General features: G+C 39.4%; 2 protein-coding genes, 1 long non-coding RNA gene and 1 pseudogene across 3 annotated transcripts; all 4 read right to left on the bottom strand.

Moving 5' to 3' along the window:
* Positions 1-12716: 12716 nt before the first annotated feature.
* On the bottom strand, positions 12717-12958 carry LOC149244033 (mitochondrial import inner membrane translocase subunit TIM10 pseudogene; annotated as a pseudogene).
* An 18903-nt stretch (positions 12959-31861) lies between these two features.
* Positions 31862-34735, bottom strand: LOC149244032 (uncharacterized). Its single transcript, XM_089367909.1, has 4 exons — positions 34392-34735; positions 32893-34056; positions 32595-32657; positions 31862-32496 (listed from the first exon to the last, which is right to left on the bottom strand). The coding sequence occupies exons 1-4, from the start codon at positions 34410-34412 to the stop codon at positions 32020-32022; spliced, it is 1725 nt and encodes a 574-aa protein (XP_089224035.1). The 5' UTR covers positions 34413-34735; the 3' UTR covers positions 31862-32019.
* A 79-nt stretch (positions 34736-34814) lies between these two features.
* LOC149244031 (TMV resistance protein N-like) lies at positions 34815-36819 on the bottom strand. The gene is made up of 2 exons (XM_089367910.1): positions 36264-36819; positions 34815-36141 (listed from the first exon to the last, which is right to left on the bottom strand). Exons 1-2 carry the CDS (start codon positions 36758-36760, stop codon positions 35106-35108), a joined length of 1533 nt encoding a protein of 510 aa, XP_089224036.1. The 5' UTR covers positions 36761-36819; the 3' UTR covers positions 34815-35105.
* Positions 36820-66501: 29682 nt separating this feature from the next.
* On the bottom strand, positions 66502-67524 carry LOC149244030 (uncharacterized). Its single transcript, XR_016245817.1, has 3 exons — positions 67106-67524; positions 66906-66983; positions 66502-66827 (listed from the first exon to the last, which is right to left on the bottom strand). It is a non-coding gene; the product is annotated as an uncharacterized LOC149244030 (long non-coding RNA).
* Positions 67525-72089: the final 4565 nt, after the last annotated feature.

Raw genomic sequence — 72089 nt, 5'->3', positions numbered from 1 at the left:
CTGATTCCCTTCCTTTGTTCCCTCACCCATCCCCCATTCCCATTTCATCAATCTATATCCCTCCCTGTTTTCGTTTATCCATCCTTCGTTCAGCTTCTTTCTTTAGCTCCTGCGTCTTTCCCCTGTCTGTGTTCTCGCAGCCCCCTTTCCCTTGATTATGAGGGGGTGCCTGCAGCCTCGGCCTTGACTTCATCTTATTTTATCCTTCCCTCCTAGCTGGCTCCTTCCTGCTTGCCTTCTCGCTGCTCCGTTCCTTCCCCCCTGTCCTTCCTGGTTTTTGCATGCTTTCTCTTCTCTTTCTATATTCTCTGGCTTGCCTGGGGGCGGGCGTGTGGTCTGGCTCTATTTTATCTATTCCCGATGGTGGTCATACTCTATTCGGTTCTATCTTCTCTCTATTATTCCCCGTGTCCTATTGCTTTTCCAGGTAGGGGTGGAGGAAGTGGATGGGACCATAAACCACTAAGTACAGCAGACCACAGTTAACCGAAAACCCCATGTTCCCAACAGCTGTTTACTGCTCTTACTTACTAACCTTTGTTCTAGCCCCCCACTCCCACCTGGTGCCATGGGGAATCTTATAATGAAGTCTCTATATGCATTAAATAAGTTGATTGGCTTAATGAAAATGCAAGTCCCAAACTCTCTTTTTTATTTAGCCAAATAGACCATGCAAAATAAGGGGGTCTGCATTTCAGGTTATTCCATCCATGCAAGATAAGGGGTCTGGCTGAAGGCTTGGTTCTGAGGGTGAGCCTGCCGAACTCTCGACAACAGGCCACCATCGCTTGGTTCAATCATCATGGCTTAGGGCTTAAGGCTGGGGTCTGGCTGAAGGCTTGGTTCTGAGGGCAAAGTGGATTCTACAGTGGATTCCGTTAACTATGCAGTCGGTGAAGATCCAATTACTGGGCCAGCAACATCCCTTCCATATCAAGATCGAGTAGCTTATTCAGTTTAAGCACCAGAGCACACGTTGAAGAAGTACCGGGTTCACTACTAGCACTCCTGGTAGTTTCATTTCCGGATCGAGACCTACCACCAGTGGGCTAGGGCTATCGAAGTGACGAAGATGCTGGTCCAGATCAAAGCCCTGTAAGCAACAGATATTCTGTATATAATGTGCGAAGTCTTACAACCTTGCTATCTACCTAACCAACCGCTTGCTTCGCTCACTGATCCTGTGCTTTTGGGTTGGGTATCGATCCCGATCAACAGTATCCTTCCTCTGCCTACACGCTAGCTACCTTTACTACAGCTCGATCTCTATCTGCCTTTACTTAGCAACGGAAGGAAGCAAAGAGCTGGACTGGCACCGAATACTATCTAGTGGATGGATCAATACGGGGATAGGAGTAAGAATAGTAAGATCCTTCAGTTGCAGATTCAGTTTACCCAGTTGCTGGAACATCCGAAGTAGGAACAACAGGTACAAGCGCACTAGCACATGCTAACACCTGATTCTTACATTGATAATAGCTGAATGGAAGATGACTACGGGTAGGCTCTTACAGGCATAGACTGGACTTTGTTCAATCACTCGGCACTACAAAAGTGTATTAAAGATTGGAATAACTGGCCTAAAATAAGGATTGATTAGGAGAGGGCATTAGAACTGGGGGTTAACGCATGGGAAATAGAATATTGTGACCCTACGGGTGCACTATCGACCGTTTTTCTCGAATCAAAAGGCTAGTAGAGAGCAAGTCTTATTGCATACATGTTATTTCAATCGAAAAGCCTATATCTCCCCCCGTAATGCATGCTCGTTTACTTTGTTTATGATGATAACCCCCGACCAAATCGAGACCCAGCATCAGTGACAGTCGAAGATCTGGATCCACCCATTGAAGAATCATAGGCATCAGTGTTATATACAAATCCAGTTCCAAGCCATGTGAAAGCATCCGAGTAAGCACCCCTTCCGGGTCGATAGCCAGTATTAGGAGCGGTAGTTTACCCCGTTAATCCACCGGAATCACTGATTTCAGCAGCATCAGTTATGAATAGGTGGCATAGGCCACGGAGGCTACGGTAGCATAGAGAGCAGAAGCAATTGACCGAGTGAAAGCAGCACAGGTGGTTGGAGTTTAGCAAAGGTATAACCCCTTAAGATCTAGATCGAGAGCTTGTTCTCACATTTACTATAATTCAAATAACCTACTTAAGACTAATACTAATAAAGCAATGAACCCAATGGTATAGAGTCCATCGTCTCTATAGAAAGATGCACAAGAAAGGAAAGCACCGCTTTACCCACTTTATACCTGCCGGGGGAAAAGAACAAGCTTAGAAAAGAAACACTTAATACGGGGGCGTTAGATGTGTGGAATAGACTGGGTGAAAAGTATGCACAAAGGCAAAGCCAGTAGATCCACCGACGGATTGAGTTTCCGATCCTTCAGTTGACCCCACCCCCACAATACCACTAAGACTCAACCCAATACCTTCCGGTAGTAGACACTAAACCTAGAGGCAGATCTGTTTTATATAGTAGAAGAATATGTTCCGGATCCATAATCCACTGATATAGGTGAATAACCATCAGTTGATCTAGCCATCGGAGGGACACTAGGCCTGGGAAATACAGTAGAAGGAGGAGCATAGGTGAAAGTAGAGGTAAAGACAGGAGAGGAAACAAAGGCAGGATTTTGACCATAAATAGATTCAATATACGAGGGAAGACCGGTGCAGGGAGAAGGATAGGTAGGGACCTAGACGGAGGGTAAAAAAGCGGTGTGGGAAACCAAGGAAGAAGGACTCCGAACCATAGGAGGAGATGCGGAGGAGATGAGAGGAGGGGACCAATATACTAGGTAGCCCCAAGGGACTCCTGATCCCGTGCAATTAGGACCATGAAAGGAAGGGAACTGGGAGGGTCATTTCATTATCCCGTGCATGTGCATGAGGTTTAGTCAGCTGGGTTGGTTTTTCCCTGCACTCCCGATAAATGGGTTGGTTCAGTATAACCCACAAAGTAAACACACCACATTCTTTATCCCTCCATCACGCCATAACATCTTGCCACCCCGTAGTACGCCTCCATCTTACTACAACCCATAGAGCGCACACATGATACCTGTTGTCAGTCAATCGCACGAATAGAAAGCATAATCACCGCTATCCGTCACCCAGCCACTATGCTACATGTTACAGTAAAGCTCCGCCATAAAGTATACCGAGCCGCCCACGGGGCTTTGGATTGACGGTGAATGGGTGCGCTGTTGAGGCAATCCTTGCGATAGGTCACCGGTTCAAATCCCCGTGGGTACTTAGGTTAGTCTTAAACTAGAAAAAAAATAAAGTATACCGAGCCATCCGCCCATCTACAGCCCATATAGCCCCCAGTGCACTCCTAAGTCAGTCGAAAGACCAGACACTCCAATTTTCACGCCCAGATAATGATCCTGTAGCATAGTTTACCCATATCCCGTATCGAAAACAGATGCAGTTACATGTACGGACCCAAATGCAGATCCAGATTGAGTTCGAGCAGATCGAGATCGAGTTCCTGTCCTATAGCGAGCGAGTTGTTTACCTTGATTAAGTAACTAAGCTAGCAGCACCCGTAAGAGCAGTCTCAATAGCAGTGGTTGAAGGACAGATAGCAAGGCGAGGCAGCGGACAGGCACACAGTAAGGGGGGCTGCGCCATCCATACCCACGGATAGAGCCCATCCCAAGCGCATCGATAGTTTACTAGCCACTCCCCTTACCAATCAAACCTAACGCCCACTGGACACTAAAGTATGACATTACGTTCCGGGCTTACCTACTGTTATTTTCTCCTTTGCATGTGATAATCTGATTCCCTGCTTTGATCCTTCCTCATAGGGAGTAGCAATGGAGGCCACAGAGGCAGAGGTAGATTCACCAGAGTGGCATCCCGGCCAGTGCCATCTGGCGGTACGTGAGCTATATCGAGAGTCATGTCCCGCGGCCTCACGCCACACCAAATCTAGCTAAGCGTACAACAAATCCTAGGCTAAGCGACTCGCCCAAGTTACAAAGTAATAGCTGGTAAATTCATCTATCTTCAAGCTTAAAGGAGGATTCGGGCCTCAAATACGACTACGACTACAACTCAGAGACTTGGTAGGCGACTCATACGACTCAGAGACTTGGTAGGCATTCAGAGAAGAAAACATATTTTGGTAGGCGAATTGAACTTTCCTCTGGTAGGTGGCGAAAGACCAGCAGTTTGGTAGGAGAAGGAGCGAAAAGCCGCTAGTCATAGCCAGGAGTACTAGCCAGGAGTACTAGTCGATCATAGCCAGTCTTAGCCTTAAGGTATAGCCTTAGTACTAGCCATAAGATACTAACTAGAGTACTAGCCTTAGTAAGTTCCTTAAGGTAAGTACTAGCCATATGGACTTAAGAGTGAAAGCCATAAGGTAGGGTAGAGAAATTAGCTTTATTTCAACTTGCCTTTCTCTTTAGTGCTCTCTTAGAGTAGAAGTAGCTGTAGTTCTTTCTCTTTTTAGTAGTGCTATAGACCCTTTCTCTCTCTATAACGACTAAATTAGCTGTAGTTCCACTTGTTGCTCTTAGCTTTAGTTAAGTTTTCAATTATCTTTCTAATGACTCTCTCTCTATGGAACTGGGCTATTCCATGGAACTGGTTGTGTCGTTTAGCTAAGCTTTACTTATAGGTTAGTATCTATGATAAGCCACACTCTCTCTATCAACATGTCTAGCTCTTGCCTAGCCTGGTTCAGTTCATAAAGCAGCTGACTTACGGTTCATAAAGCTTAGTTGTACCAGCAGCTTCCTTATTTGTAATACCCTAGCAGCTTCCTTAGTCGTAGTTTCAATCTAGCTTGTCTCGCATCAGATGCTGAGCTAGATGCATTTAGGAAAGATCCAGCACCGCCGGTTGATTACTCAGTTTACCTAGAAGCATCCCTTCAGGATCTATAGCTATCATTCAGAGTATACCCTAGTCTAGCAGCAGGGGTAGCAGATCGAGTAGCAGCAACAAAGGCAGGGGGTAAAAGAGGGCGGTTCGATACTTGTTCTAAATCCAGAGCTTCGCAGTGTTGCCCGCCCGATCCGTAACACGGTCCCTATCACAGAGCAATCTCACCCGGTTCGTTCCCAGCATCCGACGACCGTATGGATCTGGCCCCTCGTCCCCGTCATTAATGTACCGAGACTAAGATTTGAAGTGGTGGATCGGCTGGTATGGGGGGGGGCAGCACGCTTAGGTCCCGACTCGCCAGCATATCCTGTCATATAGGGGATAGTTATACGTATGAGGTAAAGCTTGGAAAGGAAATGCAGCAATAACAATCGAGTTGGAGTTGCAAAAGCCGATCGAATTGGAGAAGAAAAGCTTCAAGTAGCTGGGAATTTCAATAGTTAGAAAAGGCGGGGCATATAGATGGAGGTAACTGGGATCTATGGTCGACAAGGTGGACTACCCAATGCCGGCTAACAGTAGAAAATGACATAGGGATGGGTGGTATCAAGCTTCGGATAAAGCTATAGAATTGGTCACTAGTGAGTAGCAGCCTTTGCCTTTGCGTAAGCCTCCTCCGGAACTAGGTAAAGAAGCGGTGAAAGTAAGTCAATGGATGGGAGGAAACTGGAAACCAATGAATGGAACTGGGTTACTGCAATTCCATTAGTACAATCCCTAGGAGTTTCACAGCAGGGGTAAATATGAATAAAGCGGGAGAGCGGATCGAAGCAATTGGATGACCAAGAGAGATATGGACGAAGCGACAGGACGAGTTCTGGTAGCACTTTTATGAACGAGATGCAGCAGGTCGGGAGGAATAACTATTTATATTCGAGTGGGGAGAAATCGATCTATTTGCAGGTGACAGAAAAAGGGCAATTGAAGCTGAAGGCGGAGGATGGATAGGAATAATCAATTCATAGCCTTTTCATTCATTTATTAATGAAAAATTCATAAGGGGCTGAAAATGATTTATAGCTAGCTGGAATGGGAATAGAGATCTAAGTTCCGCCTTGACTGTGATAAGGAAGTCTGTGAATAAAGCTAATTCATATTTTATGTATTGTATATGAGCAAGTTACTTCGATCCGGTTCGTAGAAGAGTGCCCTCCAGCCTGCCTAGCAAGCACTCTTCAAACACCTCTTCCCTTCCTTTACCCGACGAAGATGGACAACACAAAGCATCCATCTATTAACTTAGATAGAGGCCCCGCCCGCATCTCCAGTCGACTCCAAGCAGGGTGGCTGCTACTCAGTCAAAGAGGGAAGGGAAGAACTCAAACTTGACTTATTAGATCCTTTTATCAAGAAGCCTTGTTCCCAATTCATCCCAATCACCTTCTGATCATACTCGAAAAAGTGATATACATCTTCAATCAGTTTCTCATTCATTACTTACGAGCATGTACCACCTTTTACCGAAGAGGACATTCAGTCAAGTACAAGAAAATCACTATTTGAACCTGTAGGCACGTGTGGATACGTCGTACAATAAGGAATATCAAACCCTATTGGCAAGTGTAGCTACTAGTTTGGGAAGCTCCAAACTAGGGACTGAAACAACCAAGCTTCCCTAATACCAGAGGAAAGGACTCGCTACCGCTCGGAGTCATTACTTAGTTTCACTCACCCCTGCTCCGCTCAGTCTTGACTGACCTAAGAAAAAGAAGGGAGTCGTTAGAAAGCCTTACCTCATCGAGCAGGAAGTCACTTGAATACTTACCTCATGGAAACGAAAAATACAGGGTGAACAACACATCCTGGGTGCGATTTGATGGGAGTTCGTTGATATGGGCAGGAAAGAAAGACCCTATTATTGCGGGCAAGAAAGGTAGCTTGCGAGAATAGCTATTGGATGGTTCAATGGCTTGGCTTGGCAGGTGAGATAGTTCGATGGCTTGGCTTGGCAGGTGAGATAGTTCGATGGCTTGGCTTGGCAGGTGAGATAGTTCGATGGCTTGGCTTGATATTGGAGGTCCCGCAAGGGTACAAGTGCTTACCCAGTAGTGCGGACGCAACCCAACGTATCAAGCCATTGATCTAGTAGTACAGGTTTCTAGTTCATGAAAGATTATTTAGACTAATCAAGATATATAGACGTATTATTCTATACGTAATAAGTCTACTCATCAGTCAAGAATATGACCTAAATAAGAAGTATTACAATTCGTACAGTTATAGATAGACAAGCTCGGTAAGGTAAGGATACAAGGCCAGACCCTCCCTATATCAAAATATTTCTGGGTGTATCCACTACTAAGGTTTGACAAATTTCATTCTAAAGTACGGAAAAGATCTCTAAGCACGGGAAAGAGATAGAAGTACAGGAAAGATATCTCCTCGAGCGTTAGAGAGAAAAGCACGGGGAAGAGAGATAAGCCATTAAGCCCCTCAATAGCCTATAGAAGCCATTTCAACCCTGAATCAATAAGTCAACCCGAAGCATGGCATTAATGTCCCCGGCGGGGAATTGGGAATTGAACTAAATTTGCTTCATTATCAGGTTCAACTTCTGGTTTTATACATATTTGTTAAGGTATTTGCAAGGTCTTCGAAATGGGACCAACACTACTAAAAGATGAATTATACCAAATTTAGGGTCCATCCATGACTGGGCATATTTGATAGAGTTGGGACGAAGGCTAAGAAAGACTTGCAGGATGTGCCCAAACGAATATGGAGATGACACATGGCATCATATCAGGTTAACTGGTGGCACACCATATTAAAGGTACTTACGTCAGTAGAGACATGTGGACATCTTATCGACCAATCAGAACCTACCACTTGGTAAAATGATGTAAGCATCCCACGGGTAAGTGCATATGAAGCAGTTTGATCATGTGACACATCGTCGCAAGCAACATTCTTAATAAACAGGGTGCGTTAGCACACTCGACTGCCTTTAGTTACTTATTTGAGAGGGGGGCCGCCATCGATTTGGAAGCTCACCTTCCCTCAAAAGGTGAGGGATTTATCGCTCATCCATCCGAGGGGTGAGGGTGAGCCTGTCGAACTCTCGACCCTCGGGAGAGGGCCGCCATCAACAACTCTCTTTTGGGGCCCCTCAAATAAACACCCCAAAATCCGCCATCATGCGTAAGCATGACTTGACCACCGCCATCAACTTGAAGAACTAAAAGGCCGCCATTGCCTTCTCCTATCTCGCGTAGGGGGTCTTCTCTTTTGTGTATGGCGCCAACTTGGTGTCACAATCGATATGGCAAATATATATTATATACGTAATTACGCCAACTAACTCGATCTAGCCTTTGGGGGTAGTAGAGTCACTATCCTTCTAGCCTTATTCTTATTGGTTGTCTTAGTAAGTCTTATTAAACCTCTGACTCTTGTCTCTTCTTAACATATTAGCCTCAGTGAATATGACCACTTGGCTAATGCGACATGTTAGATGTAGTAGATGAAATAACATTCCTACTTTGTCTTCTTGCTACTGGCGCGAGATAGCGATCTAAGTTGTGGTGACCCAGCATCAGAATCGACCATCCCTATGACCTGATCACCTGCCTCTATTTAAAGAAATGGGCATCCTTCCCCACCCGCTTATCCATCTGGCGAAGAGAAGTTTGAAGATGTCAACCAACTAGCCGTATAATACATCCCACCTCTATGCATAGGGCCGTGTGAAAGCATGTCTTATTCTCCGTCAATGGAAGAGATAGCAGTAAAGGTAGGCGAGCCCTTCATTCTGAACCCAGCACGATTACCAGCTAATCAAGAAGCAGTTGAGGCCAGTGAAACTACACCATCCAACCCCTATCCTGTTGCAGTTGAGTAACCAAATGATCCACCCACTAATTAAGAAGCGAGAGATTTCACACACCCATAAAGATATGGTATTGATGCACTACTATTGGCATCCGAGCATCCAGGTAAGAGTGGTTAACCCTCTCACGCATCCAAGCCTCCTGCTATAGCCGCCTCAGAAAGAACTCTTTCTAAAGTTCATTTGTTAATAATACGTATAAACAATATATATATATATATATATATATATATATATATATATTGTTTTTGTCTATTCTTTTCTTTCTCATTTCATCCTCCCAATTCCGATTCAGTTGTTAATACGTATATAAGACATCCTATTCTGTCTATTCTTTTTGGCTCTATTGGCAAGGTTCAATGCCTTCAATAGAGAAACCCAGAACCCCCGGGAACCAGTACTTTGATCTGGGAAGCCTATATCTTAGGAGAACATAAACAATCTTGAGTCTACTTATCCCCTTAGATACTTAAATCCAATCAATATAAGAGCATCCATGGCAGATTAACCTAACTAATAAAGGTGGCATATCCCATGGTAGATGACCCTAACTCACCTAGACTTATCCCTACCAATCTCCTTAGCATGCTCCTAAGTGAGACCTATGATTATATTGCTGCTCCTGGATCAATTACTTATCCTACCTACTAGGTGGTGGATCTCTATCTGTTACTGACTCTCTTACTGGTGATGTTAATGGTGCTCAAGACATAGGGACCTCTGCCCTTCTTGCTGGTGTTGCTTCAATCAATTCAAATCATTTGATTAGTTCTATTAAACCGGAAGGAGTGCTTTTGAGAGCACAACAAGATGGATTTTAAGGTGCGAAGCCGCCAGAGAAGAAATAGGAGGGGCAAGGAATAATATGCGCACTTCGTTTTGCTATTTATGTTTTTACCGTACTGGGGAGGCTGTCCCATTTACTCCTAGCGTTATGGTCAACATTTAATAACCCCCAATACACTACAAACTGAATAGAATAAGGTAATGAAACATACGCCTATAACTACTTGGGATCTAAAGCCTATCACGACTTGGGACCTTATCTCTCCAACGGTAAGCTTAGACCAGGAAGTGTGGGATCGAAGCTTCCCTGCCCGATCGATTTAAGCTTCACGTCCCCTAATAGATTCATTACAATGTTTGATAAGTGCCTTACGAACCATCAGTGCCTTATGAATGGGTGTATAGAGGGAAGGATTTATATATGATAGGGTACGTTGGCAAGCCCCAAACATTTCATGCCAACGCCTTCAGTTCATGAAGTAAGCCCCAAACATTTCCTTCAAATCAATGGGTACCGAAGATAGCTTTCGATCGCTGGGTTACCGAAGAATCACTACTCAGCTCAGAAATAAGCTACGCAGCTTAAGTGAGCAGGCAGCTAGAGAGGGGGAAGGCGAGGCGAGGGAGAGGGGGAGTTTGGGAAGGCCTTTCTATAAGCTTTCAATTGGATCCCGATTCATTCCTTTGCTTGCTTACTTGCTAGTGGTGGGATGGGCTAGTTAGACTAGAGGGTGTCCTGCTACTTAACTACTTAATGTGCCTGACCTAGCCCCTCTGTCCCGCTACTTACTTAGTGCCCGCCTCCCCCCCGCTACAAGGATAGGGCCTATCGCAGCAGGAATTGTGGAAAGCCAAGAAAGATCTATTTCCACCCTTTACTTTTGAAAAAGGACTTGTCTGCTACTTTTTGGGCATATATCGCTATTTTGACAGAATGACACTTCTATTTTAGCTTAGATATATAGATACAAGGGGGACCGGCCTCCAAGTGATCGTTCAAGCAATGAACTTGGGATCATCATAGATAGGAGACTGGGAATCACAGGAGAACAAGGAGGGACCCTTAGCACTACTCTGATCCTACTAGAAATCAAAATCCAAGGTTCAAAACATCTACTTTACTTGCCTTTGTAGCGCAGTTCACTCTTGTAATAACACCACTTAGGCAGGAAGGAACCAATATCTTTTTCTTATAGCATATATACCTCTACGTCTGCCAGACCCTGTATCCAACTGGATTTGATGGTACTGCCTTTTCCGCCATTATATCTGGTTCTAGGTAAACACAACTGTTGAAACGACTGCTGCGGGAGCAATTACTCGGGTAAACCGCTTCTTTCACTGGATCAACTCGGACACATGCCACTATGGATGGTGCTAATGGAAAATCCGTTCGATCTCAAACTTAGACTGTACCTGGAACCGGATCTGCCTCTCCTAGCTTTGCTCTAGGTATCTTCACCTTTGCATATGAATCTGGGCATGAAACTAAATATTCGCGCTTGGTGACTAGATCCGCATCTCAATATCCTTGAGCTTTGACTGGTAAGGAAAGCCTTAGCTAAGAGTTTGTAAAGTAAGGCAAGACTTCGTATTCGTACAGATAAGGAACACCCAGTCTTACTCTCCAATAGGAGCCCAGTCTGAAGCGTTAGCGAGACCTCACCCTTTATCTACTCCTCTGTGGGCCGTGGGCGGAACAGAACGAAGTGGGGACAGAACGAAGTGCTTAGCGGGGGGGTTAGCCGTAAGGAAGCGTGTGGTTAGGTGCGGTAAGTAGCGGTAAGGAGTGGGTGGGCAGTAAGGCACTTCTTTCTCCTTCTTTCTTCTTCAAGTTATTCCCTTGCACTAGGAAGCGCAAGCCCCTCCGGGACCTTCAAATAAATAGCAGTCACATAGATTCGTGTGCTAAAAGGACATATAAAAGTACCTCTATATGTCTATATGTGCCTCTAAAAGTATGCACGAAGGAAGGCAATCTATGGGGTAAGGTCGGGGAACTTCTTTTGTTGCCTACACTATATAATATAGTAGGAAGAGTCGTGCTGCCAGACATTACATATGCCACCATTCGTTGAGAGACATTCTGTTCGTTGGTTGAGAGACGTTAGTGGTTATTAAAAATTTCTTTAAATGATTTACCAATGTAATGTTTAATGTTCAATTTTAATTTCAACTTTATTATTTTTACATATTTTAACAATGGGGATAGAATGGTTAAAAATAATAAAGTTGAAAATGTCTTATGATTGGAAAAATGCCCTATGATTTTTGAATGGATAGATTAAGGCATAACCAAAGTGAATGGACCTATTAGTCATGAGAAGGAGAGGTTTGTTTTCCAATTCTAGTGAATAATGAAATATTCTATTCTTGGAAGAAAAGAGTAACCATTCATTATTATTTTACTACATATGCAATTGAGATCAAATTTGTGGATGGTTAAGATTAATTGAATCTTGAGGCATCAATTATTGTCATCAATTCCATTATAAAAAAGTACAAGGATGCAAAAATTAATTCTCTTTCCCCTCAACAAATAGATTACTAAGTCCTAGTTTGAATTATTTTTCACCTCTTGTAGAGTCATGTATACTTTATTTTCATTATTATAGAATTTGCAAGTATAGGTTACAACTATTTTGTATGACTTCTCTAAAAAATTATGGTAATTATAAAATTGCTCAATCATTTTATGGTATGATTTCAAACCTAATTAGTAGTTTCCAAAGGTAAAAATAAAATAGGTTAAAAAGTGTGAACTCTAACCTCCAATCCAAGTTCCAGCAAGCATGGATTTCAATATGTTGTGAACCTTCAATTCTATTGGAACCCAAATTTAAAACCACCCAACACCCAAATGGATTTTCTCATTCTTGAATTGAATTATTTCCATTATTTGTGTCACAAGTTCCTGTCCCAAAATAGAGAAAATATGCTAATGAGGAGAAGTTACTTCAAGTAACTTTTTAGAAAGCAACTAAAAAACGCATATGCATTCCATTATGGTTCAAAACAGTACAAGGCAAAGATTTATTAGTACATCATAAAGAAAGAATCAAACTACACACATAATATCTCTCGTAATAAAAATTGGACGTTCCCTTCTCCTAAATTATCAATTGGCCAAGACATTTGACTGGTAGTTGAATTTATAGACTGATAGTTGAATTTATATATGTCACCTACCTGAACTAAGAATTTTCCCTATAATATCAGTAACCTATGAGTATTTGGAAACACAACGATCAACACAATTGCATTCTCCTATGTTCAATTCACCTTCTTTATATCTCCTTGAAATGCATTTGGCATAGCAAGTCTGAGTAAGCTTATTGAAAAGCTCAACTTTGTGCTCCATTTCCAGATCTACCGTACCTTATCTTTGTCAAATCCAGAAGGGGCTTTGACGCCCGTAGCCATTTTTATATATCTTGAATCATTGATAAACAACCTACCCCTCAATGAAAAGCAATAGCACTTCAACATCAGTTCGTTATGCTTAGGTTTCATTGGTTTTCATACACGTTGCCTCTTTTTAGTGATGTCCCAGGAGATGAGAGAAAATTAGCCCTCTATGCTCACAAAAGGATTAAAGTAAATAATGATAATATAATTATTTCCATTATTTACTTTAATCTTTCTTGGAGTGTGATTTGGTTTCAAGTTTGACATGGATTTTCATGTCTTTTGATTTTTTTCCAATCTTTCTAGGCTCATCCCTACCATGCATCTAAAATTAGCTCTCTATGCTCATGGAAGGATTAAAGTAAATACGATAATATAACTATTTATATTATTTAAATTAATTCTTCTTGGAGTGTGATTTGGCTTCAAGCTTAACATGGATTTTCATGTCTTCCATTTTTTTTTCAATCTTTCTAGGCTCATCGCTACCATGCATTTAATTAAGTTACACTTACATTGTGTTTTAATTAACTCACAATTACGTTATGTTTTGCATTAGAGTTTATCAATCGTGTTTTGCATGAAAGTTTATCAATCGCTTGAAATGGGTTGGTCAACAATGGCGTAATTAGAACTTCCAATTTTGATCTAAACCTTCAAAGGAATACCTACCAGTTGTACTTGTATCACAACAGTAAACAATGAAGGCGTCTTATAGATGCCCAATGTTGATTGTCCTTCGTTCAGTGAGAAACTTAAGCATTTATGCCAACCCCAAGTAAATGCCAAGATGCCCAATGCCCACGTACTGGTAGCTAGAAAAACTCATGAAAATAAATAAGTATTAGTGACATTTTCGAAAAAATTGTCGATCAAAAATAGGTTTTCAACTATTTCAATCACGTCTAGAAAAACAATTATATAAAAATTTTAAAGCATCAAAAACAACCAAAATACCCCATAACAAACAAAATGTCCGTCAAATTTCATCCCTGCTTCGAACCATTAACGGTGAACTAAATATAAACCATCTAATTTTTTATTCACGTCATTTATTTGAAGGATACTCAATAACATTATTGAGACGATGATAATAGCCCTTTGTTACTCATATCAATTAAACGAGTAGTGATGAAAGTGTTTAAAAATAAAATAAAAAACTATATCTTTAAAAAACAAAATATTAATGTGGATATTAAAAATATATATAAGTTAAATTTAAAAATGTTTACTTAATTATATTTATATTTAATTTTAGAATTTTCAAAATTTATTTATACTTAAAAATATTTTAAATTATTATAAAATAAATAAATTGGAAAAAAATCATAAAATAAAACAATTAAAAGAGTACTTAGATTCTCTATAAAAATAAATTTCCTGAATTTTTATAATTTTACAAATTAAAAAAAAAAATCCATAATTTATAGTGTTATAAGATTTTAAATTTCCACACAAGTTTAAGAGAGAATAAAGTTGAATTTAAAAAATAATAATAAAATTCACTGGACGTTAAAATAATGTTATCCAAGACCATGTGAACACTATTTATATATTTATTAAATATTAATAAAAAAAATCAATTAGTTTTTTTGGAAATGGACATATATTTAGCATACAATCATATAATAAATAATAATTATCAAAATACACATTTCACATTATTTAAGTTAAAGAACTCATAAAATAAATTAAATTATAACATTTTATTGATAAAAACTTTTAATTTATAAATTAAATATATATATGTTTTTAAGACAAAAAACATGATTCTTAATTATGAAGATTTTTAATTTATAAGTAAATTTTTTTATAATATTATTATCTTATTGATACAAGATACTAAAAAAACCATAATTCATTTGATACTTGTTAATATTACATCATTTTTTAATTAATAAATTTAATTAAAAAATCAAAAATCAAAATTAATTTGATACTTATTAATATGACATTTTTTTAAATTAATAAATTAATTAAGAAGCCAAAAATAATTATAGATAAATTTCAAACTTTCATTTATACATACTATTATAAATATTCTAAAAAAAATAAATCTCATTATCTTTTTAATAATTATAAAAACTTATTCCAAAATAAATACACCTGTCAATATGATTACATTTCTTATTATCATGATAATTACATTTCTTATTATCATGATAATTACATTTCTTATTATCATGCGCTCAGAGGTATAAAGAGGTATAACACTCTGAAATTCAATTATTAGTTGTTGGACCAAAAACTAAACTAAATTTTACAAAGTTTACTCTATAAAAAAAATTATTTATTTTTTGTTTTAATTTTTTTAAATTCGGTGAGTCTTATTTTATAACCATGAATCCAAGTACACGACAATGTTGATGGCTAACTTCTTACTATGCAGAGTGCTAAAATTGTGAACTGAAAGATGTCGACGATCTTTTAAATAAAAATAAAAATTTTATGTTCATGATGTGTGCATTTTAAGGCCTTCATGAGCGCTGAGTGGTCTTATTTTGTAATAATTCTAATGATTTTTTTTTTTTTTTGAGTAAAACTAATTCTATTAATAAAGAGGAAAAATATTTACAATGTGACCGAAGTCATTACACTGCTGTGATAGGCAGAGTTTCCAGGACAAAATAGGTAAGAAAAACCAGAGCAGAACCCACGCAGGGGATCTTCATAGTGGACAAAAACTACACAAAAAACATAAGAAATCCACAGTAGCGTTAACATGGTAAACTTGCCCGATGATAGCCATGGCTTAACCCAAAAAACTGTCGCCAGCAAGAGCATACTAATCATCCTGTGGTTCTTCCACAACCCGACACCATCCAAATTCGGGCTCACCCATAGTTGGAGCAGCAACCTGATCAGAGGGCCCAGGATTGACAGGCAGCATCATCGCATCCTGAGCGCTGCAACTCGGATCGTTCTGAACATGCTGCGGCGCCATACCAATACCAAGCTGAATCGAAGGAGTAGGACCAGAGACTGCCCCAGAGCCCCCCGGATGAGAGTCTGAGTCCTCCATCTGAGTGGTCTCATAGAAAACCACTGTTATGTGAGCCGTTATCCGAGGCCGATGCAGGGAACTGTTGAAGGAGAAGATTGCAGAGCCGGTCGAGGAAGGAGGCCCACGGTAGTGACTGGAAGCACAACGCCGCCCTCTCCCGCTTCGAGTGCCTAGGTAACGACCAGTGAACAATTCACTAGAGGGGGCAGGCGAATCCGAAGAAGAGCCTGTCGGAGCACGCCGGGGTTGGCCTCTACGGCATCCCATACGTTGACGAAGTCGAGCCATCTTTGAGGGAGCAGTATAACAGATGTAGATAGGCTGAGCAATTGACCTGAGACAATGACAGTGGCGCGCGGAGCGACAAAGACACAGAGACCCGGGAGAGACCCTACGAAGTCCTATCGCCAGCGGGAGCCAATTGAGCATAGGGCAAAAAATTCCAGAGTGAGGATGAGCAACCGGTGAATTGTTAGGACCAATCTTCCACCCCCCTGTAACAGTGACCAGGCCTAAGACCAGACGCTTGAACGAAGGGACATAGGCTGAGAGGAAACTACACAGAGACCACCCGCGAAAACCAAAGGCAAGAACAGAGACCCGGAGATGATAAACAGACACGAAAGCCGCTAGACTATGATCCAGGACCCCCCAGAGGAGAGGGAGGAACAACAGGAGCTGCCTCTGGGGCCAAGAGACTTCAGAGAGAGCCGTTAATTGAGCCGAAGCGAGGGGATGAGCCCAAAGAGACAACTCGCAAGACATCACCGCAAACTCAGAGCAGTGCCTCGCCTTATACTTGCTCGATCTTTCTCGAAAAGCCACTTCCATTACTACTGCATTGATGATCGCCGTCATCTCTTGCAGGTTGTAGCGTGCGGGGGGAGGAGCCATTGCAGAGGACAGGGAGAATGAGCCAGGGCCACCTGAAGGGGAGCTGCTATAACCTGCCTTGCGCGCATGCCAAGCGCTCACCCGATTGCCAATATTTAACGCGACGTACTGGGTGGGCAGGTGTCGAGCTGCCTCGCCCCACCCCAGTCTTTTCATATTGATTTCCGCCTCAGTCACCCGCATCCGAGGTAGCTGCATCCTTTTGAACCAAAATGGTGCATTCCTGGGCTTGATCATGATTCTGAATGATGTCTATAGTTCCTGTGAGTATAGTGCTCTCCGCATCCACTCCCAAATTGGCAAGAAGATCCACAACCTTGTTGCCATTCCTCTTGACATGATTGAAGATAATGGCTGGATTATTATGGAGAAGTTGTTCTATGGCCTCCAGTCTGGCCTCAAGCCTCCAGCTATTGGCTATTTTCCTCGCATGGGTGCCATTTTGAAGTTGTTTGACCATGTTGATAAGGATTTAGGAATCGCCTTCAATTTCCAGGGGCTGTAAATTGAGATCTCTGGAGATGAGAAGCCCTTGCCAGAGTCCCATTTTGAAGTTGTTTGACCATGTTGATAAGGATTTGGGAATCGCCTTCAATTTCCAGGGGCTATAAATTGAGATCTCTGGAGATGAGAAGCCCTTTCCAGAGTCCCTCCAGTTCCGTCGAGTTGTTAGTATCCCAGCCTATATTCCCAAAGTAAATATGGAGAGGTGAGCCTTCATGGTTTCTGAAAATACCTCCAAATCCTGCATTTTCGGGATTACCCTTAGAAGCGCCATCAAAATTGAGCTTGATTGTGTTCTTTGGGGGAGGAGTCCAGGAGTCCTTTTTATTGTTGTTGTGCATGGACTGGGCTTGAATTTGAGTTCCCTCCGGGAGTTGCAGATTCCAGTTAGCCCAAATGGCCTTCTCGTTTGCGGTGGAGGGAAAGTCGTCCTGAGTCCAGCTGCAAAGCGCCAAGGTCTCTTTGAGGTTATGGCAGAGGTTGCCCCATATGATCTCCTGCGGAGTGCTTTGATCCTTAAATATGCGCTTATTCCTCTCTTTCCATATAGTCCAGAGGAGGAGACCAGGAATTATTCTCCATAAATGGTTGAGAATTTCACTTTTGTAAGGGTTATGTTGCCACTGGCGCAAGGAGTCGAGGATGTCTTCCGACTTTCTGCATTTTCTTTGACACCGAAAGCTAGCCTTCTCCCACAATTGGTTGGCAAGCGAGCAAGGATCAAGGAGGTGTTGGATAGTTTCCTCTTGGGATTTGCAGTTGACGCACATAGAGGGTCCATGAAAGTTCCTACGTCTGAGATTGTCCCAAGTGAGGATTTTCTGGTGCCCGACTAGCCAAAGGAAAAGGGAGACTTTGGGCCAAATGCCTGAAGACCATATTTTATTCTAGATGGGATCCAGAGGCTTCGGATCCGTGCAGATGATTTTATAAGCCTCTTTTGTGGTAAAGGATCCCCTGGGTGAGTAGCCCCATCGAAGAATGTCCTTGTCCTCTGAGTATCTGATTCTCCGATTTTGGAGTGCCCTCTCCAGATGCTGCTGAGTGTGGTGAGCTGCGTTCTCAATTATTCTATTATTGTGCTTCCATTGTCTATACCCCTGTTCTGTCTCCTGAATCCAATTCTGCCATACCTCTTCCTGTAGCTGCCCTTCCCTGTAGTGGTTTGGAGGCTGTTCAAGTGTGTTGTAGAGCTTCGGTAGCTGATTCCATGCATCCATCCAGAACCGCGTTGATCGACCGTTTCTCACTTCCCAGAAACTGTGTTGCTGGATCATTAGGTAATGTTGTTTAGCAGCGCTCCATATAAGAGAACCTTTTGCAGTGGGTGTGTATCTGATCAGGTCTTCCTGCGGTCTATTGTTGGCGTATTTAGCAGTCCAAATGGATGCCCAAGGCTTGTTGGGAGCCGTTAGCCACTGCCACCAAATTTTCGCGCACATGATTGTGTTGCTGTGACTGGGGTCCCTTAAACCTATGCCCCCTTTTTCTTTAGGCTTACAAACTGTGGTCCATCTTACCAAAGCCCATTTGCGATTAGTTCCTGTTGCACCCCAAAGGAAGTTGCGCTGAAGGGCCTTTATTTTTTTGATAACCCATTTGGGCGCAGCCAAGATTGAGAAAAGGTAGAGCGGCATAGCCTGAAGGACAACTTTGATTAGCACCAAACGACTAGCAATATTCAGGGTTCTATGAGTCTAGAGATTTAGGCGAGACTCAAGCTTCTCAAGGAGCATACGCCAAGAAGCATGCTTTAGGGCCGAATCAATGAGGGGGGCTCCGAGGTATTTAGAAGGAAGAGAGTCTATGGAGAAGCCCAGGATTTGAGCGATGGCAAATTGGGTGACAGGGGGAGTGTGGAAAAAGAAGATCTGCGATTTAGCCTTATTGATACTGGTGCCTGATGCCTCAGAGAAGTCATTCAGCAGGGATTTGAAAAGAGAGGCTTCCTGAACTGAAGGGTACCCAAAGAGCATATTGTCATCCACGAATTGTTGATGAGAGATAGCTGGCAAATTGTGAATGGATAAACCTTTGAGTTGCTGGGAGAGGAGGGCTTGCTTGATGTGGCGACCCAGGCCTTCTACCATTATCACAAAAAGGAAAGGGGATAGAGGATCTCCTTGCCTGATTCCTCTAGAAGGGCTAAAAGGACGGGAAGGGATGCCATTTATGAGGATGGAGAAAAAAGTTGAAGAGATAAGGTTCATAACCCATCGCACCCACATAGGCAAGAAACCAAAAGCTGTTAACATTTTTTGTATATAAGTCCAGTTGAGCTTATCAAAAGCTTTTGAAAGATTGAGCTTGAGAATCATACCTGCTTGTTTGGACTGCTCTAGGGAGTGTATGATTTCATGCGTGAGGATGATGCCATCCAGAATCTGTCTTCCTTCCACATAGCTTGATTGTTCCGGCGAGATGAGCATGGGAAATAGCGGCTTTAACCTGTTGGCGATGACCTTGGATATCACTTTGTATATTACATTACAGAGTGCAATTGGATGAAACTTGTCCGGGATTCTAGTGGTCTCTTCTTTAGGGACCAGCGCAATGAAGGTAGCGTTGAGTGAGGGCAAAAGCCAATGAAGAGTGCGCCATTCCTCCACCACTAGCCATACCTCTTCTTTTATCAACTCCTAGAAAGTATGGAAGAATGTAGTGGTGAAGCCATCCGGGCCAGGGGCTTTGCCCTCCTTAAGCTGGTTCATAGCTACATCCAGCTTCTGTTGCGTAGTTGGGCGTAGAAGGAGTTCGTTATGCTCTGCTGTAATGATTTTAGGCACATTTTTAATGATTTTTTCTATAGCCGGCCGCCTATCCGCATGGGGCTCTTGATGGACCTGCTGGAAGTGTCTTAGGAACTCCTGCTCAATCTCTGCATGGTTTTCTATTCTCTTCCCTTCCGGGTTCTGAATGAAAGAAATGGTATTGTGCATTCTTCACCGAATTGTGGTTCGATGGAAGAATTTGGTATTCCTCTCGCCTTCTTTCAGCCATCTAATCCAGGACTTTTGCTTCCACAGTATTTCCTCCTGCTTCCCTCTCTCCTCCAATTGATTTTGAATGCGTTGTTCTTGAGCAAGGGTCTTTTCATTGTGTCCCTCTATTATAGTTTGTTGCTGGAGCTCTTTCATTTCCTTGTTTAAATCCTGCTACGCTTGAAAGATGTTGCCGAATGTCTCTTTGTTCCAACACTTGATTTGGGCTTTGAGGAATTTGAGCTTTTGCTAAAATTGAAACATTTTTGTACCATCTGGCTGAGGGAAGGAGGTCCAAGTAGATCTGATGAAGTCTTTGAAAGCGGGGTGGGAGAGCCAAAATGCTTCGAAGTGAAATGGTCGCTTAGTGACATTGCCCGGTCTTTTCCACTGGAGGGAGATAGGCCAATGATCCGAGCCTGAGTAAGGGAGAATTGATGCAGAGAGGTCTCCTCCAAGGTGCACTGCATTTTCCGAAATGAGGAATCTATCAAGTTTGGAAGCAATTTGTTGCCTCCCTGTTCTTTGATTACTCCATGTATGCATGCCGTTGCAGAATTACATGTCAATTAGAGAATTATTTTGGATGAATTCTTTGAAGTGGGCATCTTCCAGCTCCAGCCTAGCTCACCCTCCTTTCTTTTCTTCTATCCTGGTAATCATATTATAATTGCCTCCCATGATCCAAAGAGGGTGTACTCTATTGAGATTGAGCACTTCTATTGTGTTTAGAACTACTATTTTGTTGTTAGCTTCATGTGGGAAATAAACATTGGTTAGATGACCATGAATGTTGGTGCCTATAATGTGAAAGGTGGCTTGAATAATGTGATGAGAAGCATGGACGTCTGTCAGTCCTATCGCTTGAGTGTTCCATGTGATAGCTAGTTCGCCCGAGGCCCCTGAGGCATCCACTGCAAGCGAGTGACAATCTGGCCATGCCTTGGAAAGAATGTTCCCAAGAGTGGTACTATTACACTTCGTTTGTTGGAGAAAGAAAATCTGCGGCTGCTCCTGCGTTATCATGTTTTTTATTAATCTGAGTTTCCCCGAGCTATTGAGCCCTCTTATATTCCATGAAATAAGTTTCATGATTCACTACTGGGGGAGGGCTTGTAGTACTTAGTTAACTTAGCATACCTGCCTGAATCCACCAGGATTTTCCCTAAAGCAATAGTTCGCTGGAGATCTGTTCTTCTCCCTCGCTTTTTGGAGTCCTTAGGGGGAAAGCCGCCATCCCAATGACTGCCCGGTTGGATGCCAAGTTGTTGTTGCTGGTAGGCCCTAGATAAGATGACTTCCAATTTGCTGATCTGGTGCTCTGGTATCTTATCATAGTCCTTTTTTTTGCAGACCTGCTCGAGCTCCAGAATGTCAAGACCATTTAGGTCAATGCTCTCAGGTTCTTCGTCCATTTGTTGTACCTGGTTTTCTTCATCTGCAATGATTGCTAAGCTTAAGGACTGACTGGGATCACCGTCAACATCCATTTCTTTTGCTTTTCCATCCGAGATCTTGTTGGCCTCCTTTGGGGTGTAAGTAACAGTGATAGGGGGTCGGGTTATGGAAGGGGATCTAGCGAGATGAGGGATGGCAGAGGAGGAGGATGGCTTAGGGCTGGGCGTCGAATGCAGAGTATGGTCATCTGAGGTTTTAGCAAGGACTTCAAAACTATTGCTTGTTGAGGGAAAGGAGGCAGCGCCCTGCTGGGGTTTCTTCCCTGTGGAGGTTTTCTTGTGCGTTCTTTTACAATTGGCTACTTTAATGAAGCCGTCTTGATCTGGCTTGTCTGAGGGAGCAGAATTTTGGGCTTTGGCATTTAGAGGACAGTCTCTAAAGAGGTGCCCCAGAGCATGACACCTTCGACAGCGAAAGGGAACATGTTCATAATCCAAAGGTTGAACCCATTCATAGTCATCATGGAAAAGACTTACCGAGTCCGAGAGGGGTCTGTCCAGCCGCATGAAGATGCAGATACGGGCATAGGAGGTGTATCTGCGCAACTTCGTCTCTTCCGCCGATTTTATGAACTCCCCCAACCCATTTCCTATGTCTTTGAGCGAATCTTCATCCCAGTATTCCGCTGGAAGCGAGTACATCCTGATCCAGACTGGAGCCCAGCTGAGGTCCTCCTTGTCTGGGTTAAATCTTTCCACCCACTCTCGTAAGTACAGGCCCGCTGAGTTGAAGAAGTAAGGTCCTTCATCCATGATTCGATTCCTATCTTCTATGCAAATAAAGATCGCAGTAAAGAACCCCTTCGGTCCTAGCTGCAGGGTAACATGGCCTTTAGGCTTCCATTTGGCAGAGATCCAACCTTGCAGTGCCCTTTCCGTTGGCCAGAAGCCGACAAATTTTCCAATAAGCGCGTGGTCCTTCATAAACTGGATTTGCCCATTGATCCTGTGGCTTGGAAGTTCTATCTTGGGCCTTTCAGCAGCCATTGGTTTGCATGTCTTCGATGTGACCCTAGGCCGTTCCTCTGACTCTGGTTTCCCATCTGGTATCTCTTTGCTTTCTTCTGTTTGGAGCGCGGTTGCATTTGTCTTGTTTTGCAGTGGAGAATCCTTGTTGCCCTCATTCTCTTGTGCTGGTTCAGAGGGCTGAGTGCTTGGTTGCGCTGGTGGCTTGCGAGTGGATGAAGGGGAGGGCTTTGATGCCCCCCTTGGGGGAACTCCATTACCGTGCTGGTGAGCCAAGGGAGGGTTGTATCGTTCTGGCAGGCAATTGATCTGAAGGGGGCAGAGAGTGTGCAGGTCGCGTAGACTGCGCCATCGTAGGGTTTACCAGAACCCTAGTGCCAGAGCTCCCCCTCTACCATGAAGCATCCCTTCTCAATTCTAATGACGTTTTTACCAGTACCCACAATAGTGAATACTCTTCACAATAATTTTAATCACGGTTTTACCAGTACTCACAACAGTAAATACTCTTAACAATAATTTTAATGATGGTTTTACCAATACTCACGAGTCACAACTGTGAATATTCCTAGCAATAATTTTAATGACGGTTTTACCAGTACCCACAACAGTGAATATTCTTAGCAATTAACATATGTCTCCAAAGCAAGCAATCAATCAATCATGTCGTAGAATTTTGTGCATGCTGACTACTCCTATTTACATACATGCCAAACCACAAGTACACAAATCGATGTGGAAATAGGTATGGTGCACAACTAGAAGTGGAAATAGGTACGGTGGTAGAGGGAACCACTATGCTTAGGGTTCGACTTGGTAAGAACGTGGCAAGGTAGTGAACGCTCAAGGCTGGATAGTTCTAGTACCTTCCTGCTGTTTTTTATTGAAAAGTAAATTTATATTCAAAATTTAAAACAAATTTTATAAATTTCAATATTTTTGAATATGATGTTGTTTTAAATTGTATTAATTTTTTAAATTTATATGAATTATAATTTTGAATAGACTGTAGCTCAAATGGCATTATGTTTAAAAAAAAAATGAAAGTTAATGATATTTTAACTAAAATTAATAACGGAAAAAAATAAATAATAAGATATATTTTCATCTCATTAATATATATATATATATATATATGGAAAAAATTATCATAATTAAATTCTTATTTTATTCATGAGGACTGTTCCTTGTAAATGAAAATTGACTTATTTTCATTATTCAAGAAAAAATCATACTATTTAGACTAACCGGTTTATAGTCCACAGTATCAAATATAAAGGTTCATTGCATCTACTTTCATATTACTCACCTTTATTATCTTACCAGTGCGATGGAACGGTAACCATCAATTAACCTTCTTCTTGACTAAAAATTGAATGTGCATTTATAAAATTAACATTATAAAAAAATTAATTTATTGTTTTAATATTTTAATTCTATTTTTTTTAACATCTTATGGGTTAATAATAAAAGCATGAAAGTTCCCCTGATCGGGATGCAGGTCGTCGTGACAAGGTTGGGTGCAGACATGCGTAGTACCCGGGCACTAATTACTGCCACCCTCCACATGCTCAAGGCAGGGGTGTGGTGTCCTTCGGCATGAATGCCTGTTGGGAAAGTGGGCAAGGTGGTGGGGAAGGAAATAAGGTAGGGTGGTGGAGTAGGTGAGGCCATTCAACGTGCAGTGCAGGAGGGAAAGGCTGTGGAGAAGGGTGGCGATACAGAGCAGTGGAAGGTCGATGGCAAGAGAGGAACCTTGGTTGTGGACGAACGCCTGCAAAAACTGGGTATGTAATTTGGCCTTGCCTCAGCATTGAATCTATGTTCTAGTTGGGGTTCTATTGGGGGGAAAGGAGGGGTAAGAGTCCGAAGAAATGGGGAATTGAATGTTGTTGGTGGCAATGGGGGAGGCAATTGCTTGCCATGGCCTGGTTTTGCATATATATTTTCTCCCAAATGGGTCAGAACCATGGCTGCAAGGGGGGAAAAAGCAGGCTGTGGGGCTATGAGGGTGTGTGCTTTGTAATTAAGGCCAAGGGGAAACTGGATAGAGGCATTGCAATTCAAGAGGGGATGGGGGTTGTAGAGAGAGGCAGGGAAAAGCTGAGGGCGGGGAGATGGGGCTGCAACCATGGAAGTAGTTTTCAGAGAAACCACTGGGATAGTTGGAACCTATATGGCATTGAAGGCAAAGCCAAGAACCCTATGTGGAAAACTTGCCAGAGGGACCCAAGAGGCAAATCCATTTCTTTGTGGGCTGAGGGAGCAAGAATATGGAACCATTGCATGCATCCTACCAGATCCAAGAAGGGGATGTGGGCTCGGCTTAAGACGGCGTGGGATGACTAACATATAATCCATAGTAAGGGGAAAGGGAACAATGAGGGCCTCAGGGTAGGAGTCAGAGCCCCCCTTCTGGGATCTGCGAGCTTTGGGCCACCCCTGTACATACGTGGTGAGGTATGGAGGAGAGGAAATTCATGCTTGGGCAAGGTGGTGTGTTAGGAAAAGTTTAAATTTGAATCTAACTTCCTCTGGGTGTCACCAATGCTCTGCCAAATGGGTCATGGCCCAAGCAACGAGAGGATGAGGGCGCGGTAGGAGAGGCCTGGCCCCTGAGACAGACAAGGGGCCAAGCACGTCGGAAACTCACAGGGGTCATAAATCAGTAGAGCATCTCATCGTTGAAGCAACAACGACATGCTGTGATGGGACGGATGCTGGCATTCAGAAGTTGATGGAAGAATGGGAAGAGGAGGTAAAGCAAGAAAGCGAAATTGACGAAGAGATGGACAATTGGAGGATTCTTGTTCCATATCCAGGGAATACTCGAGGGAGAATCATAGTGTTTAACCAAATGCTTTACCTGTATTGGTTAATGAAGAGTCTACTCAGTAAGGTGATGGAGCAAATTTTAGTGGGGATGGCGGTGACAGTCCAGGGACTACTGAATTACAAGAAAGACATGGAGAAAATTATCTTCGAGCTGCAAAAACACGATGTCAGGATGGACAGAATCGACCACCACATCCATTGTGTAACAACTTGCAGTTCGGTTGACACCCGCCCGTGGGTGAAGGCTGAACGAGTGCGCGGGTAGGCTGAACGAACTGCGGTTCGGTGCGATATGCGAGCTCTCTCTTAAGGTGCGATGGATTATGCGCATGAAAGAAGGGTGGGCGAGCTTGGTTATATGGCGTGGAGCATGTGATTACATGTATGGAGGCTGACCTTTGAACGTGGGCAAAGCCGACATGCGTTGGAGCTTTTGTGATGGCATTTGGGACTTTGGGCAAGTCGGTTGGGAAGCCAGACTTCGCCCTATGCATGTGTATATATTGGATGAGCGTGGAGCTCATTCCACTAACGAACTCAATGCTCATACATCTTCACTAAAGGGAGTAAAGGCGCAGTCTTGTGCACAGATCTAAGGAGGAGGCGCAGAAATAATGATGCGCCCATTCTTGGGCTTGGTCGCACGGTGAAGGACTCGGTTACTCAATATTGGGTGAAGGTGCGGGCAGGAGCGCCCGGTGGTTGGGTGAGGGCGTACATGGGTGTGTGGTGCTCGACGAATGGTTAAGGCGTGCACGGGTGTGTGGCGTCGGTTTGTTCGACGACTTGGCGCGGGTGTCTTGGCGACTCGGGTGAGCGCCCGCCCGGCGTGCAAGTGTGCACGGTGACTTGGTGAAGTGTTGAGATTGTGAATGGAGGTGTGTCTCGGGTAGAGGCGCCTGTGTGTGGCGACTTGGAGGCGTGCCCGAGTTGGGCAAACAACACGATCATGCGACAAGGTGAACGAAGCGTTGGTGAGTCGTGCGGTGACCGTGCGGAGGTGCTGATGAGCTAGGCAACCGAGTTTTGCCTTGGATTGTAAATTTTGCTAATTATAAAACTTGGGGTTTCCAAATAAACTTGTAAAGCTTGTAACTTGTAAACTGTTGTATAATATATTGATTCGGGCAGACTCATTGTTCAGGGAGTTGCCCCTCCCTTTATACTGTGCAATTGTGTTCATCATTTATAATTGTTGTTGATAATGAATGTGTATGGGTGTTCATTGGTATAAAGGATAACATAATAATACTTGGTTGCGAAACACAAACTAAGTAGGAGTAAGTAGTCCACGAACATAAGTATTGGTGAAAAGAAAGTGTTCGGTGGTGCCGCACCTCGCTAAGAGCGGTTGAAAGACTACCGCCAGCTTGGGGGCATGACAAGTGGTATCGGAGCTCAGTTAGAGTTGGTGATTGAAGCTGATTCAGGGTTGAAGAAGCTTGATAGTTGGTGACTAAGAAGCAGGTACTTGCAGGTGAAGGAAGCTGTTTCACATACAAGTGGAACAAGCGCTGGTTCAGGTTGCAGGCATCTTGGTGAAGTTGTTGGATGGTCGAAACTAGATTGCAAAGAACAAGGAAGTTGTTAGCAATGGCAGCTGAATCTCAGGCTGGGTTTAGTCACGGTGTGCAGGATGCTACTATAGCACTTATGGAAAAATTGTTGGAAAGGATGGAGGACTTAGAGACTTTCTGGAATAAGAAGATGGACTTGTTCGATAAGGAGCAAGAGGCCAATTCGAAGATGAAGGAAGAGCTCGATGAACTCCGGACTCAACATGAGTACACTGATCTTATGTGTACACAACTTGAAGTAAGAGTCAAGGAGGTTGAAGAGGCAAGAGACCAAGGTCTAGCAGAGATCGCGGGCTTGCGAAAATCTCTTGACGAAGCCAAAGATGAGATCGCGGTGTTGAAGAAGGCCGTGAGGTATAACTCAGGTGGAGGAGTGCCTCATGTGAAAGTCAAGGAACCGGAATCTTATGGTGGTACAAGGAGTGCAAAGACTCTTGGCAACTTTCTATGGGACATGGAGCAGTACTTGGAACGATTGGGTCTATCTGATGATGAGACGAAGGTCAAGGTAGCTGCTTAGTTCTTGACAAAGGATGCTAAGATATGGTGGCGAAGACGAATGGATCAAATTGCCAATGGCAATGCTGGTGACATTACTTCGTGGGACGAGATGAAGAAAGCTTTGCAGACCCATTTCAGTCCTTAGGATGAAACATGGGAAGCAAGGATGAAAATTAAGTTCATAAAGCAGACCGGGAACCTTCAGACATATCAGTGGGAGTTTTCAAGTGCGGTTCTAGAACTTCCTGACATGGCGGAGAGGGACAAGGTGTTCAATTTCATTATTGGGTTGAAGCCTTGGGCACGTAATGAAGTGAAGAGGCAGAGGATTAGAACACTTGAGGAAGCTTTTGCTGCTGTTGACAGGTTGGTGGAGCATTATGATGAGACTTCTGATGATAGGAAGAAGAAGTCCGATAAGCCGAAAGATAAGAAGAAGGATGATGCTTCGAAATCGGATGATAATTCGAAGACGAAGAAAGCCTTGAAGTGTTGGATATGTGCTGGACCACATACGGTGAAGAATTGTCCTTCTAGACCGAAAGTGGTTGCGATTGCACAATCTAATACGAAGAATGAAGAAGCTTCTGTGGGGATGATGCAGATACTTGGTGCTGTTACTGCTACAGAGGTGGTCTCTCGGAGGGATCCTGAGAGGAACAGGTTGGAGTATGTTCGGATGAAGGTTGGAGGTGCTGATATACTCACTATGGTGGATAGTGGGGCTTCTCACAACTTCATGGGAGAAGATACTGTGAGAAGAATTGGGCTGAAATTTGTACCAGTGAAGGCACAAATGAAGACAATCAATTCTCCTCCTGATAATGTTCTTGGTATAGCTGAAAAGGTGGACACAACACTTGGTGAGTGGATAGGGAAGGTCGACTTCACTATAGTGCAGATTGATGACTATGAGGCTGTGCTGGGAATGGAATTCATGAAACAATTTGATGCTATGATTGTTCCACATTTGAGGAAGTTGTACATTTACGATGGAAGGGAAGATGTACCCATTGGTGTACCAACCATTGGAGTGACAAGGCCTGATTGTAAGTTGGCAGTGATGCAAATGGAGGATGAGAAGCGGATGGAAGACATGAGTAAGTGGTTGTCTACGGTTGAGACAAAGCTTACCGAGCAGTCATTGGTCATCAGGACACTTTCAGATAGTATCTTGGATTTGTCAAGAAGGCTAGAAGTGGTCGAGGATGATGATGATGATGAGGCATATGTGAGGCCGAATGTCCAGGAGGAGGATCGGGTCACTTATCTACAGAGGATGGAGATAGAAAATCTTGATAGATGGATTGAGATGATTAGTGAGGGTGAGCCTTCAGGCTCTACTCCCTCCACATCTTCTTAGATGACAAGAAGATGGGGCTCACTGTTAGCTTCTCATGGCAGTGAGTCCTTTAAAACAGGTTGAGTAGGTATGGCAGATGGTGCAGGGATGGCTTGGCATCAAGCATCATGACATGTTGCAGATGGGATGGAGTTTCCATGGACCTGAACATGGTGGTGAGATTCTTGGTGAGTCCGAGATGTGGTAGAATCCGAGATAGACTGGTGAAGGCATAAGGATGTTCACTCTCATGGCTTGAGCGTGACAGTTGGATTAGCTACCCAACTAGTTCAGACATGGGGTCCGGAAGTACAAGGAGAGATGTTGGCATCACGCGGACGAGGAGGACAGTTCACAGGATGAGGATGACACATGGTGGGGATGGAGTTCTACATATGTTGCAGGGATGTTTGCAATATGTGGAGGAGTTGACATCATGGACCAAGGATGAGACAGACATTGATGTTGATCTTGGTGGATGGCTACCAGGATGGTATGTTTTCGAGGACGAAAACGACTTTAGGTGGAGGAGGATGTAACAACCTACAGTTCGGTTGACACGCGCCCGCGGGTGAAGGCTGAATGAGCGCGCGGGTAGGCTGAACGAACTGCGGTTCGGTGCGATATGCGAGCTCTCTCTTAAGGTGCGATGGATTATGCGCATGAAAGAAGGGTGGGCGAGCTTGGTTATATGGCGTGGAGCATGTGATTACATGTATGGAGGCCGACCTTTGAACGTGGGCAAAGCCGACATGCGTTGGAGCTTTTGCAATGGCGTTTGGGGCTTTGGGCAAGTCGGCTGGGCAGCCAGACTTCGTCCTACGCATGTGTATATATTGGATGAGCGTGGAGCTCATCCCACTAACGAACTCAACGCTCATACATCTTCACTAAAGGGAGTAAAGGCGCAGTCTTGTGCGCAGATCTAAGGAGGAGGCGCAGAAATAGTGATGCGCCCATTCTTGGGCTTGGTCGCACGGTGAAGGACTCGGTTACTCGATATTGGGTGAAGGTGCGGGCAGGAGCGCCCGGTGGTTGGGTGAGGGCGTGCACGGGTGTGTGGCGCCCGACGGACGGTTAAGGCATGCACGGGTGTGTGGCGCCGGTTTGTGCGACGACTTGGCGCGGGTGTCTTGGCGACTTGGGTGAGCGCCCGCCCGGCGTGCAAGTGTGCATGGTGACTTGGTGAAGTGTTGAGATTGTGAACGGAGGTGTGTCTCGGGTAGAGGCGCCCGTGTGTGGCGACTTGGAGGCGCGCCCGAGTTGGGCAAACAACACGATCGTGCGACAAGGTGAACGAAGCGTTGGTGAGTCGTGCGGTGACCGTGCGGAGGTGCCGACGAGCTAGGCAACCGAGTTTTGCCTTGGATTGTAAATTTGGCTAAGTATAAAACTTGGGGTTTCAAAATATACTTGTAAAGCTTGTAACTTGTAAACTGTTGTATAATATATTGATTCGGGCAGACTCATTGTTCAGGGAGTTGCCCCTCCCTTTATACTGTGCAATTGTGTTCATCATTTATAATTGCTCTTGATAATGAATGTGTATGGGTGTTCATTGGTATAAAGGATAACATAACAATACTTGGTTACGAAACACAAACTAAGTAGGAGTAAGAGGTTAGGCGTAGTCCATGAACATAAGTATTGGTGAAAAGAAAGTGTTCGGTGGTGCCACACCTCACTAAGAGCGGTTGTAAGACTACCGCCAGCTTGGGGGCCTGACACATTGCATTCTAGAGCTGTATGGTGTGCCAGGGGCTACTGTTGAAGATCCTACTCCTGTCGCATCTGCCTCAGAGGAACAGAAGGACTAGACTCCTCCCATGCATAATTTTGGTTGATGCAGTTAGCTTTTAATTTTTATGTTGCAAATGTTAGTTTTTACAGTTATGTAGTGTCTGGACATGAGATAGAGACATATCTAGCTTGGCTAGAAAGACTAAAACAATTCTGTTTTTGGATGGGTTATAACATTGACCGGTGGCCAACAGACTTGGTTTCCCCTCGGGGCAAGTTGAGGCCACCTGGTTAATCTGTGTGGTGTAAACTTGTTTATTATATAATAGAAAATGGAATGGACCTGCCAAGCTTAACAAAAAAAATAAAAGCATGAAAGTTCTAATATATACATCATCTCACAAAGAAAACTCCCCACGTAGTACATTTGGAAGATTAATTTAGTATTATTGTGGAATAATGGTGGGAATTAACTACTATTCAAGGAGGAGTTACAAGATCATTTCAACTTCTTGAATTATTTAGTTTTTATTATTTTTACTCAATACCAAAGTGTCTAATGCATTGGTGTGTACATGGTTTCTCTTCTAGGCTAGTCTCTATTAAAATATTTCTTAATTTTCATTTATCTTGGAAACTTGCATTGCTCTTTTTCCTAAAATTACTTTTTATGGTATTTGATAATGATCTCATCTAAGTAGAGATATTTGGTCCCAAATTGCTTTAGCACTTTTTTTCTTTGAATAATGTGTCCTCTCTAGTCTAGTTTATGTGTAGGAGAGCTTTTCTTTTCCTATTTTGTAGGAGTGCTTTTCTTTTCCTATATTAAGAAAGCACATTTTTTAAGGGAAGTATTGACAGAAATACATGAAGACGACCTTACAATAGTTGTAAAAAGAGAAAAAACTCACATAAAATTGTGATAAGAGGAAAAGCTCACATTATAGATACAATTTTCAATACCATGCATGAGAAGCATGAAAGTTCTTGAACCAACTGTCTAGGTAGATGACACATTTAAAGAAAAAACAAAATTGTTATAAAACACTTTGGAAAAAAAACAAAATAACAACAACAATACTTTGACCAATATTTTGACTAATAATATTTAACCAAAACTAATCGCATCACAATAATACAAAATAAATTAATAACTAAATCAAACTAAGCCGTAAGAGTCCTAACTATAAAACCTTATTCTATAATCTAATTAAAATCTAAATGTATAATGAAGAAACATCTACTAATTAGGAAATAGCACTTTTATCCACCGACTTAGCGGGGCATCGGATCTAAGTGTTTTGGGGTGCAAAGTTTGTTACAAACTTCTAAAAAATCCTTGTGATTGTCGACCATCAGTAGCCATCCCTTTCCCGTCAAAACTTTCTCCAGCTCACTTGCACTCACATCGCAAGAACAATCCACGAAGACACGTTCTCTGCAATCTTTAAACAATTTCGAATATCGTGTCCACATAAATACATGAAGCTTTCTTCCGCCTCGCTTCCCACCATGGCTAATGCACTCGTGAGCAGAGACGTTGCAATCATTGATATCATAAAAATTTACACGGAACGAACAGCGATCAATATCGTCGGTGATAAACCACAATATCACGCCGTGTAAATCGCGTAAGTCTATCCACGGTCGTGGGCGGTAATCCTGTATGTTTGTATTAGAAACAATGTTCACCCTTTTAGTGTAAAACCTATATTCAAGTTGTGAAATCGTTCGCTGCATTTGTTCTTCATCCTGCACAAATAATTCACTTGACCCATTCAATATTCAAATTATCTATTTTATTATTGCTTCAAAATAAATTCGTTCTTCAAATAAAATTCAACACCGACCATCTCATCATCCACTTTGCCACTCAAGATGCATTTTGATAATCCATCACTAGGGGCCGATTTCTGCACAAATTTTCCATGTTCCATTAGAACAAGAAGAAGTATGAATTGCGTTTTTTTCTATTCAAATTATGATATCGCTAGAAGTTACAGTAAGGTAACAAACCCATCCATGGACAGCCACAAATTAACCAGAACACCATTCGAATACTCCAGCGTTTCTTAATTGGCACAGAATATTAAAAAGAAAAGGGTTTTAGATGAATTAATGTTTGGCGTAATGAACAGAGGCACTCACCCAAATTTTCCAAACATCTTTCCAGAAAATTCCATCATCTGTTGAAATCGTGAGATAATTCAAACGATTAAGGTAACTCAATCCGTCTATTCTCTTCAGGTTCCAACACTTCTGCGCTTCAAATACTTGCAAAGATAACAGACCTCGTAGATTAAGAGTTTCCAGCGAGAAGCATCCATTGATGTTGAGGATTTTAAGGTTCACGAGATTTGAAAGACTCTCTAATCTGTCTAATTCCCAGCAGTTTTGCAGGTTCACTCTTACTATTGTTGATGGCAAGGCGATAACCTGTTTTAGCTGAATATTTTCTGAAAGATCTATACTTTGGAGCCAGGGGTGAACACCTTCAACCATACATATCTCGCATATGGATGTTCTCTTCAAGGTGAGATCTCTTAAAACACCCATGGTCCGCTGATCCTTCCGAAAACTAAAGCTGGCTATTGGACAACAATCTATCGTCAAAATTTTGATATTCGGGGCCGCAATTCCTTCTGGTGATAGGCACTGTAGATGGCGGCATTGGATCACCATCAACTCTGTTAAACCCCTTAAATTGGCGACACAACGAGGAAACCTCGTCAACTCTGGGCTCCCTATTCTCAGTTGTTTTAAGTTACCGAGTTGTTCCACGTCCTCGGGTAACTGTGACAAAGAGGTAAATAGTAAATTCAGATATCTCAGATCCGTTTGATATGGGATTCCGTCTGGCAAGGCTACCAGTTGAGCACATCCTTTGAAGTCAACATACTCTAGTGTGGAAATTCGTCCCAAAATATACGGTGGGATGGATAGATTCCTGCACTCTCGCAATGCTAGATACTGCAGATGCAATAACTTGGAGAATGATTTTGGCAGCTCTGTCAGATTAGTGCAACCAGATAGATCCAAATGTCTTAACCTTGCAAGTTCCCCAAAATCAACTGGGAGATATTGTATAGATGTTAGATTTGTTAACACCATCTTACACAAGCTTTCCAATCCAGTCCATTTTAAGAAACGGCATAGATGTGGCATGACACCTCCTTGCTGGATGGCAGACGAGATATAATTCTCTGAGACTTTAATCGAATGTCCAGCATCCAGCGTTGAGTTGTTGCTCGAGGTAGTCGGAACTTCGTCGTCCATTCCGCTAATAGTCAACTCATTTAAGCGCGAATTCGGCTGCACGCAAACGAAAGCGTTTTTAAAACTTAAATGAATAAAGAGAGAAATATAAAATTAGAGCGTTTTTATATTTATCTACGCTTAATAAATCCGGGCTTAAGATTAGAATTTTTTGGAACTTAAATGAATATGGAAACTTGGATCTATCAATGTAGAGAGCTTTGAACATGGAAATTTTTTTGTGCCTATGGTTAATAGATCGATTAGGGTTTAAGATTATCTCAGAATACTTGTCTGTTGGTTTGCGGCACTGCCGTCAATACTGAGCTCGTTAGTTCCATTCTATCCTAATAAAATACCATGCACTGATTGATTCAGTCAGAACGTGCTACCTTAGTGGGAAAGCGATCCATATCAGCCAGACCAAAAATTTCAAAAAACCGTTCGATATTGTCCCTCTGACCCTCAAGTTCCAAAACGGTCAACTTTCGGAGAGGAATGCAAGGATGAGAACGTGTGGACCCAAAACGGAAATTGCGCAAGCGAACCCATACCAAATCCTCCGTGAGCTTCCATGATCCCAGCACAGACGACAAATCTACTGGGACTTCCAGCACAAATATATAGGTACATTCGCCTCTGAAACAGGGGAAATCCAGTGGCCTCTCATCCTTCAAGGTCCGAATTCCCCGTATTGGTAAATGTGATGTGCCCTGACAATCATATAAACTGAATTAGAATAGAGTAATTTATGGAGTAACCTCGTTATCGAAGAAAGGCCAATCTTTACGATAATAAATAAATGAATAATGTTAAATATAATCACGCATGCCTGGTATTTCCCCAATCTTCTTGTTAGATCTCTGAAGGCCAGCGGGTCTTTTCTATCGAACGTAATTCGCAGTGGCAACCCGTGAAAATCCCTAAATTGGCCGTAGGTAAGTGGCAAAAATGCAATATGTCTTGCCAGTTCCCTAAGTTGATCGTGCATCGCAAGTTTATAACCCCGATACTTTAGGGAGAGATTATCGTAATCAATCATATGAAGAAACAAAATAAATGGTTGCCGCAAAGGTAAGATTGCAAGGTTAAGAAACAAGGGTTTCCTACGCTAAAACAGATATAATACTTACTGGATCCTCTGGTTTTCTGCATTCAATTTCATCATCGGACTGGACGTCATAATGAAAGTCCACAAGGCATTTTTGATGGAGCCTTTCAAGGGAGTGCACGATATTGCTGCCGTATAATCCCTCCAACACTCTAATTGCTAATTCTGTCTCTTCTCCCACCAAGAAGTAACCGATGTCCAGAAATGCTTCCTTCTCCTCACCGTTGAGAGCATCATAACTAACTTTCAGTGTTTGTAGTATATCTTCATGCAGTGTTGTAGAGAACCTTTTCAATTGCTGCTTCCAATAATCTTTGTCAGACATACCAACAAAATGTCCTCCCAAAACTTTTAATGACAAAGGCAACCCCTTACATATTTCCAAGAACTCCTCAACTAAATCTTCGAATTCATCAGATGGTTTGCATTGACGAAAAGCATGCTGGCAGAATAGCTCTCGGGCATGCTGTCTATTTAATGGCTTTACATCATAAAAGAGAGTTTTAAGAGAAGAGCGTCTCATTACGTCCTTATAACAAGCTGTGATCAGTATCAGACTCCCACGCCCCACCGCATCTAGGTCTAAAAGAGCATCTATTTGATTGATATGATCAACATCATCCAAAACAAGGAGAATGCGATAACGTTGTAAAAGATGCTTCGTAGCGTCGATACTGTCAATGTCCTGCAAATCCTGATTATAGCCGAGCAGATCTGAAAGGAGCTTCCCTCGCAACTTAGGTAACTCATTCAATCTGACATTAGAAAGAAAGCATGACCTGCCGTTAAAACTTGGACGTCTCAGGTTGTATATATATTTAGCGAGAGTTGTTTTTCCTATTCCGCTCATTCCCGAAATCCCCACAATCATTGTGTCGCTGAAATCGCTTTGTTTCAGAATTTCATTGATGAGGGGATCCTCCGCCGCATGGTCGAGGCCTACTGGGTATTTGGCCACATCTAATGAGCCCCATTTAAATACCTCTTTTAATACAATGCCCACAATTTCCTCCAAAATTTCCCCATGGTCACTGAAAAAGGAAAACAGAACAGAACAGGTTTATTGACTCATTAGGGATAGAATCGAGAAAAGCAGGCCGAAATTTTATATATCAGCTTGACTCTGTAAGAAATGAGTAAAGGGCGTATTTACCTTTCCTTCGGTTTGAAGAAAATGCCAGAAATATCCGCGGCTTGGCTGAGGGCTTTCCTCCATTTTTCCATGTCTTCCGTGGAGACTCTCCCTTTGCTTTGGTGATGATCAAAGGCATTTTTATAACATCCGCTCTGCGTGTAACGAAGGTCTGCAGGATTCACGTTACAGAACACCGGAATAACCTTCTTGTTGCACTTATGATGTGATCTTAAAATCCAATATAGTTCCTCCAAGCACCACCTTGATTCAGCATAGCCTTTAGAGAAAATGGTAATATAAACAGAGGCACTCTGTATGGCGGTGAGGATTGCATCCGAGATAGTATCTCCCGTGCGAATCTCATTTTTATCGAGGAAGACACGCAGCCCGTGACAATTTGTGAGACGATGATAGATTAGGCTGGCAAGGCTTTTCTTCACGTCCGGTCCCCTGTGACTAATGAAAACGTGGTAAGCAGCTGGCGTTCGCCATTGCGGCTCTGGGTGTTGCGCCATATCTTAAGTATCACGTCCTGCAGATAGAGATATGGTGCCCCGATCCAAGGCGGGGAAGGCTTCGCCTGAAAGAAGTTGACGACAAAATTAATAAGCATTGAGATTGATAAATAGAAGTGTGCATGTACCACAATTAATCGCAAAAGAGGGGCATCCGGGAATGGGCAATGGAGATAAGCTCAGAAACAAAAGAGAGCATTAACAATAATATGTTAGCAGTATTTTAGTTGTCTAGTGTGATTTGTGATTTATTATTATTTATAGATCTATTTTATATACTGATTTAAATGATATACTGATTTAAATGAGTAGATAAAAACCTAATTTTTTTGTAATTTTTTTATGAGTTTATATTATTTAAATATTTTGCATATTTATTTAAATTTTTTTATTTTTAGATTTTTTATTTTGATTTACATTAACAAAATTTCAACTTTGATAACAAACAGACAAAATTATACATCTTACTAAACTGTAAAATAAATAATTTTTTTAAATTTAACATCATTATCCCCTATCTCACTAGAAATAAAATTAGTACACATAATTTTGAATAATTCTATAGTTTTTCATTGAGAAACTGCAAATGTTTTTATTTTTATTTTTTGAATTGGCCAGAGTTATCCTGAACAGAACCAGGATCAAATCTAACTCGCTGCCAAAATTAGTACACATAATTTTGAATAATTCCATAGTTTTTCATTAAGAAACTGCAAATGTTTTTATTTTTATTTTTTGAATTGGCCAGAGTTATCGTGAACAGACCTAGGATCAAATCTAACTCGCTGCCAGGTAACTTATGCCTCAACAAGAGGCGAGATGTCCCCTATGGGATCGCCTACTCTTCTAGCCAAGATACAACAGGTCACAAATATACTCAATGAGATTTGAACCCTCATCTCGTGGGTTTCACCCAGCGAAACTCAACCCGATATCATTGTATAAAAAACTGCAAATGTTATGTAGTATGCAATTTTTTTGGTCGGACACGCATGTTAGGCTAAGCAGTTGGACTGGCGAGACATGTAAATTTGAAAATTTCCAAAACTAAAACATTTAACATGTAATTTATTTTTTCAACCCTCGAACCCACACATGATAGACTGAGCCCTCGAACGCACACATGATACACTGAGCCGGTGGAGTGGGCAGACAAACATACTTGAAAATTTCCAAACTAAATATTTACCCATTTTGAAACTTAATATTTATCGAACAAATACCTATACACTGCCACACTAGGTTTACGGATAAATCCTAAATCATAAGAGTCGGTAATCTTTTACAATTTTGAAGGAATTAGAGATCAACGGAATGCAACCATCAGAATGAGATGTTGATGCAATGCAACCATCATTGTATCAAGAAGTAACAAAGTCGTTTATAGTTTATTCAAACAAAAATAGGATTAAGATTCTATTATGTTTTTGTTTTTCATTTTAATTTAATTTTTCCATTTTAATCCATATTATTTTTATTTAAATATATTTTAAATGATAAAATTTTAGAATATTTAATATTTAACCCATCTTAATTTAATTTCAATATCTAACTTATTTAAATAAAAATTTGATTTTTTCATATTCAGTATATTTAAATTTATACTAATATTAAATTCATCATTAATTTTAATAAATATAATCTAATATTTAAATAACAATATAAATTAATATAAATTAAAACAATTAAAGAAATATACCACTTGATTAAAATTACCATAAAAATTAATTAAACTATATTCTTTTTTTTCTTTTTTTAAGACTAGAGGAATGAGAATGACTACATGACACAAGGTCGATTTTCAATGAACCTAGAATCTTGTAATACATATCACGTCATTTTCATGGCCATCACCAATTGAGTTGCCCCAAAGAGGACTCAATTAAATTATAACTTTATTTTAAATTATTATTATTATTATTATTAATTATAAAAAGAATTAATATATTATTTAAACATATATCTTTATATATTTAGAAAAACACTCAACAAATCCTTTTAACAGGGAGATTCAAAGCACTTTATAATGAATATTCTTAATGATGGGGTGTCTCCTCTATCCCCTCCTTGTGCCCCTAAACTTTTTTTTTCCAATTTTCACGGGCAAAGCCAAGACGGAATCGACAAAATCCAGGGTTTTAGTTCACCCAAGGGTGTAACACCCTTTCTCGAGCCCAGATATGGTTCCTAGCTAGATATGCTTTCGACTAGCTCTTGGTATCTGGGATCTGGAAGATCTGGGTGTTCCATGTGTGTTGCATTCCAACAAAAGTGTATGATTGTATATTATCTTGCGTTCTTAGGCAAGGTCCATGCCACATAAGGCTTGCTAGAGGTGGATGTAGATGATCTAGGATTCAGAGCAAACTTGAGCATTCCAACTTCACAAAGGCCCGAATTACACTTCGGCTAGATTACTCCACAAGTTGTTAGATGTAGTGCCAACATAGGATATAACCTTACAAAACCCGAGATTAGGATTAGGCCTAATTTCTACACAAGGTCCTGAATGTGGAGCCTACACTAGATGTCCTTCAAACAAAGGATATTTCAGATAAAGTGTGCACATTGGTCCAACTGAATGATGGATGACTGAGTCTCATCTCTTGACATAATTCCTCAACAAAAAAATTCTCTACTCTAGTTATTGATAGACTTGCCTTAAAACTTTGGATCTAGGTCATAGCTATAGTTAAAACTCTTTTGTCTGTTTAAATGAAGTCGATTAAAACCAAATGTGAAGGATTTCGGGGTGATCCTACGACTGGTTGCAGAGTTCTAGAGCTTCAATCTAAGGACAAATTATTAACACAAAATCACTCTCGCTCTCCTCTCCTCACAGAGTATTAACACAAAATCATAGGGATCAAGTACACAATGAATAGGGAATATAATTCAACCACATTAGATGGTTCAAAATGCATAAGAAATTAACTTTTTTATGTGATGGGTTTGGAAGACAATTGTGTAAAATATAATTCAAGTTGTGATTAAATTGAAAAAAATCAACTAATCACACATATTTATAATTTCATTACACATGCCTAATAGTTATTCAAGGGATGATAATTTTTTTCTTCTTTCCCCTCTTCTTCTTGTCCTTTCTGGCCTAAAGAAAATATCTCTACTGAAAAATGGAGGTTGTAACTAACATCTGTCTCATATTCCTACATTTTTCCTTCTTCTAGAAGCTAATGCGAGTCCACCTAATATAATTTTTACATTTTTGCCTTAAGAAAACTTCAACATAACCATGAAACTAACACAAATTATCCTAGGATAAATATCACAATTTATAGAAAATATGAAAAAGGGAATTATTCACTCGGGTGAAATAATTTTCTACTAAGATGCTCTTGCATCAGACTCCCGGGAATGAAAGAATTTCTCCATCAAATCTTCAACATCCATGCCAAATTTGGAAATTTATGATGTTATCATCCAACTTACATCTTATATTGGCTATTTTTTCCATTTGACTAAATACTTAAAATACTTTTTTCCTCTAGTCCTCTTGGTCACTGCCTTTTCCAATAATGCTTCAAACTCTTTAAGAATTTCTTTCGGCAATTGGTCATGCCATCTATAGGTCCAACTTTCATCACTTGCAGATGCATTTGTTGTATATTTGAAGGGGTATAGGTCAAGCCCCAAAGTGTCATAACAATCCTCCACTATGTTTCTCATTTATCAAATTATCTCTCATGGAACATTTTGTATGCAAAGTCGAATATCTTTGAACAAAAAAACATCCTAGATCATGTAGCTTGACCATTGTGTTATATTCATGTCAGATGGGGTTTCACAGGTTACATATGCTTCCTCAAAATACCAATCATCCTTGTACATTTCTCTTAGTTCATCAATTCCCAAAACATTAACTTGGATTTCTCACAACATCAATTTGATTATGTTTAAAGCATCAACTACCTGATTTGATAAACCACTCGTATGCCTAATCACAAAAGTACAATTCTGTAGAAATTCAAACCGTTTTACATGCCTCTGGTTTAGCTTTGCTTGGACATTAATGAATTGTAGAGCATGGTTATCAGTGTACAAAACAAATTCCTTTGGCATAAGTTAGTGTCTCCATTCCTTCAAAGCCTGAACTATGGCACAAAATTCTTTATTAATGAAGGCGAATAAACCTCGTCCCAAATCAAATCTCATTTTTGAAGCTTCCAAGAGGGAAATTGGCATCTAGAGATAGAGGACACAACTTCATCTAATTTTATGTAATTTTAATTAATTAGAATCATCTAGACTGCATGTACTGGTAGAGGAAGAGATTCCTCGTTCTTTATCATTGGACTTGCAAGATTTCATAAGGGGGCCAATCCAAATGAGAACCAAGATACTCTCCCCCTTTGACATCAAGGGCAAAGGGTAGACTAAGATATTCTCTCCTTTTGAGATCAAGGGAAAAGGGCTTACCAAAATGAAGACTTCCATATCTAAACAACTGAATATGAACATTGATCATGAACCAAAAATGTAAACTAGAGTTGGGAAAATTAAAATCATAATAATATGGTATTTTTTATTGGTAAAAAATGTATTTTTAAAGGAAAAGTTAAGATTTACTTTTATTAAGAAGAAACAATTAATGTTGTCAATTAATTATATATATATATATATATATATATATATATATATATATATATATTAAACAAAATTTATTTCAAAATTATAAATTAGTAATTTGAGAAGAAATTTATAATTACAACATTTTTTTATTAAATTTAAATAATATTAAATAATGTACATTGATAATTTGAAAAAAAAAAAAATTATAATTTTATCATTTTTTCTAGAAAATAATATTGGGAAAAACATAAATAATATGTAACAGCTTTGGTGAAAATTCCATGTAATAAAAGTTAATAAATGAAAAATAATAACCACGGTTGATGGGACACTTATTCCAAGCTAAATGTTGGGGAAGACATCCTAGTGTGGGCGTTCATTGGTTTATTATGGCTAAGGAAATTGCCAAAAGAAATGGTTAAACCTTTGGAAGGGAAAAATGACATTTTTGGTACAATTATTTATGAAAATAATGGAAATTGGGAGAAAAGTAAGGTGAAAGGTCATAGGTTGCACACGAGGAGGAAAATGAAAGAAAATAATGGAAAATGAAGAAAATAAAGGCCTCATTAATAAAGAGGCTTCTAAGGATCAGTGGGTACCCTTTTGTCAATGCATATTTGGAGCTCACTCATTATTCTCTCTCTCTCTCACTCTTGGATAGTTAGAGTTTTCTTAGAGCATTTTGGCATGGGAATAAGAAAGACAAAGAAGACAGGAGGAAGCAACGATCAAGCAGGGAAAGGCATGATCAAGCAGCTACAACAGGATTCTTTGTAGGTATCAATTTTCATATCTATTATCCTTTCTATATTTGGCATGCATGGTTTGAATGTGGTTCTTTTGTTGTTATGACATGGGTTTTTCCAGGTGTGACAGTGTTTTCAGCCTAACCTTTCCATTTCTGAATAGCCATGGTGTGATGGGGTTCTCATGTTTAGGTTGCGCTGGATTGTTGGATGGATTCAATGCTGAGTGAGGTGGATCTATGAAATGATAGAACATATGGCCTAGTAACCCTTGAACCAGATTATGGGTTTCAGTAAAGTCGGATTTTGTGTTGCCTCAGATGGCCTAGGAATCCTTGTCGGTGAATGGTAGGATATACGGTAAAGCCTAGAGGTGGTTTTCTCTCCATTGGGCCTAGTAATCTTGGGTTTGGGATATGCGATAAAGTTTGGAGAGTGGGTCTCATTTTAGGGCCTCGTGATCTGGGTTTGGATTGTGGTAAAGCCCGAGAGACTAGGAGACAAGAAAATTCCTTGCAGTGTAGGTGGAGAAATATGGTGGCATCCATGCTTGTTTGGGTGAGTGATCGAGGATCGATTATGGTAAAGCCTGGTTTCTATTGACTAGGGTGATGTGGTTTAGCCTTAGTATGCCCTGGTTGGTTCTTTTAATTTGACTCCCATTCATGCTTGGAATATGTCATGGGGGTGAATCACTGAAGAGAGATTTGGCTAAGCCATTCTATGGTCGGGTGGAACATAGAAGTCCCATCCTAGGTTTGGATTTTTTTTTTTGTCTAGTTAAGACTAACCTAAGTACCCACGGGGGATTTGAACCGGTGACCTATCGCAAGGAGTGCCTTATCAGCGCACCCATTCACCGTCAATCCAAAGCCCCGTGGGCATCCTAGGTTTGGATTTTACGTCATTAATGAAAGGTTATTTCTACTTTTATTTTTATAAGTATTGTACTTGTTTATATGTGAATCATATGGATGTGATTTCATTGGTATTTCTACTGCTATTGTGCTAGTTATATATGTGTTTTATGACAGAGACTGTATGGTTCGCATCATGTTTTTACTTGTAATTGGAAGAACAATGTATCTATATCCTAATGGATGATAATGCATCAAATGATATAAGGGAACAATGGTCCTTAGCGATTCTTAGATAAGTATGAGATTCCTATGCTTAATTCTATTGTTTACACATGTAGATTAAATATTTGTGATATGTTTGACGAAATTCTTGTCATCGCTAGTAGGGGTCTGGTTAAGGGCTTGCTCAAGTATTTACATTTGCATCATTGTTTCCTTGTCATATTGTTGATCTAAAGGTGACACCGAATTTTGGACAATGCCCTGGGCTCTAGGCCTCAAAAAGTGGCTCAAATCTCGAGGGTGCTGGCACATCACTAGAAAAATTGGTCCTTTGATGCTAACTGACAGGCTTGTGAGAGCGCCCAGAGGTCCTTGGATGTTGGGATGCCTATAACATGAGAGCGACCAGGAGACAAGTGATCAAAAACTTCAATGGGACCCAGAGGCAAGCCGCATGATGTGTTGGCATGGTTCTTAGGGTCTTGTAGCTGATGTGGAATGTTTGTGTGTTAGGTTTTTGTCGATTCTATTTCCTTAAGGTGACATAGGAGGTTAAATCCAATCATAGTAGCCTCTTGTTGCATGTTTACCCTAGTTGGCTGGTTACTTGGGTAGATGTGGGAGGAGAGTGTTAAGAGTGGTATTAGAACATGGTTCGCCCCTCAGACTAGATTGGCTATGTGTTGGTAATGCATGCATGTCAGTGACATATGTGTCTCTTAGACTTGTATTCCATGTGCTTGTTGAATTTACATAGTGTTGATCATGGTTGTAGTGATGTTGTCATGTAGAACTTGATGTTGTTATTGTGGAATGCATTGTCGTGAATGTATGATTTGTTACATGTTGTTATATGTCGCTTACATGTATCATGTTGCATGTTTGGTTACATTCTCCTATGTTTGGTTACATTCTTGTATGCTTAGTTATAGGTATTATTCTTGTAGGTTTACATGTATTGTTTACTTATGCTCAATTACATGCATCCATACGTGTGTGTGGTTTCTTATGCATTGCTTATGCATGTTGATTTTTTCATTTGGTCATGTGTATAGTGGAATAATGGTTGTAGTTTTCATGCATGAGGTCAGGGTATGTGTAATTGATATGGTCATACATTGATGGATGGGCTCTAGCTAAAATGATGGTTGCATAGTTATATGATTATGTGTTATGTTTCTATATGTTTTATGATTATTTTATACATATATCACGTTGATTTGATGATATTGCAGACAAGGTATCATCCCCGAATTATGCTAAAGTACATTGGTTTATTGTGATGTGGTTTAGGTGACATAGTATGTCTTGCAAGAAAGATATCAAATGACTAGCAAGATGGTAGACCTCAAAGAATCTCTCTATGAGTCAAATGAGCAATGTGGTGTTGGGCACTCTTCTGTCTTGGTAGAAACATTGAGAAGCCTAAAATAAGAAATAAGGAGTTGTAAGGTAGATAATGGCAGAATCATACATGCACAATCGAAACAAGAAGAGGTAAATGTAATACTTATTTAGAGTTTGTCATAATTGCAATGACAAAGGCCACTTTGGATCAACCATGGTCAAGATGACGAAACTAATGGGACGTATGGAAGTAGGTCTCATGGTGGTCACAGGTCGGGTAGAGATGACACAAAGATGCTAGATTGTTGTTTACTGCGGATAGGAGAGGTGATGGATACAAATATTATTATAGTTCTAGTTCTGATAGACATCATGATCATCATCGTTATCATCCTTACAAGAGGAGTGATAGGGGATATTTTCCAGATGATTTTAAGAAAGTGAAGTCACCTACTTTTTATGGAGATCTGAAGAAGACAGAAGATGCAAAATCTTGGATCCTTGGAATGAAGAAATTATTTGAGTTGCACAATTACACAGATAATATGAAGGCCAGAGTAGATATCTTTGGCCTGGGAGGTAAAGAAGATATCTAGTGGGAAAGTGTGAAGCGGGTCAGAGACACCAAGACAGATGATTTGAGTTGGCAAGAATTCAAAAGGCTTTTCAGGAAGAAATACTTGTCAGAGAGGTACTACGACAATAAGGCTAAACAATTATATGAGCTAAAGATGGGATCAATGACAAATGAAGAATACATGACCAAATTTTTGGAGCTATTGAGGTATGTACCATATCTTAAAGATGAGAAAGCTAAAGTTTAGCAATTTTTCATTGGTTTTCCATTAGAATTTAGAGATCGGATTAAGTATGAGAAGCCTCGATCACTTGAAGAAGTTATTGGGAAATTGAAGCATTTCTATGAATAGTCAAAGCGTAAGAATGAATCTCAGCAAGGATGGAAGAGAAAAAACAAAGGTAAAGGTAAATGGTAGCCTAAAAGAACAAGGCCTCTGAATGAAGAAGAGAAAGAAAATGTGGCACCACAAAAGAGGTTCAATGCAACTAGATAGGGACATGGTCACAACAACAACACAAAGGCAATGGTACTAGTCGGTTAGAGTGTTGGAAATGCGACAAGGAGCATATTAAGATAGATTGTTCACAGAATCAAGGTTGCAGACCTCAAATATATAGTGCACAGGAGGCACATACTGTTAAGTATGTTGGTAAGAGCATTCCTTGTATTTATGCAGCATTGGATAGGAAACAGGTAGACCATCATGCATCTATCATTGAGATGGACAGTCAGCTTTGTGATAAAGCTATTCTATTTTGATTGACCTTGGATCTAATTATAGCTATGTTAGTCCTGACTTGGTGGATAAGTGTGGTTTGAATGAAGAATTGCATGCAAAATCTTGGTTAGTGCAGTTGGCTACAGGTACAAAGAAACGAGTTCATCATTGGGTAAGAGCTTGTGCATTTCATTTGAATGGTATGCCTACTGCATCATGTTTGAATGTATTACTATTGGGATTGTAAAATAAGTTGTTGGGTATGGATTGGTTATATCTTCATAGAACCAAGGTGGATTGTTATGATAAATCTATTGAGTGTGTTGATGACAATGGGGAACCAAGAGTCTTGCAGGGTAAGAAGAAAGCCACATCAATTTGGATGGTGAAATCTATGCAAGCAAAATATAGTTGCAGGAAAGGGTGTAAGTTATTTATAATGCACATTTCTAGTGATAAGGGTAAGGAAGTTGAGCATGCAGATGTTTTGAGAAGGTACCTAGTTCTACCACAGTTCAAGGATGTATTTCCTAAGGACATTCCAGAGTTTCCACCTCACAGGGAGGTAAACTTTTCTATTGAGTAAGTGTCAAGGGAAGGTCCAGCATCAAAAGAACCTTACAAGATTAGCACACCTGAGTTGGTAGATTTGAAGGTATAGTTGAAGGAAATGTTGGACAAGGGATACATTAGGCCAAGTATATCACCATGGGGTGCACCAGTATTGTTTGTGAAGAAGAAAGATGGTACTCTTAGATTATGAATTGACTACAGGAAATTGAACAAAGTTACTGTGGATTGATGACTTGTTCAATCAGTTTAAGGGAGAAACAATGTTCTAAAAGATTGTAGATGTCATCAGGTACGCATCAAAGAGGATAATATTTACAAGAAATCTTTCCAAATCAGGTATGGGCATTATGAGTTTCGGTTTGATTAATGCTCCAACTACATTTATGTGCTTGATGAATAGTGTGTTGCGTCCATTTTTAGATAAGTTTGTTATTGTGTTCATTGATGACATACTGGTATATTCTAAAAATTAGGAAGAGCATGCCAAGCATTTAGCAACAGTACTGAGTTTGTTGAGAGAGCATCAGTTGTATGCTAAGCTCAACAAGTGTAGTTTTCTTTAGACTAAGTACATTACTTGTTAGAATTATGATGCATGTGTTGTACTTGATGGCAACCCACTTGTAGCAGAACAACTCACTAATATATAAGTAGATGAATCTACAGAAGAGATATCAGATGTGATAGAATACATGGGATGCAGAGCAGCTCAAAGGAATTAGTTCAGATGTAATGAACAATGACAACTCATTAAGATGACAGTTCTCAGTATGGCAATATAACTTTGCCATCAAGTCCAAAGGGGGAGATTGTTGGCATTATCATACAGGTGTTGTCCTTGATGGCAACATACTAAGATGTCAGATCACAGCTCAGGCTCACAGAATGAAGAAAAAGAGATATACGCAGGTTACCCTTGATAAAGTCGCATATACACGCGGGATTGCCAATCAAAAGTCACGTATGCATATGCACGCACTTTCATGCAAGGAAAAGCGCGTACATGTGGGAAAACTTATTTTTAGTCCATGGTATTTGGTCCTTGGTATTTGAACCTATGGTTTTGGACCATGGTATCTCTTCCAATGTATTGAACCCAGGTATTGCGCCCCAAGTATTGGTTCTAAGCGGTTTTGGAACATGGTATTGAGTAAAGGCCTAATACTATAAAAGGAGGAGAAGATCATTAGGCAAAGGCACCAAGCAAGTCTCGAATATCTGATGAAGTATGAGATCCAGTATGCAGGTTATGGGTTCATAATGCCTTGCTTGATCTGAGCTAAGGAGGAATCTCAGCGGTTGATGGAGAACAAGATCTAAGGATAGATCGAAATTTAATGGCTTGGAATGAATCATATCTATATGGTTTGATTTTCTTATTCTAGATCTGTATACTGATGCATGTAATGTTCTGTAAATATTATGATCTGGGTATAAGTCATGTTTGGAATAGCTGCAAATCATGAATGAATATTTACAGATGTATACGCTGGTTGACTATGATAAAAGTGCGTACATATGCAGATTAGATACATCTAAATAGCGTATAACATATAAGCTATGATATTTGAAGTTACAGGTGGTTCTGATTGTTGATGAAAAGTTCTGAGTTCTGGTGACTGTTTACTGGTGTCAGTATTCTGCATATTCAGATTGATTGACTGTGTTTAGCTTCAGTGTTGATGGATGAGATCTAATAATGGATCAGGATCATATGACTTATCTTTATGTGATCTGATGGACTAGATCTAGTTGGTAACACAGGTATTATCCATATATATGTAATGATCTGGGTATGTCTAAAGTCAGGAAGTGCAACAAAGCTATAAGTATCTGATGACATCTACATTGGTTCGCCTTGGTGAAGTTACGTATACACACTTCTTAGGCTCTTCCAAGTAGTGTATGCACTCTGATGCATGATTTTGATGATACAGTTAGATCTTAACATTGTTGCAAAGTTCTGTGTTCTGCTCTCTGTTCTGGTGACTGCAGTTTTTTGACAGGGTTTCAGTTTTTTAGTATTGGGTGATTCAGAGATTGATGATGCTAGTGTTGATTGATTGTGCGTTTCAATGATATTGATGGGTCCAGTATGAAAATTGGATGAAATGTGGCCTTCATATTATGGTGTTGTGCTTCAGGAGTATCTAGTCTAAAAATTTATGAAACGTGGTACTTTGAGGAAGAAAGAGAAGGTTGTAGCCTTCTGTAGGTCGGCACCTACATACTAGTACATCAGCTAATACAAGAGAAAAGGGGGTTGTAGCTCCCTTCCAGTAGTAGCTGGAAAACAAGTGAAGGTTGGAGCATTTTGTAGAAGGATCAGCTAGTACAAGAGCTAAGGGGGTTGTAGCTCCTTTCCACGAGAAGCTGGAGAACGAGAGGAGGTTGTAACCTTCTGCAGGTAGAAGCCTGCGTACTAGTATAAGGCTGCACCAATACAGAAATAGTGTAAGAAGAAGTTTCTTATTAAAAGAAGATAGAGACGAATTGCAGCAGGTGGTTTTCACCCACATTGGGTTTCCACCTTACATCATGGTGTTCATGTGTGCTTCTTGTGTGTGATGATCTGTACTATTTTACTGCACATGTTTACTGTTCATATGGTTAATAAAGTTCTAATGCACTAACTAAAGATCAACATTTAATGGATTAACTGAATCATAAGTTTACAGGATGTACGTTATTTGCATTAGACACAATTGCATGTACACGCAGGTTCCCTTAACTGAAGTAGCGTATATGAATCTGAGTATGGAAATGAAAAAGTGTTTGATTTGATAATACTGATTCATCCCCCCCTCTCAATATTATTTCGAACAATTGGTATCAGAGCAGGTCCTTTGGTAGAAGCTTGATTGCTTGAAGGAGATTCGTAGAACAATGGGAAGGAAACTAAAGAAGAAAGCGCCTCAGAAGAAGAAGACATCTCAAAGGAACTCTGACAGTGGGAGAATTGATTAGGGAATATGTGGAAAAAACAATTCAGATTCAGAATCACTTCAGAATGAGGATGAACAAGAAAAAGAACTATCAGGTATGAATTTGTTATCCTCTGGTGATACATTTCTCCATCCATTTGAAGATGATGAAAAGTGATAGCGTAACAACTAAATTTTCTCTTATGGTTGAGAAAGAAAGATATCAAATAGAGGTAGAATTTAAAAGGCTTATAGAAAAAATTAGAGATCAACAAGATCTATTGCACAAAAGGGAATGTATCTCCAAAGAAGAAGTTACCAATATAAAAGCTCAACTAGAAGAAGGAAATAGGGTAAGGAAGTTATTCAAGGAAAAGGAAGATCAATGTCAAAAGTTGCAGGATGAAGTAACATCATTAAGAAATGAAGTAAATGAAAGGAGCACAACAATCAAGAAACTCAAAGAAAGATCCAGTTACTATGAAAGTCTTGAAGCTATGATCCTCTCGCGAAAAGAAGATCTTGAAGAATCAAATAAGTAGAATAAGGAACTACTCCAAGCTCTTGAAAAACAAGAAAACAAAGTTCTTGAATTAAGACATCGGTTGGAAAAAGGAAGAAAAGCTGAAGAAAACATGAAGAAGTAGTATCTTGAAAAGGAAGAGCAACATCAGGTTGAGGTAAATATTCTAAATGATAAATTAGAAGAAAAGGATAAGCTCTTATGATTTCAAGATAGTACTAAGATCTTGGATGATATTCTTAGTAGTCAAAGGTCTCCTGCTATCAAAACTAGTCTTGGTTTTCACGAATTTGTTGAAGGTAAATCTAGTTCACAAAATGAGGCAAGGAACTCTAATGAGAAATCTGAAATGCTCAAAGAAATGGAAGGAAAACCCCATCAACAGCCAACGAAAGAAATTCCTCAAAGACAAACTTTTGCTCCTAACTGTGGAAGTGATAGACATTTATTTCCTCCAATGAATAATGTTGAATGTTATGTATGTCATAATCTTGGACATGTTGCAGCTAAATGCAGAAGAAGAATGGTTCAAGACCATCACACACAAAGATCATCACGTTCCAGGTACTTTAAGGGATATTGTTTTTCTTGCAATATGTTTGGTCGCAAAGCTGTTGATTGCTACAGAAGGAATATGAAACATGTAAGATGTTATGCATGTAACAAGCTTGGACATATAGCAAAGGAATGCAGGAAAAAAGTACGGGCACCATATCAAAAGGAGAATACATCATCACCCCTGAAGATATGGAAAAAAGGAAGTACAATCAGAAAAATGTGGCACAGCTCAATGTGCAAACACAACAGACTCAGAGGAAACTGAAAGTGTGAAACTTCAGTGTTCTAAATCTCATACGCAAGTTTCATGAATAAAAGTCGCGTATATACGTGAGTTAGTCATTGCACAGTAGCGTATATGTTAATTTGAAAAAAAGCAGTAGGACAGGCTCAGGAAAAGGGTCTGATATGATTCAGTTCATTATTTGCTTTGTTTGATAATGGTTACATTCTACTAATGATGTGTAGAAATGTCTTGATACTTGTAAGATGTTTAGAAGTGTTTTGATCCTAACTTGATGATGATGCCTTGATATTTCTTGCTAATATATGCATGATTAGATCTGACAGTAAACAAGATGGCACAGGTTCAGGGGGAGCATATGCTTTTAATAATGCATTGTTGGCATTATGGTTGGTAGTCCTTGGTGATAATGCTTATATGGCTAAATGATACATCGTGCTATGATATGGTTATGAGTTGTCCATGACAAAATCTCATATGATTCTTGGGGTTACATAGTTGGTGTTTAGATCAGATTTGTGGTTGATTCTCTGATGATGCATATATGGTGCTTACATGGTGATCTTCATAAGGATAAGGAGAAGTACAAAGCTTGAATACACAATTTCATTACTTGATGATGAGTCACTCATATGTTGTTGTCGACATATAATACAGTTATGATGCAGGATTCCTATAGTTCTTGGCACTCACATGGATGAGGATTATTGTTGTTGATGATATCAAGAAGTCTTGACAAAAGATCTTGAGCTCAAGATACATAGTGCTATATACAGTATGCTGGATACATGGATGATTACTCAAAGTTGCATTGTTGGAGACATGATGATGATGAGTTCTTACCTATATGATGATAGGTTGATACTTACATATGTTGATTGATGCAAATGTTCCCAAGTGTTGATACTTGGATGATATATAAGATCATGCAGATCTTGATGCTGATGAGATGGCTATGGTGTTTTCCACATATGATATAATTTGAATGATTCTGTATGTCATATGCAGAATTCTATTCAAAAGGATGAGTTGATATCTATATGCAGACATACCTTGTTATAGGTTGATGACTTATACACTAATGGACATATACAGGTTGCTGGTCTAGATTCTGTTGACAGATGCTTATGGAGCAGATCATACATTGTGTATGATAGTTGTTGATGACTATCATGGTCTTATTTAGATGTTTGGTCTCTGTTATAAATGTCATGTAAAGGTCATATCAAGACTCATGATGTAATAGTTTGTCTCTGTCTATTGTAGTCATTTGATGAATCCCTTTTGGTCATATGATGTAATTTGTACCCCCACTATGCATGGGAAGGATGATGTAATATTTTAGTCATGTATAAACAATTGGTATCTGGTGTATCCCCACTTGGTTGGGTGGATGAGTCAATATTGGTAAATCCCCACTTGGTTGGGAGATGGATGTATGTATGAGTCTTTGGTGATAGGAAGGTCATTTCTGATAAAGTCATGTTCTTATTGTAGAACATCTTTTTGCAAACCTTGCTTACAGTCAGGGGGAGCATGAACATCACACTTCAGCAGAGCAGAGATTTCAGCATGTACTCAGAGGGAGGATGGACAGATTGATACATCTTGGCATATACAAAGGGGGAGCTCAATTAGAGATTTCAGCAGGTACTCAGGGGGAGTATGGACAACGGAATATATATCAAAGAAGAGAATATCTTGGTCCGCCCTTTTCCCTTGATGTCAAAGGGGGAGAGTGACTTGGTATGATTGTTGGCATCAAGTCCAAAGGAGGAGATTTTTTGCATTATGATGCATGTGTTGTACTTGATGGCAACCCACTTGGAGCAGAACAACTCACTAATATATAACTGGATGAATCTACAGAAGAGATATCAGATGTAACAGAATACATGAGATGCAGGGTAGCTTAAAGGAATCAATTCAGATGTAATGAACAATGACAACTCATTAAAATGACAGTTCTCAGTATGGAAAGATAACTTTGCCATCAAGTCCAAAGGGGGAGATTGTTGGCATTATCATACAGGTGTTGTCCTTGATGGCAACTTACTAAGATGACATATCACAACTCAGGCTCACAGAATGAAGAAAAAGAGATATACACAGGTTACCCTTGTTGAAGTCGCATATACATGTGGGATTGGCGATCAAAAGTTGTGTATGCGTATGCACACACTTTCATGCAAGGAAAAACACATACATGTGGGAACACTTATTTTTAGTCCATGGTATTTGGTCCTTGGTATTTGAACCTATGGTTTTGGACCATGGTATCTCGTCCAATGTATTGAACCTAGGTATTGCGCCCCAAGTATTGGTTCTAAGTGGTTTTGGACCATGGTATTGAGTAAAGGCCTAAGACTATAAAAGGAGGAGAAGATCGTTAGGCAAAGGCACCAAGTAAGTCTCGAATATCTGATGAAGTATGAGATCCAGTATGTAGGTTATGGGTTCATGATGCCTTGCTTGATCTGAGCTAAGGAGGAATCTCAGCAGTTGATGGAGAACAAGATCTAAGGATAGATCGGGATTTAATGGCTGGGAATGAATCATCTCTATACGGTTTGATCTGCTTATTCTAGATCTGTATACTGACGCATGTAATGTTCTGTAAATATTATGATATGGGTATAACTCAAGTTTGGAATAGCTGTAAATCATGAATGAATATTTATAGATGTATACACTGGTTGACTATGATAAAAACGCGTACATACGCAGGTTAAATATATCTAAATAGCATATAGCATGTAAGCTATGATATTTGAAGTTATAGGTGGTTTTGGTTGTTGATGAAAAGTTTTGAGTTCTGGTGACTGTTTACTGGTGTCAGTATTATGCATATTTAGATTGATTGACTGTGTTTAGCTTCAGTGTTGATGGATGAGATCTAATAATGAATCAGGATCATGATGACTTATCTTTATGTGATCTGATGGACTAGATCTGGTTGGTAACACACGTATTATCCTTGTATATGTAATTATCTGGGTATGTCTAAAGTCAGGAAGTGCAGCGAAGTTATAAGTATTTGATGACATATACGCTGGTTCGCCTTGGTGAAGTTGCGTATTCACGCAGCTTAGGCTCTTCCAAGTAGCGTATGCATTCTGATGCATGATTTTTGATGATACAGTTAGATCTGAACATTGTTGCAGAGTTCTGTGTTCTGCTCTCTGTTCTGGTTACTGCAGTTTGTTGACCGGGTTTCAGCGTTTCAGTATTGGGTGATTCAGAGATTGATGATGCTAGTGTTGATTGATTGTGTGCTTCAATGATATTGATGGGTCCATTATGAAAATTTGATGAAACATGGCCTTCAGATTATGGTGTTGTGCTTCAGGAGTATCCAGTCTGAAAATTTATGAAACGTGGTACCTGAAGGAAGAAAGAGAAGGTTGTAGCCTTCTGCAAGTCGGCACCTACATACTAGTACATCAGCTAGTACAAGAGTGAAGGGGGTTGTAGTTCCCTTCTAGTAGTAGTTGGAAAACCAGTGAAGGTTGGAGCATTTTGTAGAAGGATCAACTAGTACAAGAGCTAAGGGGGTTATAGCTCCCTTCTAGGAGAAGCTGGAGAATGAGAGGAGGTTGTAACCTTCTGTAGGTAAAAGCTTACATACTGGTATAAGGTTGCACCAGTACAGAAATAGTGTAAAAAGAAGTTGCTTATTAAAAGAAGATAGAGACAAATTGCAGCAGGCGGTTTTCACCCACATTGAGTTTCCACCTTACATCATGGTGTTCATGTGTGCTTCTTGTGTGTGATGATCTGTTCTGTTTTACTGCACCTATTTACTGTTCATATGGTTAATAAAGTTCTGATGCACTAACTAAAGATCAACATTTAATGGATTAACTGAATCATAAGTTTACTGGATATACACTAGTTGCATTAGACATAGTTGCATGTGCATGTAGGTTCCCTTAACTGAAGTAACGTATATGAATCTGAGTATGGAAATGAAAAAGTGTTTGATTTGATAATATTGATTCACCCATCGTCCCCTGCCCCCCCTCAGTATTATTTCTAACATTACTTGGTGCATGTTGTTTCCAAGGAGGAAATTGTAGTAGATCCAGAGAAGATAAGGGCCATCATGGAGTGAGAAGCTCCTAAGAATGTGGATGAGGTGATATCTTTCATGGGTTTAGTTTGTTATTACAGGAAGTTCATCAAGAACTTCTCACATATTTCTTATCCTATCACATCATTGCGAAGGAAAGGTAAGAATTTTGAATGGACAGAGGAGTGTGAGACTAGTTTTGAGTAGCTTAAATGGTTGTTAACAAATGCACTATGTTATAGATTGTAGATATGGATAAACAATTTGTAGTGTGAACAAATGCTTGCAAAAGAGGACTTGGTGGAGTCCTTATGCAGGATGGACAAGTGGTATGCTATGAGTCATGAAAACTAAACAAGCACTAGAGGAACTACCCTACACATGATCTTGAGTTAGCAATGATCATACATGCATTGAATATGTGGAGGCAATATCTTCTTGGCAAGAAGTTTGTATTGATGAGTGATCATATTGGTTGAGTTATTTGTTTGACCAGCCGAATCTAAATGCCCGGCAGGCTAGATGGTTTGCCAGGATCAGTGAGTTTGATTTCGAGATCAGGTACATCAAAGGAAAGGAGAACAAGGTGGTAGATGATCTTAGAAGATGGATATTGATTAATCACTTAGCAGTTCTATGAGCTCATATGGGACAAACTTATAGGTTAAGATCTTGTAGGCAAGTCAGCATGATGTCAGATATATGGATACTGTGCACAGGTTACAGTAGAGTACAGGCACATGTATAGGTAGTAGCATAGGTACAGGTGGTGGTACATGCGTAGGTGCACAGGATGTGGACTATTTCCTTACAGATGGATTGGTTCGATTTAGAGACAATGTATATGTGCGGGATAGCCATGATTTCAAGAAGGTGGTCTTGAGAGAGTTTCATGTGAAACCTTATTCAGGTCACTGAAGTTATTAGAATACATTGAAAGCAATGAAGAGATTTTATTATTGACCGAACTTGAAGAGGGATGTAGCAGAATTTGTGGCTAGGTGTTTTTATTTCCAACATGTAAAGGCAAAGTGTAAGCATCTAGGTGGACTTCTATAGCCAATTGTGATCCCAGAGTGGAAATGGGAAGTCATTTCCATGGACTTCATCACATGTTTTTCTAGCACAGTGAGACAACATGATTCTGCCATGATTATTGTGGATAGGTTGACAAAGGTTGGACATTTTATTCGAGTGAAGTCTACATTCTCACTAGCAATGTAGCACGGGTATTCATTAGAGATGTCGTTAGGTTGAATGGTGTTCCGAAGAATATTGTGTCAGATAGGGAAGCAAAGTTCACTTCCAAGTTTTGGAAGGAGTTATTTGCAGGTTTGAACATAGAGTTGTCCTAAGTACAACTTATCATCCACATATAGATGGAAAGACAGAGAGGGTCAATAAAATATTTAAGGAAATGTTGAGGATGTATGTGATGCATCAACAACAGAAGTTGATTTCGCATACAACAATGGTTATCAGGAGTCATTGAGGATGAGTCCTTTCGAGGTATTGTATTGATAGAGTTGTAACACTCCCATCAACAGGATTGATCCAGTTAACAAGGTACTTATTGGACCAAATATGTTGGTAGACATGGAAGAGGAAATGCAGGTGATCAAGAAGAATCTAAAGGTAGCACGGAATAGGAAAAATAGATATGCAGATCAGAACATCTTTTTCGAGGAGTTCCAAGTTGGGGAACAGGTGTACTTGTGCATCAAATCGAAGAAGAGCTCCTTATGGATTCGATCATGTGCCAAGATGACACCACGGTTTTGTGGACCCTTCAGTATTGCTGAGAGGATTGGGCCAATTTCCTATTAACTTTCATTGCCTCCTATAGTGAAATTCCATGAATTTTTCCATGTGTCATTGCTTAAGAAGTATGTTAAATATGTTGATCATGTGATTGACTGGCATGTATGGCAGGTGGAACCAAATGGAGAATTCCAGCCAAAGCCTTAGTGTATATTGCAGAAATAGGTGTTCATGCTCCGTAACCAAGGAATCGAGCAATTTAAAGTGCAGTGGAAGAACGTTGGGCTCGATGAAGCTACATGGCAGATGGATGATTAGATGCGGGCTATGTATCATTATTTGTTTGTCAATCGAGGCAAAGTAGTTTTGGCATGGTGTTTTAGTATTATATGTTTGGTGATTTTAGTATATGTACACATGTGTATGGATGTAAATATCGCCATGAGCTATGTTATAAAGCTCCAATAAGCGGTATGAGTTTTATGTCATTATGTTGTCATGTTGGTTTGCTTTTCAGCAAGGTGGTCATTGTAAATACTACATCGAGCTACGTTATAAAGCTCCATGGGCAATATGTTTTCTTTTCAGAAGTTTTGGTGAGGTATAGGTGTGGTTTAACACTAAAGACGGTGTCCCCCAAGGGGGAGGGTTCTGTAACAACCTTGGTAAAAATTCCATGCAATAAAATTTAATAAAGGCAAAATAACCACAGTTGATGGGACACTTATTCCAAGTTGAATGTTGGGCAAGACATCCTAGTGTGGGTGTTCATTGGTTTATTACGGCTAAGGAAATTGGAAAAGGAAATGGCTAAGGCTTTGGAAAGACAAAATGGCTTTTTTGGTACAATTATTTAGGAAAATAATGGAAATTAAGAGAAAAGTAAGGTGAAAGGTCACAGGTTGCATGTTAGGACAAAAATGAAGGAAAATAATGGAAAATAAAGAAAATAGAGGCCTCATTAATAAAAAGGCTTCTAAAGATCCATTAGTAACCGTTTGTTAGTTTAGTTTTGGATTTTTCTCTCTCTCACACTCTTGGACACTTACAGTTTTCTTGGAGCATTTTGGCATTGGATCAAGAAATGCAAAGAAGGCAAGAGGAAGTAAGGATCGAGCAAGGAAAGGCAGGTTCAAAAAGCTACAACAAGATTATTTTAAGTATCGATTTGCATGTGTATTTTCCTTGCTATATTTTTCATGCATGGTATTGCATGTGGTTCTTTTGTTGTTATGACGTAGGTTTTGCCAGGTGTGAGAGTATTTTCATCCTAGCCTTGCCATTTCCAGATAGCCATGGTGTGATGGGGTTCTCATGTTTTGGTTGAGCTAGAGTGCCGGATGGATTCGAAGCTGAGTGAGGTGGATCTCCGAAATGATAGAACACATGGCCTAGTAAATTCTAAACGAGAATGTGGGTTGCGGTAAAGACATATTTTGTGCTGCCTTAGATGGCCTAGGAATCCTTATCGGTGAATGGTGGGATATATTATAAATCCTAGAGGTGGGTTTCTCTCCGTTGGCCCTAGTAATTATGGGTTTGGGATATGCGGTAAATCCTAGAGAGTGGGTCTCATTTTAAGGCCTAGTGATCTAGGTTTGGATTGCGGTAAAGCTTGACAGACTAAGAGATAGGAAAATTCCTCAGGGTGTAGGTGGAGAAATCTGGTGGCATCCATGATTTTTTGGCCTAGTGATCGGATGGAGATCATGGTAAAGCTATTATGACATGTTTATTATGTTAACCTAGTGATCCGGGATGGATTACATTAAAGCATGATTTCTATTGATGAGAGTGAGGTGGTTTAGCCTCGATATGCCCTCGTTGGTTATTTTTGTTTGAGTCCCGCATTCATGCTTGGAATATGGCATGGGGGTGAATGACCATTCTATGGTCGAGTGGAACATGGAAGTCCCATCTCGGGTTTGGATTTTACATCATTAACGGAAGGTTATTTCTACTTGTATTTCTATGAGTATTGTACTGGTTTATATGTGGATCATATGATTGTCATTTCATTGGTATTTCTATTGCTATTGTGTTGGTTATATATTTGATGACATAGTCTATGTATGTCTCTCATCATGTTTTTACTTATAATTGGAAGAACAATGTATCTATGTCCTAATGGATGATAATGCAACAAATGATATGAGGGAACAATAGTCCTTAACGATTCTCAGATAAATATGAGATCCCTATGCTTAATTATGTTGTTTACACCTGTAGATTACATATTTGCGATGTGTTTGATGAAATTTCTGTCAATGCTAGTAGCGGTCTAGTTAAGGGATTGTTCAAGTATTTACATTTGCATCATTGTTTCCTTGTTATATTATTGATCTAAACTTAACACTGAATTCTAGGCAAGCACACAACTGGACAAATTGGTCTCTAGATGTTGGCTAGCAGGCTTGTGAGAGCATGGAGAGGTCCTTGGACATTGGCATGCCTATAGCATGAGAGTGACCAGGAGACAACTAATCAAAAATTCCAGTGGGACCCAAGGGCAAGCTGCCTTAAGTGTTGGCATGGTTCTTAAGGGTCCTGTAACGGATGTTGAAGGTCTATGTTTTAGGTTTCCGTCGATTCCATTTCCTTAAGGTCACATAGGAAGTCAAATCCAACCGTAGGAGCCTCTTGTCGCATGTTTACCCCGGTTACTCAGTTACTTGGGTAAATGTGGACGGAGTGCATTACATAATATATCTTAATAGTTTGAAAAAAACATTACAATTGTAATATTTGTATAACTTTTATAAATATGAAAAAAATTATGAAACAATAATAAAACAAAAACCATATATTGAAATTATGTAATTGTTTTATGATCTAACTTTTTTTACAAATTTTATTAATAAAAATATTTTCAATAATATATATATGAATTTACTCTCATCTATTTATTTATAACCAAAACTCTTTTACAAACTCTATCCATCAAACAGCAATTAATAAAATATTTATCAAAAATAAATAAAATACTTAGATAAATTCACCCTTGTGAATAATGAAATATTTATTAAAAAATAAATAAAATATATTTCATTCTATTCTGTAGGATAGAATAAAATATAGTTATTCCTAAAAGACTTGATGTACAAATTATTCTATTCTATAGGATAAAGGCAATCAGGATCGAAACTTTGAGCATATTTTAGAGTTAAAAGTGTTTGAAAAAAAAACATTAAATTTTCAATTTGCAACTTCACATGTAATTTTTAATTAAATTCCAAATTTTATAATGACCACGATCAATATTGCTACACAACTTTTATTTGTCTCAATAACTTGATTCTGTGAGAACCTGCTCGCCCTCAACGAATCAGCGCTTAATTTACCTCTATGCATTACAATATGTCATTCCTTCAGAGGAGTATGGCTTTGAAGGACCCGATCTGAGAACACAAGTGGACGTATCCTTTTTACATGTACAATGTGTCATTAGTACAGAGGCATATGTTGGATCAGGTGCACAGCTAACATAAATACACACAGCAATTATCACACATAAACACAAAAAATTAACGTGGTTCACCCAACCAATCTGGGCTACGTCCACCAAACATAGGCATCAGGAATATATTAATTAAATTGGAGATTACATCATGAAATCCTCACACTCTCTCTTAGCAAATCATCCAAATGACTGCCTGTTATATAGCATAGAGAATCTAACAGCCTCATAACTCCCTCACATCAAATATAGGAGGCATTAACTGCCTCCCAACAACCTGGAGCTAATCTAGGAACTGAATCCCTATTGTTGTCATCCTTCAGAGATTTTTGCCTATTTGACTAAAACAGAAAATCTCAACAATCTCCACCTTGACAACAATTCGTCTGATGCCCTGTTATTATTATTTTATCTTTTCTGCAAGCCAAGAGAAGCCAAACACCAGCGTAGCTTCTCCAACAAAACTGGTTTCGTGAACATGTCTGCACAGTTCTCCTTTGTATGCACCTTTTCAAGAGAAACTCCCCTTTCAGTGATAACCTGTCTTACAAAATGATATTTGATTGGAATATGCTTTGACTTACTATGATAGGCCGGATTCTTAGCCAAATGTATTGCACTTTGACTATCACAAAGTAACCTGATGTTGTCCTGTAACCTACCAAACTCACCAAGCAAACCTTTCAACCAAACCGCCTCTTTGCAAGCATGAGAAGCAGCAATGTATTCTGCTTTAGTAATGGATAAAGCAACAATATTCTGTAGCTTTGACATCTAGCTTATAGCTCCACCTGCAAGAGTAAAGACGTACCCTGAAGTTGATCTTCTCTTATCCAAATCACCTGCAAAATCGGAATCAACATATCCGCAAACAAATTCACTACTCTTATTGTAAGAAATACAATAACTACTTGTGCCTCTCAAGTACCGAAGCACCCATTTCACTGCTGACCAGTGCTCTTTACCCGGATTTGTCATGTACCTGCTGACAACCCCAACTGCATGAGAAATATCTGGTCGCGTACACACCATCGCATACATCAAACATCCTACTACATTGGCATAAGGAATTCGAGACATATAATCCTTTTCTTCATCGGTATTAGGACATAAACTCAAAGAAAGCTTAAAATGGGAAGCTAAAGGGATCGACACAGGCTTCACATTGTTCATACCAAACCTCAAAAGTATTTTCTCAACATACTTCTGTTGTGATAGCCAGAGCTTACCCTTACTCCTGTCTCTGAAAATCTCCATGCCCAAAATCTGTCTTGCGGCTCCTAGATCTTTCATATCAAACGTCCTTACCATCTGAGTCTTCAACCTGTTGATTTCTTCAATGCTTTTGCTTGCTAAAAGCATATCATCAACATACAACACTAAGATAATGAACATGCCATTATTTAACTGCTTAAAATAAACACAATGATCATATTCACTTCTTACATATTTCTGACTCAACATGAAAGAATCAAACTTCTTATACCACTGCCGAGGCGACTGCTTCAGGCCATATAATGACTTCTTGAGCCTGCAGACAAATTTCGCATTGCGATGCTGAACAAACCCTTCCGGTTGTTCCATATATATTTCCTCATCTAAATCACCATGTAGAAATGCAGTCTTAACATCTAACTACTGCAACTCCAAATCAAACAAAGCCACTAATGCTAACACAATTCTAATTGAAACAATTTTAACCACTGGTGAAAATATCTCATGAAAGTCTATGCCAGCTTTCTGAGAAAACCCTTTTGCAACCAGTCTCGCTTTGTACCTGTCTTCCGTATCATTCACACCCCGTTTCAGCTTGAAGACCCATTTGCATCCCACAGTTTTCCTGCCTTTGGGAAGTTCAACCAGATCCCACGTGCCATTCTTACCTAAGGCCATCATTTCTTCCTTCATGGCTGCTTTCCATTTGCCACTATTTGAACCTTCTACAGCTTCCTGATAACACAAAGGTTCATCATCATTAGCGATCAAAGCAACTGAATCATCATACCTTCTAGGACGACGTTTGATCCTTGTAGATCTCCTTAAGAACGTTTCTGGTGCTTCCACAATTGGCTGTCTATCAACCGAAGGAATTTCTTCATGATCGCCATCTGAGACCTGTTCATGTCCTCCATCTGAACCCTGTTCATAATTTGATTCTGAAACCTGTTCATGACTAGAATCTGAACTATGGTCGTTATGACTATCATTAGAAATGCTGTCAAACTGAATATGCTGGAAATCAGATACATCATCCTGTTTCAATATTCTATCTACATCTAACTGTACAAGAGAGGATTCATTAAACTTTACATCTCTGTTGATGATGATTTTGCGGGTAGTAGGATCCCACAATCTAAATCCCTTTGTTCCATCACCATACCCAACAAAGATATACCTTTTAGACTTTGGATCTAATTTAGTTCGCTGATGTTTAGGCACTAGAGCATATGCATCACAACCAAACACTCTGAGTTTAGAATAGTCACAAGGGTGTCCTGTCCATACCTCTTGCGGAACCTTGCAGTCTATTGTCGTTGATGGAGATCGGTTTATCACATAACAAGCAGGTGCCACTGCTTCCGTCCACAACTCCTTCGGCAACCCGGCGTTACTCAGCATACACCTTGCTCTCTCTAGAAGAGTCCTGTTCATGCGTTCAGCAACTCCATTCTGCTGAGGAGTATAAACCGTGGTCTTATGTCTCTCGATCCCTGCATCCTTGCAATAGTTGTCAAACTCCTTGGAGGAAAACTCACCACCATTGTCAGTTCTTAAACATTTTATTGTTCTACCAGTGCTGTTTTCTACCAATGCTCTAAACTGCTTGAAAACTGTAAAAACATCAGACTTCTTTTTCAACATGAAGACCCAAACTTTTCGAGAAAAGTCATCAATGAATGATACAAAATAAGATGAGCCACCATATGACGCTGTAGGGGCTGGACCCCAAACATCTGAATGGATATAATCAAGTATCCCTTTACTAGTATGCTGGCCTGTTTTAAACTTTTGTTTACTTTGTTTACCAAACAGACAATGTTTACAGAAATCCAATTTTCCAGATCTTAGATTAGGAAGTAACTTTCGGTCAGCCAAAATTTTCAATCCTCTTTCACTCATATGCCCCAATCTTTGATGCCATAAGTGAATGGAACTACTGTCATGTTCAGACACAGACACATGATCTGACCCAGTTCTACCTTCTAACTGAAATAGATTTCCTACTTTCTTAGCTTTCATCACTAGTAAGATACCTTTATAGATTTTCATAACTCCACCTTGAATTACAGTTTTATATCCATTTGAATCAAGTGCTCCTAATGAAATCAAATTTTTCCTTAAATCTGGTACATGCCTCACATCAGTTAATATTTTGGTTGTGCCATCAAACATTTGTAGTTGTATGCTTCCAATCCCAACAATATTACATGTTACATCATTACCCATGTACACAACACCATCATCAATTGATCTATATGTTTTAAACCAATGTCTATGTATACACATGTGATTAGATGCCCCGGAATCTAACAACCAATGTTGATCATGTTTTGAAACATTAACTGACAATACTTCATCACTCATACCTGAACCAGATACTGAACCTGTATCCGTGGTGTTGGCTTCCTTCTTTTCTGTCGAAGAGCCTTCTTTAGCAGCCTGCTTTCGCTTCCAGCAATCCTTTTTCAGATGTCCAGCCTTGCCACAATGCCAGCACTTCATCTTTGGCTTCTTTCCTTTGGACTTTGAACGAGAGTCGCTATGCTTTCCCCCGGAGTGTCTCTCTCGTGAGCGACCTCTGGCCATCATTACCTCTGATGTCGAGGTGTCTGCATTCGACCTTTTCCTCGTTTCCTCAGCCAACAAGGCTCCAACAACATCGTCAAATTCAAGAATTTCTGATGTACTAAAACTTATGGAAGTAACAAAGTGATCCCAAGATTCAGGCAAAGAACATAGTAAAGTTATCGCCTTATCCTCTTAATCAAATTTCACATCTAGACTGTTTAATTGCACCAACAAGGTATTAAAAACATTCAGGTGATCAGCAATTGAGGTACCTTCTTTCATCCGCAAACTGTAAAGCTGTCGTTTCAGGAGAATTCGATTTGTCAAAGATTTCGTCATATAGAGCTTCTCAAGCTTCGACCACAAGCCTGCGGCGGTTTTTTCTGACACAATGTTAAACAGAACATCGTCCGCCAGACATAATCGAATTGCGCTCAGAGCTCTATCATCCATCTCATCCCATTCATCCTCCGTCATGGAAGGAGGTCTTTTGTTTTTCCCCAACAGTGCTTTCGCCACACCTTGTTGAACCAGCAGATCGTGCATCTTCACCTTCCAGATCTCAAAATTATTCTTGCCATTAAACTTTTCAATTTCAAAACGGGCACTTTGTGTTTTGGCCATCTTGTCAAAGAATCTCCAATTTCAACGTTTTAAATACCAGCAATTAAAAAAAAATTGCCTATGTCTTTAAAACAAAATATCTTCCCTTCACAAAAAAAAAATAAAAAATTCTGGCTATGTCTTTGTACTTCTGCCTTAAAAAATACTGCCCTTTTCCAATCACTTTACACAAAAAAAAATATTCCTTTGCACTTCACAAAAAAGAAATTTCTATAATCCGTTGCCCTTATTAAAAAAAACTGCCCTTTGCCATACGCACTTCTTTAAAACAAAATAATATCCGTCCTTTTCAAAAAAGGCTTCAACATCCCTTATAACTCCTAATCAAATAATTACGTACTCCTTTTTTTTTTGTTTAAAGGCATTAAAGTAAGTACGCACTCCTCTTTGTTTGGCATTAAAATCATTACCAAATTTCCTTTGATTATTTGTCAAACGGATTCCTTAATAGGACCAGGCAACAGTGCAATTCCAAGTTTTAAATCAGCAGAAGATAGTGTTCATATTCTGTTATTCACGAACAGTAGAAATGAAAATGCCTTCCGGAATCAACAAATGCGAATAATGAATAATCGCAGTTTTCCATGTAATGCCATTGGCACGCAATGTACAAATATATACCCACGAAGTTTCAAGTTTTACCTCCACGCAGCAGAAAAAAAAACAAAGACACGCTGTTCGCCGTTTTCAAAATAAATCCTTGCTGTATTTAATACATATATCCACGCTGTGTGTTTTCAAATCCATTCATGCCGGTTTAAAAAAAAATATATGTATCAACGTTGTTGACTGAGCGACTGAGCATACCTTTTTCAATACATATACACGCCACGCTGTTTGAACAGCTCCACAGCGCACCAGGTGTTATATTACCTCCAGGCAGCGCCTCCAATCACAATGCACAGCAACGTATACGCAGCAGCAAACGATCCACGCACCAGCACACAGGTCTGGTCCGTCTGTCTTCCGCGCAGCAGTGATATTCACCCTCCACACTCAGTCATACGCACCTCCAGCACGCACCTTCAGCATGCAATCTCAGCACCTCCGTCGATGACCAGCGCAGCACCTTCAAGCAGCGCCTCCAGGCACCTCCAACATGCTCTGATACCAATTGTTGGATCAGGTGCACAGCTAACATAAATACACACAGCAATTATCACACATAAACACAAAAAATTAACGTGGTTCACCCAACCAATCTGGGCTACGTCCACCAAACATAGGCATCAGGGATATATTAATTAAATTGGAGATTACATCATGAAATCCTCACACTCTCTCTTAGCAAATCATCCAAATGACTGCCTGTTATATAGCATAGAGAATCTAACAGCCTCATAACTCCCTCACATCAAATATAGGAGGCATTAACTGCCTCCCAACAACCTGGAGCTAATGTAGGAACTGAATCCCTATTGTTGTCATCCTTCAGAGATTTTTGCCTATTTGACTAAAACAGAAAATCTCAACAGCATATATATAATGGTTTTAAAGGATTCTATTTGAGAACACCAGTGTTCCTTAACATTCATTGGATTAACAAGATTTGCTTCATATTAATATATGTCGAATAAAAATGAGCAGGATGCGACACGAGAAGGCAGACTCTGTAAATTAATTTGTTCTACGCGCCCACATTCATATATCTGTTGAGACGATATGTTTCAATGATCAAATATGGTATTGGTTCAACCTATACTTTATAAAATAGTTTGTTTGGCATGCTCAGATTCAGATACATGTCAGAGGATATGCTCCAATAATCAGATCTGTTATGGGTTCAACTTATGTTTTGAATTACAGTTACCCTAATATTTCTATTATTTTTGCAGCTTAATTTTAATTTGCTTCTAAGCTTGGTACCATCATCCATGACCGAACTGCACAAATGGATATCTGCGTTGGATATTTGAATGAAAAACAGCTAACCGATGTCTTCAATATCAGCTACTTCAATGTCTACAAACCCTACAAATGTCTGACTGTTTGTTAATCAAACCTACAAGCACATGTCACATCTTTTTTATGGGTAATGATATTGGAGAACGACCACAACAACAAAAACAAAATGGGAAAAACATAAAAGGCAGTACCTGATATTGTAAGTAGAACTGAGAAAACCCAATATAAATAAATACTCCATGGCATCATTAAAAATGTCTGAAATTAATTGGAATGAAGCAAAAGAATTAAGATAATTGTGTGCCAACAGACACAGATCCCATATGCAAGGCTCTTTGGTATGACCCACAACCAGTTAATACAAAGGATATGCGAGAAAACGAGATGTTCTATCACACGCAAATTTTGAACTTACAGATCGTCGCTGTTTCAAGCCCTGCCGACGGCTCTGTTTCCGGGGAATCGCAGGAAATTGCACGGATTCCAACCAACGTATTCCGAATATGCAATCGACTGAAAACTTGAAAAACCGTCCGACCAGGAGTTTGCAGGTGCGCTGGAGGCCACGCTACTGAAATCAAAAGAGAGGGTTGCCGAATGGAAACAAAGGTCAAAAATCGAATCACCTAAAACAGGGAACCATCCATACCTGTGACGGCTTCAAGGCGAAATTGTAAGACAAAACAGAGGAATCTGACTGGTAAAAACGAAGGTTACAATCTGATCTCTATGGGCAGAAATAAAACTTACAATCAGCAAAACAAGAAATCCATGGAGATCCAGAGACGGCAAACTATAACATGGTCCAAAAAAAGGAAATATGAGTTTCTGATTTCGAAAAGGGAATACCTTGTTTACAGAACGAAAGCTCTAGACGCACAAAAGAGGGTCCACACAGTGCTAAGAAGGTAAACCACGACAGAAGATGTGTGTATGGGTTCACAATTTTCAGCAAACCCACAAAATGCACAAATAAGTATATATATATATATATATATTAAATCAATATGCTTGGAAGGGCCTGGAATTATAAACCACAGTAAATGAGAGAAGGTGGAGGACGAAAGAGGGGACGAAGAATACAAGCTCAGCTCGTGGGGTTTGTAAAGCTCTTGCTGCACCTATTTGATAGAAGCTACAATGAATATAAAGCAAAGCACAGCTGCGCAAACGAAGGAGGAAAGTGGCTCGTAGTAAGGTTTGAAACATTCAGGAAAGTGGTGGCTGGTAGTAGGGTTGGAAACATTCAGGAAAGCGGTGGCTGGTGGTAGGGCGGGAAACTGAAGACCAAATATTACATCAAATTTGACGGTTCTTTTGACAATTTTATTAATTATTTTGTACAGATTATAATGAATATGAAGGCAATCACAGATGAGGAAGGTGGATGGTAATAGGGCTGGAAATTTGAAAACTAAATAATATATCAAATTTGACGATGATGAAAATTTTATCGATTATGTTAAACAAAGAAAGATTATTTTTTTGAATGGATTAAAAAGAAAGAAAGAGATGATTGTTTGAATGAAATTTTGATTATATTTAATAAAGAATTATTTAATTTAAATTTAAATTTTGATGGTTAAATGGAATTTTGATTATATTTAATAAAAATTATATGATTTAAATTTAAAATTTGATTTTCTATATATTTGAAAAGTGAATAAAATAATTACAATTATGGAAAATTTAAAACCACATAAACATGATAACCAAACAGGTCGTAGATTTTAATAGCTTCAAGTGAGGTTTATAAACATTCATTAGTATTATTTTTATTTAAATATATAGTTTAATAGTGAGCTAGTTGTCACTATCCTAGATTTAAGAATGTGTAGTGTCTTTGTTAGATTTTGTCTTATAATTTTGTGTTTCTTTATTTAATTAACAATTAAAACATTTTCTTTTTAAATTTGAGAAAAAAGCACTCGGTGGTAATATGGACAAGATAATGGAAAACATTATATTTTTGGTAAAATTGAATGCTATAAAAGTTTTAGCATAGGAATCAAGAGAACTAAGTTACAACATCCATTTTACTAAGTTACAACATCCATTTTTACAATAGAAAAGACTTTAGATTTATAAGAAAACTATATAATTATTATTTAAAAAAAAAAAATTATTGGCTGAAAAATGATATAAAAAAAATAGAAAAGACTTTAGATTTATAAGAAAACTATACAATTATTATTTAAAAAAAAAAATTATTGGCTGAAAAAAAATGATATAAAAGAAATAGAAAAGACTTTAGATTTATAAGAAAACTATATAATTATTATTTAAAAAAAAAAAAATTATTGGCTGAAAAATGATATAAAAGAATTTAATGATAAAAAACTACCCATCAAATTCCCCATACCGCAAGTCACCCATCAAATTCCAGTCGCAAAGGAAATTCCACTACGGCAAAAGTCCTGCGAAGGAGTACGACGCAAGGTCTGCAACGTCTTGCGTGGTGTTTACGCCATTGAATATATAAAGAAAAATACAAAACATTGTACGTTTCATTTCGCCATCATTGAATGGCCAAATAGTCTTTCTTTATATTTTAGAATTGTAGTTTCCTTCCATCCATCATGGTTGAGAATACAACAAAATTCATTTGTACCTTTCCTTTCTTGTTCATCAATGGCCGGGTGGCGGGCCCAATCATTTTACATATTATTTTTTATTGAAGGGCTAAAGGGATAAGAATAATTTGATTTGTAAATTAAAAATAAAAAATAAAAGATTTAATATTATAATTTAATAAATAATAATAAGATATTTTAAATGATAGAAAATATATATTTTTATATTTAATTGGATGGGAAGGTCTATTTTTTAATCTTGTCATGTCAATGAATCATATTTGATGGTTTCAAAAAGGTCTACTAAAATTTTTATTTTTTATGTGATTCTTACTTAAAGATCTCTCAACATTCATAATATCAGATAAGATAATTATTTTTTATTATTGAATTAATTAAAAAATTGAAACCATTATTTCTATATTGTTGTAAAAAGAATTCAAAATAAATGAAATATGATGTGCATTTTATGTGTTTATTTTGGAATAGGGTTTTTACATTTTAATTTAATTATCAATGATAATTAATTGGATGGTAGAGATTTAAATTGCATAGGATATTTTAGAATATTTTTAAGAGTATATACAAATGAAAGGTTAAAATTTATCCCCAAAATAATTATGTCATTTTTGGTAGTTTAATTAGATTGATTAATTTTAATAATGACATATGAAGTGAGTTCTAGAATATTCTTAGTAGTATACACAAATCAAAGTTTGAGATTTATTCCAAAATAGTTATGTACAAATTTTCTCCATTTAATTAAAATAGTTAATTAAAACAAAAATTTCATTGTGAGTTATAATTTTATGGGCATGTGATATTGGCACAAAGTCTATTTAGAGATACATATTAAGAGTCTTTGTAATAAAATGGAGATGAAGTTTCAGAATATTTAGTTTTTATGAATAGCCATAATAAAATGAGAGTGAATTTCCACATAAAATAAATATTTTCATAAATATTTTGAATTTGTGCTTATCAATATTTACCAATAATTATACTAATTTTAATAGATTTTTAACTAACCAAAACTATACTTAAAAATAGTCATCAAATTCAATAATGGTGATGATGATGGTTAACATCCACTGAGACCAAACTTTGGTCTATTGGACCTAAAAAAACAAATTATTTAGTTTGATTTAAGATTTGATTCCTATGCTCAAAAAGCTTGGAGAGAAGCCTCCCGAGCTCACTGTAATTTTGACAACGTAAAAGGCTAGGAAGGTCAGTATTGCAACAAAGATTTTTAAACTGAGATCTAATGTGGTTGTACGTGCGGCACTCTAAGAGGAAGTGATTTTCATCCTCGGTGTTCGTATTCTCACAGAGATGGCAAAACCTTTCCATCCATGGTGTTTTAGGAAGTGCCCAACGACCCATTTCACTATGGAGCTCATGAGAGTTCGTTCTAACCTTGGCTATATTAATTTTCTTCTTTGAGCTAGTTAAAACAAAGAGATACTTTTGATCTTCTAGGGTGGGGTTGATGACCTCCTTATAATATCTTAATTTTCTTTTAGCTGCTAAATCTTTCTCACACCACATTTTTTCTTTGAACTTAGAAGTAACAATATTTTTAATCTTATTAATGTTTTGCAATGCAACATTCTCATCGATCTCCCAATGGTTTAACCAGACCCTGGTGTCTTTATACCAACCTCATTTGAGCCTTAGGTGGTTTTGGCTGGAAATTAAAGCTAGCTTAGGAAGTCTATGGTCTCCTATGTTATTGAGTTTGTGCTTATACAACAGAAGCCTAGTCATAGCTAGGTTCTCGATAGGGGAAAGACCCACTTCTATAAAGAGAATAGGATAGCGTGTGTTGCTTTTAATTTTGAGGTTATACGTTATAAAACGCTTCTAGATTTACTCAATCTTTCTCCAGGATTCTCTAGAGATGCTACAACCCCAAACCTCACATCCATATAAGATAATCGAAGTGACTAAAGTTTCAAAGAGGAACTTCTTTCTATCCCAGATTACGAGGTTTTCCGTTTTACAATTATTTTCAAGACCAAAATAAGATTTCCATCCCCCATTAATCCTTTTCTCAATGCTATAATTCCAGTTGAGCTTGTGATGAATATCAATTCCTAGGTACTTATAGGGAGACACTTCCTCCAAGTTACTATTGTCATACATAAAATTGGCATAAGTGTTCTTCTTGGATTTGATAATCATAACTTTTGTTTTGTCAGTGTTAACAATCATACCCATGGTAGAGCAGAAATCCTTAAGAAATAAGTTGCTTATCAAGATCATATGGGCACCTTGTGAGAAGAACAATATCGTCAGTGTAGAGAAGAAGGATGATGACTATCCCAGCTAAGATCGTGCCAGCACATCCTACTTCCTCTAAACAACCTTCTAGCTTGTTGATGTAAATGCCAAATAGGGTAAGGGAGAGGGGGCAACCTTGTTTAACTCCGATATTACACTTAATATCTTTTGACCACCTCTCATTGCTCTTTAACTTGGCAATTACATTCTCGTACAACCTTATAGCGGCAACTCACAACTCAAAAAGAACCTTTAGCTCTTCTAATTTGTTGCAAAAGTTGTTTTTAGGAACCATATCGAAAGGCTTTCTAAAGTCCACAAAGCAACAAAAGAGATTGGATTTATCATTGCGGCATTCCTCCACAATGATCCTAAGCGTAACGAGATGGTCTGTTGTCAAATTCAATGTATTTTGATTAATCGATTGACAAAACTATGTGCAGGGTGTCTGAGACAACTGAGTATGTCTGAGGGGATGGATAATTTGAATGCGAATGGTCAAATTATGTCTAGAATTTCACATCCCATTCACCAAATCCCATTTGCCGACAAATGAAAATTTGATAGGATTTTGAGGATATTGTGACTTTCACTCTTTGTTATTAGTCTTTGTCGTCTAATGGCATGGGACTATAGTAATTGATATGGTGTTGTAGCATTAGTTCAGGTCACAATTAACTAGTTCAGGTCACAATTACCCAAAGTTTCAATTTCATATTTTATAAAATATTGTTGTTCAACCTATCAGAAAGTTGTACTGATTCTCCTAGCCAATAAGATTTTTAGTCATCTTATTTGACCTTTTTCCCAGGCAGTGCTCTATATTCTTCATATAATTTCTTTATATCAAAGGATTTATGTCTTTCGTATTTTTCCATTGGAAAGTAATGTTGACATTAGTCTCTTAACAGTAAATATTTGGTGTGGGTTTGAGAATGTTTGGTTTGGAAATGTATATATTGACTTGCCACTTG

The sequence above is a fragment of the Pinus tabuliformis genome, chromosome 8, assembly GCF_031772625.1.
Source record: "Pinus tabuliformis cultivar Carrire ecotype Pingquan chromosome 8, CPIR1, whole genome shotgun sequence".
NCBI lineage: Eukaryota > Viridiplantae > Streptophyta > Pinopsida > Pinales > Pinaceae > Pinus > Pinus tabuliformis.
The sequence above is the reverse complement of the archived record's forward strand: the minus strand, read 5'-3'. Positions and strand labels throughout refer to the sequence as shown.

Coding starts and splice junctions, on each gene's coding strand:
- LOC149244031 (XM_089367910.1), bottom strand. CDS start 36,760: ATGGCGCAACACCCAGAGCCGCAATGGCGAACGCCAGCTGCTTACCAC. Junction 36,142..36,263: donor TTCTTCAAACCGAAGGAAAG/GTAAATACGCCC, acceptor TTCCTTTTTCAG/TGACCATGGGGAAATTTTGG.
- LOC149244032 (XM_089367909.1), bottom strand. CDS start 34,412: ATGGATCGCTTTCCCACTAAG. Junction 34,057..34,391: donor TGGATCGCTTTCCCACTAAG/GTAGCACGTTCT, acceptor GTTTGCGTGCAG/CCGAATTCGCGCTTAAATGA. Junction 32,497..32,594: donor GCAAAGTGGATGATGAGATG/GTCGGTGTTGAA, acceptor TTATTTGTGCAG/GATGAAGAACAAATGCAGCG.